The sequence below is a fragment of the Staurois parvus genome, unplaced genomic scaffold, assembly GCF_062004578.1.
Source record: "Staurois parvus isolate SC_StPar_1 unplaced genomic scaffold, SC_StPar_1.0 ptg000056l, whole genome shotgun sequence".
In the NCBI taxonomy this organism is placed as follows: Eukaryota; Metazoa; Chordata; class Amphibia; order Anura; family Ranidae; genus Staurois; species Staurois parvus.
Genome location: NW_028317852.1, coordinates 4,825,385 through 4,897,473, shown reverse-complemented (window position 1 = coordinate 4,897,473; position 72,089 = coordinate 4,825,385). Strand labels below are relative to the sequence as shown.

The 72,089-nt window shown below is 40.7% G+C and overlaps 1 protein-coding gene across 2 annotated transcripts; it reads left to right on the top strand.

Annotated features, from left to right (window-relative positions):
• Window positions 1-25,772: 25,772 nt before the first annotated feature.
• INKA2 (inka box actin regulator 2) lies at window positions 25,773-66,934 on the top strand. Of its 2 annotated transcripts, XM_089668311.1 has the most exons (3): window positions 25,773-26,216; window positions 38,832-38,888; window positions 59,245-66,934. In XM_089668311.1, the coding sequence occupies exons 1-3, from the start codon at window positions 26,181-26,183 to the stop codon at window positions 60,241-60,243; spliced, it is 1,092 nt and encodes a 363-aa protein (XP_089524437.1). In that variant the 5' UTR covers window positions 25,773-26,180; the 3' UTR covers window positions 60,244-66,934. The 2 variants fall into 2 exon arrangements, with proteins under 2 accessions (XP_089524437.1, XP_089524438.1); XM_089668312.1 differs by lacking the exon at window positions 38,832-38,888 and having other exon boundaries at window positions 25,775-26,216.
• The last annotated feature ends 5,155 nt before the right edge of the window (window positions 66,935-72,089 follow it).

Below are 72,089 nucleotides of genomic sequence, written 5' to 3'. Positions count from 1 at the left end.
AATCTTCACCGGGTTAGCTCCTGGTTGGGTTCATCTACCCTATCGTCACATGCCGGGGGGGGGCCCAACTGTTTATTTGTAACAAGTATGATGGAGGGTTCGCTGATGATGTTTTATTAGGGGGTGTCTTCCCTAGCCGGGGGGAACCCCCCTTGAAGTTGCCAATTGCCTGTGGGGGGCTTGGGTCGGGATCGGTCACTTGCGCCTGTGACGTTCCCCACCTAGGCCCTCAGTGTATTGTACACCACACTGTTTGCGTGTCAAGACAGCCTGTCTCTTTGTTACTTTCCTTTCTTTGTCTGCCCCTATCTCCCCATCCCCCCTTTTTTTTTTCCTCTCTCTTTCCCCTTCTTCCAACCCAAGGGAGGGTTTGGCACCGTTTTGGGTGACGCATCCTTCCCCCACTTGTCACACTGCCCGACTATGACTCCGATCAAATTTTCCTCCATCATCTGTAGGGGCTTCAACACACCGGAGAAGAGGAGCCAGATGCTATATCACTTCCACAAGCACGGCTCGCAGATCCTGCTTCTCCAAGAGACCCATTTTCGCATGGGCTCTCGGTGCCTAGCTTGGATCATGCCATTTTACTCCAGCCCCTCAGCAATGGTTCTGGTCAACGGCACAACTTCCCCACCCTTCCCTATCTCGAACGGGACTAGACAAGGCTGTCCACTCTCGCCCCTTCTCTTCGTACTGATAATGGAACACCTTGTGAGAGCCATTCGAGCGAACTTCTCAATCACGGGCATTAGCACTCCCTCCGCGCACCATAAAATATCCTTATACGCGGATGACCTCCTAGTCTATGTCCAACAACCACACATATCACTCCCCTGTCTCTTCCACGAGTTCCGTAGATTCGGCCTCTTTAGTAACTTCAAACTCAACATCTCCAAAACCGAGGCCCTAAACATATCTCTACCTGCCCATGTGCTGTCGAACGTAAAGTAATCGTAAAGTCGAACGCTCCAGCTTTACTTTTCAATGGCGCCCATCGGCCATTAAATACCTGGGGATTATGATCCCCGCAAACCTCACCGCTTTGTACTCTCTGAACTACCTACCCCTCCTCTCTAGTATCTGAAAAGACTTGGCGTCTTGGGGTACTTCAGCCCTCCCCTGGTTCGGTCGCATCAACACCCTCAAAATGGACAACCTACCAAAATTACTCTACGTCTTCCAGACCGTACCAATCACCGCCCCTAAGAGTTTCTTTCTCACCCTACCATCCTTGTCCATCAGATTTGTCTAGCGCCAAGGCCTCTCAAGGCTAAAACACAGAGTGCTCAAATACCCGAAATCCAAGGGCGGCGTAGGTCTACAGGACTTTGAGCTGTACCACAAAGCTACATTGACGGCCCGAAATCCTAGACTGGTTCCCCAGGCCATTACCCAAGGCCTCCTGCATGGTTGAACAGGATCTCTCCCCAGTCGACCTCCGAGCCCTCCTGTGGGGCTACAACCGAAAACACCGGTGTCTCTCTGGCCTATCCCCGCTGACCTCGGCCTCTCTGTGTTTGATGTACGGGCGGGGCGTAGTCGCTCTAGTGTCATCCGACCCTTCCCCTCTGTCACCCTTGTTCGACAACCCGGCTCTACCCCAGAGTGTAGGCGCAGCGGCCATCGGCCCCTTCACGCACACCTCTTGGCCCGTTGCCCGTGACTTCATCTGCCCCCAATCAGGTCTCCCGCTCCTCCAGGGTGGATCTTGGGATTGGTTGAAGACTCTGCAACTATCCACATTCTGCAACCACCTACACTCCTCCCCCGACATTCACCGACCACTCACTGAGTTTGAGCGACTATGCTCTCTCCCCAGTCTGCCTAGACATGTCCTAGCCACCCTATATAAATCTCTTCACGACACTCTCCACCCCGAACCCCCACCCTGCACCAGGGCGTGGGCCCGAGAACTCGGCAGAGACATGTCGGAAGCAGACTGGTCCAAGTCATTTCACTTCACCCATAAGTCATCCATCTCCTGTCATTCACAAGAGAAGAACTTCAAGATCCTCGCTCGATGGTACAGGGACCCCCTCTCTCTACATAAAATATTCCCCTCCACACCGAACCTGTGCTGGCGCTGTTCTAAAGCGGTCGATACCCAGCTCCACATCTGGTGGGATTGCGACCTAATACAACCTTACTGATGACAGATCTTTGCCATATATGGCGAGATTCACGGTGAATCTTTGACCCCCACACCGGAAATTGCCCTCCTCTCGATCCTCCCGGGCTCTTTAGCTAATCAGAAGAAAAGCTTTGCTCGCTTCTTCCTATCTGCGGCCCGCCAACTGATACCCCTCTTCTGGAGGTCGACGACCCCCCGCCCCTCCCCTTGTGGGTCTCGGTGCTAAACGATACCATGCGCATGGAGGAGATGTTGGCATTCAACAATGACACCTTTGATAAACACAAGTTGGTGTGGTCAGTCTGGCTCCACTTTTCCTCATCCTCACGCCTGCGAAATCTATGCGCCCCTGATGGGATTTGATGGAGTCATACTCAATGCCCCCAGGGATACACCCCGAGTTGACTATCTGACACGCCCTAAGGGGGTGACCAAGGGGTCCACCCCGGCGAAATATCAGTGGCGGACCACCTAACAGGCCTGCTCCGGCCAACCTCCCCACCCAGGATCGTCTCCCCTCCCCCTTTATTTTTTTTTCTCTCCCCCTCTCTCTCTCTCTCTCTCCCTCCCCCTCTCTTCCCCCTCCCTCTCCCGTCTCGTCTCTGCACCCCTTTCTCATTCATGGCTCTCTTCGCCCCCCCCTCTCTTTCCCTCTTTCCCTACCTACATCTCTTTCCCCCTGCACCGCGCTCTCTGGAGTGTTTCCATTACTCTCTACAAGGGTTTCTCATTTAGATGCTAAGGAATTACTGTATCATCTTTGAATATCGTCTGATGGGGGATGCCCCCTCTTTGACTGCAACCCATATCTTCCGCATCCATAGACCACGCTAATTCCTATTTGAATGTTCCTATTCACCCTTATCATTGTTGATGTTCTCATAATTCTTTCTTTTTTACTATGTATTGTTTGATTTATTGCAAAACCAAATAAAGACAAATTTGCTTTTAAAACTGGAGAGTGCAAAGTCTGGTGCAGGTGTGTATAGAAACCTTTTTTTTTTCCTAAAAATTAGAAGCTGATTGGCTTCCATGCACAGCTGCACCAGATTTTGCACTCTCTGGTTTTAGTAAATCAACCCCACAATGTTTGCACTAGAGGCTTGGCTAGATTCCTAAAACATTATCAATTTACAGACTTGACAAGATGCATATTTTCAATATGCTTCCAACATGATTCACATTTGCTGCAAATGTCATTGCACACGCTAGTTAGTGCCTGCCATTTTGAGCCATCAACAAAAGATTCTGTCTGATCTCTCTGTGAATCAGTTTATCCTTGTGAATGCCATACTGTATTTTTGCTGAAATGGTGCAATCGGTAAATTGGAATGTTTTTATACTTGGAGAGATCAGACCCCCGGAGTCTTATTCAGACAGGAAATGGTAAAAGAATGGATTAACTATATAGATGAAAATCAGATTCTTATAATTTTTGTTCTTTCTAAAATATTGATTAAAATCGGTAGCATATGTTACAGGTGAACTCATACTCACAACAAGAAAAACTATTGGATACTATGGAATTACAGTATTTATGCACGTGAAAAAGTAATTGTGAGCTACCGGCCTCCACAGCAGATGTTAACGTGTGAAAAGAATAATTAATTTTTTCAGTGTCTGCAGTTAATCTGTAAATTGTATTTATTTGAATAATGATTATGTAATCTACAGTTAAAACCATGCAACTGACATTTTCTTTCCATGGGATTCTATCTAAAATCTACAAATTTCAGTCTACTTGAAAGAAGGCATGTCTTAGTTCCATAGGACCAAAATAGACAAAAAAGAAGGAAAACAACACATTGGGGTTGATTTACTAAAGGTAAATAGACTGTGCACTGTAAGCACACTTTCAAGTGCACTTCTAGTGCACTGCAAGTGCAGTTGCTTTATATCCACGGGGAAGCTCTGAAATGAGGCGAAGCTCTGCTGATTTCTTTTATTCAATCATGTGCAAGCAAAAATGCTGTTTTATTTTATTTTCCTTGTATGTTTCACTGAGGTCTACAGCAATTGCACTTTCTTAAAAGAAAGAAATGCTTGAAATATATCACTATATAATTGAATTACTGAAATAAATGAACATTTTTATGATATTCTAATTTATTGAGATGCACCTATATATTTACCTTTAGTAAATCAACCCCAGTGTATTACTGGATTTTAACCGCTTCCCATCTGCCCTATAACAGAAATACTGCTACAGGGTGGCACGGGTGTACAAAATCACATAAGTATATACATGACTCTGCATTTACGGGTAGAGGGCACATGCAAGCCCTGCGCGCCCTACCTGTACCGCCATTCGCGGCTGTCAATCATCGGGTCCCGGATAGTGATTACCTGCCAGCGTCCTGTGATCACCGAGCATCTCCGACGGGGAGGAGGACTGTTTTGGTTACTAACGAGTTTCTTCCCTGTCAGCTCAGGCACACTACTTTGGATGGCTGTGCACAGCACAGCCATCCAAAGCAGGGTGCTTACAGTGAAGCACACTGACACGGCCCCATAGTGAAACACTCCCTGCACACAGTTATCCCTTTGATCAACCCTCATGTTAACCCCTTCCTGTCCAGTGCCATTAGTACAGTGTCAGTGCTTTTTTTTAACACTGATGACTGTATTGGTGTCACTGGGGATGTCAGTGACACCAAGTCAGTTCCCCCCAGTGTCAGAATGTCCGCCGCACTCCCACAGGCCTGCTGTAAGTCGCGGATCACTAGTGGAAAAAAAAATCCAGTATATATACCGTCATTTGTAAATGCTATAAAATTTTGTCCTAAATTTATGACGAAAATTGAGATTTTACATTTTTTTTTACTGGACATGTTTAATAGCAAAATGTCAAAAAAATTGTTTTTTTCTCAAAATTGACAGCCTTTTTTTTTAGCGCAAAAAATAAAAAATGTACAGGTGATCAAATACCACTGAAAGAAAACTCAATTTGTAGGGAAAAAAGGACGTAAATTTCATTTGGGTGCAGCATTGCATGACTGCGCAATTGTCAGTTAAAGTAACGCAGTGCCATATCGCAAAAAATGGCCTGGTCAGGAAGGGGGGTAAATCTTCAGGTGTGCAAGTGGTTAATGCCTACCTGGTACACACAGTAACTCTTTCTTTCATTCCATGCATCATGCCCCTCATTTACATCCAATGCTTCATTCCTATTTCTTTATAGAAAGTAGCTCAACGTGTGATACTTCACAGCACCTTATGACATGCAGTGCAGCTGTCTTAAGCTGGCGTCAGTTTGTTTCTTCCAGCCAGCTGGCTGGTTAAACAAATGGAACCCATCCATTTCCCATCAATTCCTGTTGAACTGGCTGAATTTTAACCCATGTATAGCCAACTTTATACCCAGTGACTCACTTTTCCCAATTACATGCAGTGCCTCATGCTCAGGGGTGGACTGACAACTCATGTGCCCCCCGGGCAATAGGGGATCATGGGGCCCTTGTGTCCTTGCCCAAACTCAAAAAAGCCTATGAAAAAGGTACCAGGGGCATCTCATGGGGCCCCCTACTGACCCCGGGCCCTCGGGCAGTGCCCGAGTTTCCAAATAGTCAGTCCGCACCTGCTCATGCCTCTCTGTTGCACACTCTCCATCATGCCTCTATCTTATCAATATCTTTTTCTAAGTGAGGTCTGCAGTTCTGGAGACCTCACTTACAAAAACATATTGATAAGACAGAACGAGTCCAGAGATGGGTAGCAGAAATGGTGAAAGATCTGGGGGATAAAACATATCAAGAATGACTTCAGGAACTTAACATGTACAGTCTATAGGAAAGAAGGGAAAGGGGAGACATGACTGAAACCTTTAAATACATCAAGGGAGTCAATAAGGTTCAGGAGGGTGGTATTTTCAACACAAAATTGAAATCAAGAAAACGGGGACATGACCTTAAACTAACAGGAGGAAAGTTCCAAACTAATCTCAGAAAGTACTATTTCACTAAAAGAGTAGTTGATGCTTGGAATAAACTTTCAGCAGAGGAAGTGAGCCAGTCAACGGTAAATAGCTTCAAACATGCTTGGGACAAGCATAGATCTACACTCAGACAAAAAAATAAAAAAAACACCCCTCACTCCCCCAAAAAAAAAACATCAAAAACACTCCACAAAAAAAACCACACACACAAAAAAACAAACGGCCAGACTCGATGGACCACGCAGTCTTTTTCTGCCGTCGCTTTCCTATGTTTCTATCACAAACATTGTACTGCAGTACTCTATTTCACCCAGTTCCTCACTTCTTTCATCAGAAGGTGTAACTCAGAGTATGGTCACCTACTAAAGTGGCCGAGGCAGACAACCGCTTTAATACTTTCGATACAAGGTTCATCTTCTTTGAAGGTTGCTGCTGAGATCAATAATCAAGGAGTGCACTCTGCAGAAAAAAAAAGAGTTATACTTGAGGTTCACAGACTTCCCCTTGGGTGCAAAAAACTTAACGCGAACCGAGCGAGTCCAGCTTTGATCACCCCTATTTATGACATATAAGGTTTTATCAAACTAGATGCCAATAAGTTAGGGTTTACATCTACTATAACCACTTGCTATCTGTCTATTATATACTGTATATATTGTACATGGCTGGACGGCTGTCTCCTGAATGCTGGAGGCTGCTTTTTACAGTCTACTCTTCACGCTGCTTATGCATGCTTTCTAGAACATGCAGCTGCACACGTGATCGCTGTGAGCAATCACAGTGATCACACTTGCAAACAAGGAGCGCATGTTGCAGCCAATGCTTTGTTTCCTCTCACAGTGATCAGCTGTGAGAGGAAACAGAGCGTTTTCAAATGTAGAAGTATTTTTTGTTCTCTTACACAGTAGAGTATAGAGTGTGACCAGTGCAGCCAGTCAATGTCCCTAATCACTAGCCACAGACAGTACAGTGTCACCAGTGCAGCCAGCCAGTGTCCCTGATCACTAACCACAGTACAGTTTTACCAGTGCAGCCAGCCAGTGTCCCTGATCACTAGCCACACTACAGTTTTACCAATGCAGCCAGCCAGTGTCCCTGATCACTAGCCACAGTACAGTGTCACCAGTGCAGCCAGCCAGTGTCCCTGATCACTAACCACAGTACAGTTTTACCAGTGCAGCCAGCCAGTGTCCCTGATCACTAGCCACACTACAGTTTTACCAATGCAGCCAGCCAGTGTCCCTGATCACTAGCCACAGTACAGTGTCACCAGTGCAGCCAGCCAGTGTCCCTGATGACTAACCACAGTACAGTTTTACCAGTGCAGCTAGCCAGTGTCCCTGATCACTAGCCACAGTACAGTGTCACCAGTGCAGCCAGCCAGTGTCCTTAATCACTAGTCACACTACAGTGTCACCAGTGCAGCCAGACAGTGTCCTTAATCACTAGCCACACTACAGTTTCACTAGTGCAGCCAGACAGTGTCCTTAATTACTAGCCACACTACAGTTTTACCAGTGCAGCCAGACAGTGTCCATGATAACTAGCCACTGCACAGCATCACCAGTGTAGGCAGCCAGTGTCTCTGGACCAGTGCAACAAGCCACATTGTCTCAGATTGCCACCACACTAATCCCAGTGTCACCAGACCAGTGCAGACAGTAACAGGGTTCCTGATTTCCACCAGACCAGTATAATGTGGCAACATTGTTCCTGATCACCACCATACCAATCTCAGTCTCATCAGATCAGTGTAACCCAGAAACAACATTTATGATCACTGCCACACTAATCCCAATGTCATCAAACAGTGCACACCAACAGTGCTCCTGATCACTGCCACACCACTCCCACTGTTGTCAGACGAGTGTAAGCCAGCAATAGTGTTACTGATCACTACCCACACCAGTCCCAGTATCACCGGACCAGTGTAAGCCAGCAACAGTGTTACTGATCACTACCCACACCAGTCCCAGTATCACCGGACCAGTGTAAGCCAGCAACAGTGTTACTGATCACTACCCACACCAGTCCCAGTATCACTGGACCAGTGTAAGCCAGCAACAGTGTTACTGATCACTACCCACACCAGTCCCAGTATCACCGGACCAGTGTAAGCCAGCAACAGTATTACTGATGACTACCCACACCAGTCCCAGTATCACCGGACCAGTGTAAGCCAGCAACAGTGTTACTGATCACTACCCACACCAGTCCCAGTATCACCGGACCAGTGTAAGCCAGCAACAGTGTTACTGATTACTACCCACACCAGTCCCAGTATCACTGGATCAGTGTAAGCCAGTAGCAGTGTTTCTGATGACCTCACACATATAGTATACCCATACTTGGGAGGAGTAGAAGAATGTGTTTTTGGATGTAATTCCACATATGCCCATTCTGTGTGTTATAAATATTTTACTAATTTACAAATTTGTGAAAAAAAAATAAATTTTCATTTTCTTTATGTATTTTCCAAAACGTTTGGCAAAAAAAAATGAAGTTAAAAAAATTAAGGTTATAAAAATACCTTGGGGTGTCTGTTTTTCAAAATGTGGTCATTTTGTGGGTGTTTTCAAGTGATATGTTGTCAGGAAATGCTTGAAGGTTTTTATGTGGCTAGGCTGCAAAAATCATACATATGTGGCATCATCTCAGAAAGAATAGCAGAGAATGTTTTAGGGTGTAATTGTAAGTTTGTCCATGGTACATGTTAGAAATATCCTAATAGGTATAAAAAAAAAAAATGTGATCTTTAACCCCTTCAATACCGGGCACTTTTACTTCCTGCCCAGGCCAATTTTCAGCTTTCAGCGTTATTGAACCTTGAATAAAAATTGCATGCAACACTGTACTGTAATTTTTTAGCATTTTTTTCACACAAATATAACTTTTTTGATGGTATTTAATCACCACTGGGATTTTTATTTTTTGCTAAATAAACAAAAAAAGTCTGGAACTTTTAAAAAAAAAAACACTTTTTTTTAGTTTCTGCTATAAAATTTAGCAAATAACCTTTCCTTATTAAATTTAGGTCAAATGTATACTGCTACATTTCTTTGGTGAAAATAACCAAAATTAGTGTATATTGTTTAGTCTGTAGGAAAGTTAAAGAGTTCACAAACCATGGTATATATATCTAACAATCGATCAATTCTGATGTACTGATGGCCTATCTCATTTAAGGCCCGAAAACGCCAGGATAGTACAAATGACTAATTTTTGGAAAATAGACTGTCCAAGGTATTCATCAAGAGGCATGGTGAATTTTTTAAAGTTGTTATTTTTTTGTCACAATTTTTTGGAAGGGAAATTATTATATATTTTTTTTACATATTGTCACTACTCCAGTACAGCGTTATCATATAACTGGTGTGGCAGGGATCAGGGACACTGACTGGTGACAGAATATTTTTCTTACTATTTATTTTCAACACACTGTGACCAGAGCAATACAGTGTTACCATATGTAACATTGTACTACTCTGGACAAGTGATCAAGATTTTTTTCTTTTTACACATAATAATTGGTTATATCAATGTACCGTATTTTCCGGCGTATAAGGTGACTGGGTGTATAAGACGACCCCCTAATTTTCCAGTTAAAACATAGGTTTTGGGCTATACTCGCCGTATAAGACTACCCCCCTTCCGAGGCAACACCATTTAAAAACATCAGATTTTTTAATTGAAATGGTTATGACTTACCAGTACTTAAAATCCTTCAAAATCCTCGTGTTCATCCTCTGACATCATAAGTTCATGAATGACATCTTGTGATATATTTGTAAGACAGTCATCATATGGATCAAATTCCAAATCAGATGGTTACCGCTGGATGTGCGGTAATGTGGTAGCTTCGGCTACATACAGTATACAGTATATATACAGCCCACTGGATGTGCAGTAATGTACATACAGTATACCGCGCTGAGCCAAGCTGGCTCAAAACAAATGTCCCTATGACAGATTAATCTGTCAGCCCGCTGGATGTGCGGTATATACAGTATACTGAGCCAAGCTGTTTCAAAACGTACCGGTACTTCCCTACTGTAATCAGCCCACTGGATGTGTGTATGTACAGTAGCTGAGGCTACATACAGCATACGCTGGGCCAATCATGGCGAGCGATGTATTCTACTAATGAATACAAAGCCTGCTCGGGTTGGCTGAGGTTGTGACATCATCAGCCCACCTCTCTGACTCAGCCAATCCGAGCAGGCTTTGTATTCATTAGTAGAATACATCAGTCGCCGTGATTGGCCCAGTGTATACTGTATATAGCCGCAGCTACCGTACATACACGCATCCAGCGGGCTGATTACAGTAGGGACATACCGGTACGTTTTGAAACCGCTTGGCTCAGCGCAGTATACTGTATATACCGCACATCCAGCGGGCTGACAGATTAATCTGTCATAGGGACATTTGTTTTGAGCCAGCTTGGCTCAGCACGGTATACTGTATGTACAGTATTACCACACATCCAGCCAGCTTGACCCAAATAAACTCAAGGTTCACATTTTATACCCCGCGTATAAGACGACCCCCAATTTTTGGGGTATATTTTTAAGTATAAAAAGTAGTCTTATACGCCAGAAAATATTGTATTTCATTGATATTATCAACCATTTTTACTGAATGAAACTGATTCATTCAGTGTCTTTTGTTGTGATTAGCTGTGATTGGTCAAAGCTCATCATATGGTACAAATGGGCTGTGATTGGCCCTGTCTGTACCATGTGACCGCTGTGACCAATCACAGCTAACAACACAATTGTATACAATGGATGGCATGAAGGGAAGCTATGCATTGTATACAATTGTCATGTGATGTGCTGTGATTGGTCACAGCGATGGCATTACACTGGCAGCGGGCCGGTGTAGCGATCAGTCATCAGGTGACAGATTGCGCTGCTGCATGGCCCCATGAGCAGCGCCCTCTGAGAGGACGTCATATGACATCCACTCAGAAGGAAGAGCATCCCGCCCAGGCGTCAATCTGCTATAGGACTGGCGGGAGGGTGTCAAAAGACTCATCAAACCACTAGTTAACCACTTGCTTACCGGGCATTTTTACCCCCTTCCTGCTCAGGTCAGCTTTCAGAGCTGTCGCACTTTGAATGACAATTGTGCTGTCATGCAACACTGTACGCAAACAAAATTTGTATCTTTTTTTTTAGGCAGATAGTTTTCTTCTGGTGGTATTTAATCACTACTGGCTTTTTCATTTTTTGCTAAACAAACTAAAAAATACTGAAAATTAACCACTTCCTGCCCAGCCACTGTAGAAATCCGGTGGCAGGGCGGCACGGCTGCGCAAAACCACGTTTTAAAACGTGCTTTTGCAAAACAGGTAGGGGGGCGCGCGCGAGGCACACCACCGCCCTACCTGCGCTGCTGATCGTCGCCGTTAATGACTGGCCGTGTCCCGCCGATTAGCGGCAATCACTGACAGAGAGCACGGCTGCAGTAGCTCTGCTTTCTGTCAGTTCCCTGTCAGCTCCTAACATGCTGAGCCGGAGAGAAGAGTTTATCTCTCCGGATCAGCATGTCCCTGTGCAGTACACACCCCCGCCCCCTAGTAAAACACTCCCCTCACACAGTTAACCCTTTCAGTGAATAAAAAAGTTAACCCCTTCCTCCCCAGTGCCATTAGTACAGTGTCAGTGTTTTTTGTTTGCACTGATCACTGTAATGGTATCATTGGGGATGTCAGTGACCCCAAGTCAGTTCCCCCCCAGTGTCAGAATGTCCGCCGCAGTCCTGCCATAAGTTGCTGATCGCCGCCATAAGTCACTGATCGCCGCCATAAGTCGCTGATTGCCGCCATTATTAGTATTAAAAAAAATTAAAATCCCAGTATCTTTCCCGCCATTTGTAAACGCTATAACTTTCACATAAACCAATTAATTTACACGTATTGGGTTTTTTTTTTTAGCAAAGACATGTCGCAGAATGCATTTTGGCCGAAAAAAATTTTTTCTACTGGACATGTTTTATAGCAAAAAGTTCAAAATATAGTTTTTTTTTCTCAAAATTGTCAGCTTTTTTTTTTATAGCGCAAAAAATAAAAATTGCACGGGCAATCAAATACCACTGAAAGAAAGCTCTATTTGTGTGAAAAAAAGGACATAAATTTAATTTTTGTACCATATCGCATGACCGTGCAATTTTCCGTTAAACTAGCGCAGCGCTGTATAGCAAAAAAATGGCGTAAATTGCGGTATCTATACCATATTTGTAGATGCTATAACTTTCACACAAAGCAATCAATATACACTTATTGGGATTTTTTTTTACCAAAAACATGGAGCAGAATACATTTTGGCCTAAATTTATAACTAACTTTGAGTTTACTATATATTTTTTATAGCTGAAAGTAAAAAATATCATTTTTTTTGTTTATAGCGTGAAAAATAAAAAGCACACAGGTGATCAAATACCACCAAAAGAAAGCTCTATTTGTGTGAAAAAAAGGACGTAAATTTTGTTTGGGTGCAACATTGCATGACCGCGCAATTATCAGTTGAATTAGTGCAGCGCCGAGTAGCAAAAAGAGGCCTGGTCATTAAGTAAATCGTCAGGAGGACAAGTGGTTAAAAAAAAAAATGTTTTGTGAATACATTTTTTTTCTCCTTCACTGATGTGCGCTAATGAGGCTGCATGGGTACTGATGAGGAGGCACTGGTAGGTGGCACTGATGGGCATTGACAGACATCACTGATGGGCACTGAAAGGCAACACTCATATATGGCACTGATAATTGGCACTGATGGGCACTGATAGGCGGCACTGATTGGAACTGTTAGGCGGCACTGATGGGCACTGAGAGGTGGAACTGATGGGGCTACACTGATCATCAGTGCCCTGATGATCAGTGTGGATGTGCACTGGTAGGCACTGATATGTGGCATTGATGTGCATTGATGGACACTGGTATGTGGCATTGATGGGCACTGACAGGTGGCACTGATGGCGCTACACTGGTCATCAGGGCTCTGATCATTAGTAACCTGATGATCAGTGTAGATGTCCCCTCTGAGGAATGCTGCTTACTGGCTCTCCTCTCCTCACGCGTGGTCAGCATGAGGAAAAAACTGCTGATAACCAGCATTTCCTTGTTTACATGTGATGAGCTGTGATTGGACACAGCTGATCACATGACAGAGCCTGTGTCATCAACTTTCAGCTTTTCACTGTGATCAGTGATCCACTGTGTCCCAGGGACACAGTGCACCACCGTTCGCCATGCTGCGCACTCCAGGGGGGCCCGCATATGCAGTTAAAGTGGGAGGATGTCATATGACATCATCCCAGAATGAGAAAACCAGAGAGGAGGCGGTTAAACACATTGGAGGGTCTACTTTGCAAAATGTGTTCATTTTGTGGGTGTTTCTCCTGTCCCGGCATTTCAGGAACTCAAGAAATGTGTTAAGTAGTTGTTTTGGACATTAATACTGACATTTTATAGATAGGCAACTCCTATCCTCATATTGATTAGTAGTTCCAAATTAATAACTACTGCAGTAGGGAACAGACACAAAAAGATATACTTAGTCAAGAAATCAAATGCAAAATTGATGCCCCTTGAAGGTCTGAAGGTGCTCCTTGGATATTGAACCCCTTTACTGTATACATCTAAGCAGTAAAAAAGTCTCACAAGTGTGGTATCCCTATACTTGGAAGGAGTAGAAGAATGTGTTTTGGGGTGTAAATGTAAATATGCCTATGCTGTATGTGAGAAATAACTTGCTACAATGACAACATTGTGAAAAAAATATAATTGTATTACTTCATTTTCTAAAAAAATTGTGACAAAAAAATAAAATAAAAAAAAACTCATCAAGCTTCTCAGCTTGGAGTGTTTCCAAAAATGGGTAATTTTGGGAGTATTTGTACAGTCTTGGCATTTTAAGGCTCAAGAAATGAAATAGTCAGAACATCAGGGTTGTTAAATTTCAAATATGTATACCATAGTTTGTAGACACTATAGGGGTTATTTACTAAAACTTGAGACTGCAAAATCTGCTGCAGCTCTACATACAAACCAATCATCTTCCAGGTTTTATTGTCAAAGCTTAATTGAACAAGCTGAAATTGAAAGCTAACTGGCTACCGTGCACAGCTGCACTTTCAACCCCCTATAACTTTTAACCATTTCCCGACTGCCCTATAGCAGAAATACTGCTACAGGGCGGCAAGGGTGTGCAAAATCATGTATATATTTGTGATTTTGCATCTCCGGGTAGGGGGCGCATGAGCTGCCATTCGTGGCCACGGCTGTCAATCACCGGGTCCCAGCCGGTGATTACTGAGCATCTCCAATGGGGAGGAGGACTGTTTTGTTTACTAAGCTCGGGCACACTGCTTTGGATGGCTGTGCACAGCACAGCCATCAAAAGCACTGTGCTTCCAGTGAAGCACACTGACATGGCCCCCTAGTAAAACACTCCCTGCACACAGCCCTTTGATCTACCCTCATGTTAACCCCTTCCTGCCCAGTGCCATTAGTACAGTGTCAGTGCTTTTTTTTTAGCTCTGCGTCCAAAGCCTCCTAACGATAAACCAGCTCATGACATTGTTCTGTGTATGAAAGATTTCCTGATTAACTACTTGCCCTCCTGAGGATTTACCCCCCTTAAAAACCAGGCCTCTTTTTGCTACTCGGTGCTGCACTAATTCAACTGATAATTCGGTGGTATTTGATCACCTGTGTGCTTTTTATTTTTCACGCTATAAACAAAAAAAGACCAAAAATTTTGAAGAAAACTATATTTTTTACATTCAGCTATACAAAATATATAGTAAACTCAAAGTTAGTTATACATTTAGGCCAAAATGTATTCTGCTACATGTTTTTGGTAAAAAAAATCCCAATAAGTGTATATTGACTGCTTTGTGTGAAAGTTATAGTGTCTACAAACTATGGTATAGATACTGCAATTTACGCCATTTTTTTGCTATACAGCGCTGTGCTAGTTTAAAGGACAATTGCGCGGTCATGCAATACGGTACATAAATGAAATTTATGTCCTTTTTTTCACACAAATAGAGCTTTCTTTTGGTGATATTTGATCACCTGTGCACTTTTTATTTTTGGCGCTATAACCAGAAGAAATTTTGAAGAAAAAATTTTTTTTTGAAAAAAACAATATTTTGTCATTTCGGTCCTAAAAAGGTGTGAAAGGTATAGCGTCTACAAAATATGGTATAGATAATGGAATTTACACAGCTTTTACTTTCTGACTGCTTATCACATTTCTTTAGGTGCTAAAATACCAGGATAGTACAAACACCCTCAAATGACCCCTTTTCGGAAAGTATACACCCTAAGCTATCTGCTGAGAGGCATATTGAGTTCATGGAAGATTTTTTTTTTTTCCACAAGTTTCTAGAAAAATGACAAAACATTTTTTTTACACAAAGTTGTCATTTAAATGATTTATTTCTCGCACAAGCCATGGGTATATGTGGAATTACACCCCAAAATACATTCTGCTACTTGTACCGAGTATGGGGATACCACGTGTGTGAGACTTTTTGGGAGCCTAGCCCCGTGCAATGGCGACAAACTGCAAACATTTTTATTATCCATAGGCAACACTTTAAAAACCTTTAAAATCAACCATTTTAGATTTACAGAGGAGGTCTAGTGTTAGAATTACTGCCCTTGATCTGACATTCACGGCAATACCTCACATGCATGGTGCAACTGCTGTTTACATACCGGCGCAGGGTCAAGGCTTGTGCACACAGGTGTGCGCAAATGGGAGGGGTGTTTTTTTTTTTTAGTTATTTTGATTCTTTTTTATTATTTTTACATTTGTATCTTTCATTTTTTTTATCACTTTTAATGCTATAACAGGGAATACAAATATCCCCTATAACTTCAATGGACATTGTCATATATTCTTTTTTGAGAAATCTGGGGTATATCAGGCTCTAGATATCTCCTCTGCCCTTACATTATCTAATCAATCCAAAATCAGTGTGATCAGATGCTTTCCCAATTTACAAATGGCGCTGTTTATTTCCTGCGAAACTGAAGTGATTAAATGCTTGTAGCTTCCGAATTCTTAGGCTATAGAGCTGATTGGCACCATTCTGGTCTCCAATCAGCTCTATGGTCAGCTGGCAGATACACCGGCTGCATTCTCAGGTTCCCCCAATGGCACGAGACTGCCCGAGAAGGCCGTGGAAGGCAGCGGGGGAGGGGGGGCATCATCTCCCGCTGCTTGTAAAAGCAATCCTGCAGTTATTAGCCACTAGGATTGCTTTTACATGAAAGCCAATCGCCTGCTCACAAACATGATACCAGGATGATGCCTGCAGCTGTAGGCATCATCCTGGTATAACCATTCAAAGTCCAGTGATGTACCAGTACATCGCTGATCCTTGTTGGGTGTATATGCTATGTTCTTTTTTTTTTGTATGCAGCCTGTGGACTGAATGACAAAAATGAGAAGAAATCTCTGCCAGAAAAAGTGTGTGGTATGCCCACCATTAGAATATACCACCCTGCATTCACCCACTTCTAATGGTGGGCACACATTAGGTCACACTTTGCCACAAGCGCCAGTTCCAAGATTGAACAAATGTCTAAATAGTGGCACGCTTTAATAAAAATTGTCCACGTATAAGTGGTACCCCATATAGAAAAAGGATGACACCAAGTCCCAAACTATCTTGCCACTGCTCCCCATGTAGTCTGGGCATCCAGGGGGCTCCACATGACTATCTTTTCCCTCGTAAATCTGAAACTTATAAGTATAGCCTGTTGTCCTCTCACAGGTCTTCTACATCTTGACCCCATATCTGGCACGCTTGCAGGGGCGAAATAGTTTGAATGCAAGGTGGCCAGAAAAATAATTGAGGGACTCCTCAACGCAGATGTTTTGCTGGGGAGTATAGACATCTGCAAATTTTTGGTTAAGGTGATTTGTGAGGGGCTGAATTTTGTGGAGCCGGTCAAATTCAGGTTCACCCCGAGGATGACAGAGTGTATTGTCGTTGAAATGCATAAAACACAATATACTCTCATATCTATGCCTGGCCATGGCAGCAGAGAACACGGGCATATGATGAATTGGGTCTGCGGACCAATACAACCGCAATTCATTTCTTTTAGTAATGCCCATGTAAATTCGAAAACCGTAATGAGTTTCCATGCAACTGGTCTGGCAAGGTTTGAATTTGGGTTGGCGGTGATAAATTGTTGTGCATATAAATTGCTTTGATCCACAATCAACGCATACAGATATTCCATGAAAAACAGCTCCAAAAATCAAGGCGGTATGTGAAAGACCAAGATGTACTAGACCGTTGATACTCGCCAGTTCAACAAAAAGTAGAGTGGCATTAGTACTGGCATTCTGCTGCATCAAAATTTACCGGCAAGTGCTAACAGAGATCAGGCTTGATTCTGCGAACACTGTGTATCAAGTGACAGGGACCTACTGACACTGCACTTGCTGGGGGAGAAGGAGGGGGGGTAAGCGTAGGGGCTAAACGCAGGTACTGGCAGGTGGCGGGGCTGATCCCGCTAACGCTGAGTTTTTGGGGACGCTATACTAATGTGCACGCTGGTATAGTGCTGATCTGATCAAAGATATTGACCCGTTCAGACACTATACTAGCCATGGAGGTTTATTGTACATGAGCGTGCTCCTGGCAATCAAGGGGTTAAATGTGATGAGTGGTGTACTGACAGGCAATCTGACGCTATCTGGGAGGGGCATGAAAACCATGGGAGCGCAAATCATGTATATATATATATGTGATTTTGCACACCCATGCCGCCCTGTAGCAGTATTTCTGCTATAGGGTGGTCAGGAAGCGGTTACAGAAGAGGTTTGTGTTACGGCGCTGTGTTACTTTAACTGACAATTGCGAGGTCATGCAACACTGCACCCAAATTAAATTTACGTCCTTTTTTCCCACAAATTGAGCTTTCTTTCGGTGGTATTTGATCACCTGTGCATTTTTTATTTTTTGCGCTATAAAAAGAAAAGGCTGACAATTTTGAGAAAAAAAACAATATTTTGGACTTTTTGCTATAAAACATGTCCAGTAAAAAAATTAAAAATCAAATTTCGTCATAAATTTCAGCCAAAATGCATTCTGCGACATGTCTTTGCTAAAAAAAAAACCAATACGTGTAAATTAATTGGTTTACGTGAAAGTTATAGTGTTTACAAATGGTGATAAAGATACTGGGATTTTAAATTTTTTTTTATACCAATAATGGCGGCGATCAGCGACTTATGGCGGCGATCAGTGACTTATGGCGGCAATCAATGACTTATGGCAGGACTGCGGGACTGCGGCGGACATTCTGACACTCGGGGGGGGGGGGAACTGACTTGGGGTCAATGACATCCCCACTGACACCAATACAGTGATCAGTGCCAAAAAAACACTGACACTGTACTAATGGCACTGGGGAGGAAGAGGTTAACTTTTTTATTCAATGAAAGGGTTAACTGTGTGAGGGGAGTGTTTTACTAGGGGGCGGGAGTGTGTACTGCACGGGAACGCGCTGATCCAGAGAGATAAACTCTTCTCTCCAGATCAGCGTGTCAGGAGCTGACAGGGAACTGACAGAAAGCAGAGGTGCAGTGTAAACACTGCAGCCATGCTCTGTGTCAGTGATTGCAGCTAATCGCCGGGACATGGCAGGTAATGACTGGCCGTGACCCAGCGTCTGACACCTGATCCGACCCGTGATCGGCGGCGCAGGTAGGGTAGTGGCGCGCCTCGCGCGCACCCCCTACCTGTTTTGCAAAAGCACGTTTTAAAACGTGGTTTTGCGCAGCCGTGCTGCCCTGCCACCGTATTTCTACAGTGGCTGGTCGGCAAGAAGTTAAAGAAGATATACTCAGAGTTGCTCACAACAACCCTGTGATCTTCTTTGAAGGCTCAACTCTGTAAATTTTTCCAGATGTCTCTCCGGCCACATTGGAGAGACATTGAAAGATGCGGGATATCACATCTGCTCTTTTCTCGGCCCGAATTTGCTATAAATGGGGTTTTCCCTTTAAGCTGATAGTTCCACACAATGGCACACATATACAGCCACAACCCTTCTGGAGGGGCAAGAAATTCTGGCAAAGTTGGGCCTGGTGGACACTCCCTCATCTTAACGCCCACCTTCTACCCCTCGCGTATCCCCTATCTGGAATACTCCATCTCCACGACAGGAAAGAAGGAGAGTCCGACATAAGCCGGGATGAAAGGGTCTTGCTATTATGCTTATTATTCATAATTTTTATAAGATGTTAGAACATGCCTAAGATTTATCACATTTCTATATGTCTGTTAACTTTGTCTTATCTCTTAGCTATTCGGACGTGCAAATATTTTGAATGGGCCCTCGGGCCCTTAATTCACAGCCCGTATTCTGATCCTAAGGTACTCTTTGATGCGTGACCCCACCCTGTTTTCGAGTATGGTTGGAGATGTCACTGCCCAGATGTGGAGTGGCTGTTCTATTCTCCATGATGGGGTCTGGGCCCGGTTGGCCCTTTAATGTTTTGTTTCTCTGTCTTTTCAGGTGAAGCAGCTAGCCTACCTGATCCATGGTCTGTCATGCTTTCTTTAGCTATAGGGGTTCTTAGGACCCTTCTTCTACTGTTTTATGTTGCTGCTTTTTTGATAATTTTGGTACATGATGGTAGTCATATACAACTTTGTGGATCTCCTTGCCGTAAATTTTGGCTGGGTTACTCCATAAAATGATGCTGACCGATTTCACCTTACAAATTGCAGATCCGAGTGCTCCATAGATGAGACCAACTTTTTCTGTTACAGCTGAGATGGATACGATAATGTTGTCTGATGCTATTTTCCTTATGCTTAGCAATGGTAATTCATTGTATATCACACAATGTCCAGGGTTTCAATTCTCCAAATAAGTGCAAAACTGCCTTCCTTAAATATAGACGCCTAGGGGTGAAGATTATTCTATTACAAGAAACCCATTTTGCAGACGTCAACCATCCCACGTTCTTTCACAGATCCTATAAACAAGGGTTTTACCCTTTACATTCCACTAAAAGCAGAGGTGTAGCGATTTTTCTCCACAACTCGTTTCCTTTTGATGTTCAACATGTTTATCGTCACCTGGAGAGCAGATTTTTCATTATTAAAGGCATCCTCTCAGGTCGGGAACTCACAATAGCAAATGTTTATGCACCGAATTCGGCTCAAGCATCCTTTTTTTTTTGCAATTCTTTAATGTGCTTGATAAGTTCCTATCCCCCCCATCTATTGGTAGGAGGTGACTTCAACTTGGTGGCTAACCCCCTCCTAGACAGAAGTTCAACCTCACCCTCCTCCCCTGCCTTTCTGAAATCCCTCACCAAAAAATTAGAAACATTTCAGCTGGTAGACTCCTGGAGAGCACACAATGTGGGAGCAAGGGGCTACTCATTTTACTCCCACCCACATGACTCCTATGCTAGGCTAGACTATAGCTATTGCTCCCCAATGTTGCTGGCCAACTCTAAGAAGGTGGACATACATTTGTGTCCTTGGTCAGATCATAATATTGTGGCACTGTCTATCACCTTCATAGGTCTAACACCTTCTCCCTACTCTTGGCGGTTCAATGACTCTATGCTTACAGACATTAACTCCCGTCAAGACGTAGCTACTTCCATCCGAGAATACTTTCAGCTGAACACAACTCCTGATACCTCCCCGGCTACTTTATGGGTGGCTCACAAGGCAGTTCTGCGAGGACACCTTATCTCTATGGCATCAACTAGGAACAGGGAGCATTGGAAACAAATTCAGAAACTTACTAGGGAATTGGAGACGCATTATAGAACTCATGTAGGTAATCCATATCTCCTAAATAGAACAATGATATTGCAAAAGCACTTAGAATTGAATACATTGCTATCCCAGAAAACTGAAAAGGCTCTGCGCTGGTCTAAAGCTACATTTTTAACTCAGCTTCAACTATGTTCGCACAAAAACTTAATCATTCTGTACGGCCCCCTCATATCTACAAGTTGCGAACTAAGAATGGTAACATCTCCTATCCGCCTCACAAAGTACTGGGAATTTTTAAAGAATTTGCTCCACCCTATTAGCTCCTCCGTGAATGATTTCCACTCCCCTCAAAGGCTCATGGCTTGATTCTTTACCCCTACCACTCTCACACCCTTTCAGATATCTTCCCTCAATATCCCATGCACTCTGGAGGAAATAACCCGTGTGATTAGCGCACTGTGAACTTCCATAGCACCGGGCCCAGATGGGTTTACGGCTAGTTATTATAAACACTTTGCTCCTATGCTGGCCCCTTTTTTGATGTCATTGTCACGTACCTGATGGGAGACTGAAATGACGAGGTTGGCCTCACTTGTGTCACTAGTCCTGACCCCGCTGGAGTAGGAACAGAGGGAGTCTAGGACACAGGGGAACAAGAGTGCCAGTAGTTGTTGTTTGCAGCTCTTGCTGATGAAAACCTTGGAAGGCTGATGATCCTATGATTTTGGCACAGTAGTAGTAGGCAGAGCAGGTTTTGCAGATTGCCAGGCTTGCACCAGAGCAAGAAAGGTAGTGAGGACAAGAGACAGGAGCAATGTCATGAAATAACCGGGGTCATCAACAGTCGGGCAGCATGGTACAGAATCAGATGGAAAAGCCAAGGTCAGGAGCAGAGCCGAAGTCCAGAACCAGTATCAGGAGAGCAATCAGAGTCAGGTGAGGAACAAGCCGGGTCAGCAACAAAGGAATCATACAGGAACAAGCAGGACATGGGGGAGCTGAAGACCAGTCAGCACTGAACATGAGCAGAGACACTCCTTAAATAGGCCGTCTGGTGCCAATCTTCGCCGTGTGTGTGCACGTGCGTGATTGTGCATTTCCGGTCACGATTCGTCTTGCCGGAAATCCCTTACAGTCATTGTTTAATGATATTTTGCAGGCTGGCAGGTTTCCTGAGGAGATGCTTTTGGCTAACATGTCCCTGTTGCTTAAACCCTTGAAAGACCATCTTCTACCTCAAAACTATAGATCCATCTCAGTGATGAACAATGAACTTAAGATATTTAGCTGTGTTTTGGCAGATAGATTGGTCCCTATAATCTCCTCTTTGGTCTCACCTGACCAATCGGGATTTATCCCTGATAAACTTATTACAGACAGCATATGCCTCACATTTAATGTTATTCAAGATGCTAACCTACACTCTAAAGAAGTTTTGTTGTTGAGCCTGGACATCAATAAGGCCTTTGATAGTGTCCTCTGGCCCTATCTATTTTCACTGTTGCAAAAGATGGGCTTCAATTACGTATTTCTGTCTGGTGTACATGCTCTGTATGCCTCCCCCTAAACAAGAATTAGACTCCCAGGCTACAACTCTGCCTTTTTTACACTGGGCAGGGGTACCCGTCAGGGCTGTCCACTTTCACCCTTACTAGTTTTTGAACCCTTGGCAATTGCTATAAGAACACACCTAGACATTTCAGGATACCCACTTGTAGTCTCACAATTTAAATTATGTATGTATGCAGATGATATTATGCTCTTCCTAACTAACCCATTAGTATCATTGCCTAGTTTATGCACTTTATTGAATGATTTTGCATCCATATCAAGTCTTACTGTAAATTTTACTAAATCAGTTCTCATGCCTATTAATGTCACTGAATCACTGAGTGCATCCCTTCGCAGCTCTTTCCCATTTCGTTGGACCACAAACCGGATCCCATATCTTGGTATCTATCTTACACCCAACTACTCGGGACTATTTGCAGCTAATTACCTACCATGTGTGTCACGCCTCTCTACTTTGTTAAATATCTGCCATGGATACCCTATTTAATTTTTGGGCAGACTCACGGCGGGGAAAATGACTGTTTTGCCGAAATTACTTTATTTATTCCGAGCACTCCCAATCTCAGTCTCAAAAACATTCCTTGATCGTTTTCAATGGATAATTAATAATTTTATTTACCGTAATAAACGTCCTTGTTTTACTTCCTTTATCCTTTATCAGTTACTCCGGAAGGGTGGCCTCGGACTCCCCAATTTTTGGCTTTATTACCTGTCGGCCCGCTGTTCACAATTATCGCAATGGGCGACTATTAACTCCCAGGTTCCTTGGATCAGATTTGAATCTCAATCTATACGCCCATTCTATCTACCGGGTCTATTATGGAAAAACCCCCCCACGCTTGTTGTCGACCTATAATTCAATTGTTGTCCACTCATTGATGCTTTGGTCCTGTTATAAAGTTAAATTAAATCTTGTCTCCCCTGTTTCACCGGGTTCATCATTCGTTGGTGACACGAATTTCACCGCAGCATTTTCGTCTCCACAGGCATTCCGCTGGTGGTACGATAGATCCCTTATTTTCGATATCCCACTTCGTGAATGCCATCATTATGAACAAATAAGACATTTTTTTAACTCACATTTTAGTTTGATACCTTCGTCCCCGATTACATTTTTTGAACGTATAATCCGTGACTCTGCTAGGTGTAGGGGTCTTATCTCAGACTTGTACCGTCTTTTTTTGGCAACTACCTTTCCCTCACACCTTTATATAGACAGAAATTGGAAGTTGATAGTGGTGTCACCTTCTCAATGGAGGACTGGGACTCCAGGGTGGATAACATACATAAGAGCTCTAGATCCCTTTCTGTCCGTGAGACGGCCCTTAAGGTATTACCCGCTGGTATTATACACCCTATAGACTACACATCATGTTCTCATTGATGTCCCATCTTTCTTTCCGCATTGTGGCCTAACTGGCACTCTTGTACATACATTTTGGGCCTGTCCAGGCCTTTCACTGATATGGAGTAAGATCTCTGCAGTGGCCTCTGCTGTGGCTGATGCCCCGGTGCGTTTGTCTATGCAGACTTGCCTACTGGGAGCCCATATCCCGGGAATACGGACTGAGGCTATGAGGCTGATTCACACCATCTGTGTCTAAGCCCTATGGGCCATTACCCTTCACTGGAAATTACCTACAGTACCATTGGCCTCAATTTTAAAAAGAGTCAATGTGGTGATGCTTATGGAACATATTCATTTTACGTTACTGGATAGGGTGCACTTATTGGATAAAAAATGGGATGTTTGGAAGACTCATAGACATTTACTGTCTGGGTAATGATTATTCATGCTTTAATTGATGGTGTCTTTCTGTTGGTGGCTTTATTGCTCTGCCTACCTTGCTCATGTACTTAACATATATGTTCTACATAACTGTACTTATTTGAAATGAATATTACAGATATACCTTCTTTTTCTGTTGTATGTTATACTTTATGCTGCGAAGCTGTTTTTGCAGCCTATTTCTTGATAAATAAAAAAGTTTGTAAACAAAAAAAAGTCAAAAATATTTTATTTCTCAAAATTTTTGGCCTTTTTTTTATAGTGCAAAAAAAAAAAATAAACAGGCGATCATATGCCACCAAAAGAAAGCTCAATTTGTGGGAAAAAAAGGACATAAATTTCATTTGGGTGCAGCGCCGTAACACAAAAAATGGCCTGGTCAGGAAGGGTGGGTAAATCCTCAGGAGGGCAAGTGGTAAAAGGACTAAATAATGTATACATATTTGTTTTTCTTTTTACCAAAGAAATGGAGCAGAATACATTTTGACCTAAATTTATGAAAAAAGTTTATTTACTTCCAAGTTTTATTACAGCAAAGTTTTCAATTTTTTTTTCAACATTTTCAGTCTTTTTTCCTTCATATAGTAAAACAAAAATCAGTGGTGATTAAATACCACTAAAAGAAAGCTTTATCTGTCTCATAAAATGATGTACAATTCATTTAGAGACAACGTTGCATGTCCGGGAAATTTTCAGTCCAAGTATCAGACATCATGCACACTTGACGTTTTTACAGCTGCTGTTTTTGTCTTTTTACGTTTTTTATCTACAGCCAGTAAACTCCCCAGCATGTTATCATATGTGTCCATGTACACATAGACTGTAATAAATGTTTTTTGGCTGGGGAAAAAACCCAGAACTAGTGCGTTTCTTGAGGAGTTATTTTGCTATAAAAACGCTCTAACGCTGAAAAACACACCAAAAACAATAAAACGCCGCAAACCTGTGTTTTTGGATGTTTTTTTGACCAAAAACATTTTTTATGTTAAAAAACCTCTAAAAATGCAAACACAGGAAAACGCAGCTAAAAGCGGCTAAACGCGAATGCAAAAACGCTATAAAAAGCTGAAAAACTCACGTTTTTAATATGACTTTACACAGCTAACTGTACCAGCATTATCAAAACATCCAGTGTGCATGAGGACTAAAAATACTAAAAACTGAAAATGGCCTGGACAGGAAGGAGATTTAACAAGCTGGTCTTAAAGTGGTTATGGGGAGGCAATAGCTTTTATATTTGGTGTAGAAGCTTCAATTGCTTTTTTTTTTCTTGGGTTCAGGTGCATTTTAATTAAAGGCTGGCAATTAAAAAAAATTGACAAAAAACTTCTGAAATTACATTAACATGTTAAAGCTCATATGGGATTGAGGTCTACATTAATAATATTGTTCAGCACTAAGGATGAAGATGAATCAATTTACAGAAACATTCGCAGACAGTGCATTGTAAAGTCAGCTTGCTCCAGATACTCCCTCTTGTGGCCTCATGTTAATAACTTGTAGGACAGATATAGACAGGGCTTGTGTGCTCATCAAAAGGCACTGGCTTCTATTGGCTGCTGAGAGCAGCATTTATCCCTTTTCATTGCTCTCTGCTTTGGGAACGATTTGCATGATCAGAGAGCAGCATGTCAGCTGCTATAGCTTAGCTTTTCTCAACTGCTACAGGAGCAGCGGATCTCCCAAGGCTAACATTAGGAAGCCCATCAACAGAAGTCTAGAGTGCCGGTCACTGATCTACAAGAAATTAGGCTTCTTGTTCATTTTAAACATATTTAGTAGCATTAGAATTCTTTTTTTTTCCAATAAGCATTAGAACTCTAAGTATACTACAACAAGCTAAAGTGAAAAAAGGCTGGATTTGACATAAAGAGCCCATTGTGGGGCACTAAGTGAAAAGAAAGACCTACCGAAGCTCATACCATACAGAACAAATGGACTTGTGTTACTAAGTCACACAACGGGAGAGCATGGACCAGTACCTTCGCAGACTCAAGCAGGAGCTGGTAAGAATTCTTTCATAGTTAAACCTAACTTATCTCTCTATATATTTATTACAGGTATTTATAACTCTCAATTGACGCAGCACTTTACATATATTGTACATTCACACCACTCCCTGCCCTGAAGGAGCTTACACTCTAAGGTCGCTACCTCACATGCATACATACACGGACCAATTTAGACCAGAGCAAATTAACCTATAAGTGTGCCTTTTGGAGTGGAAACTGGAGTACCTAATTATATGATCAAATGTTTCTGAAGAACTAGGATATGTTATGTACACATAAAGGGTTAAATATTAGAGATGTATAATAATTGCAAAGAGTTATGTCAGTGAACAGCGTGTTAGTTAGCAAAGTGATCATTTGTAAAGTGCTTAGATTTGAGTAGTTTGGTTGCAACGTAAAGCTGTTTATGCAAAAAATATTTTTTGCAAAGGAAACCCAAGCCATTTTAAAAGAGCATTTCCACAGGTAATAGAAATATGAACATGTACTGTCATTTCCTATCTCAGCACTCACCAATAAAAACAATGAATTAATGAATGTACAGATCTTATCAGATATACAGTGTCTGTTTAACAAAATGATGGCAAGAAACCAGAATCCGAAGGCATGCTTGATAAAGGTAAAGAATGGAATCAAACTATGACATAAACAGTTATGGATGGTATATGTTTATTGTTGGCAAGAGATTGTATGTACAAAGTCCATTGCAAAATCCTTGCCCTCTATTAGCAGTTCAGGAATTCTTATACCAAACTGTAATAATAACTCCCATCAAAAACTGCTATTGCCGTAGTGTAACAAGTGTTATTGAAGACTTTAAGCTCATTTGTACAGTTTATAACAGGTATAATTAAATATCTTGCATACTAGCATAGAGTATCTTGCATTGAGTAGAGCATCCCGTGATCCTAATGGTGTTGAGGAGCTAACAGCAATTCCCTGCCTACCCTACTGCTTCATCCTCAGATAAAATGTCATGCATTAAATAGAAGTGTCATCAAAGGCATTGTTTTTGTTTTGGATAGAGTTAGACCCTTTGTCAGGTTTGTATTGCTGTCTGTCCATTCATAGGAAGATTCATCCCCCTATTTGTCCAGCTTATTCTCAATGAGACACAAAGGGGTGTATTTATAAAAACTTTGCAGAGCTATTCATCCTGGGAAACTGCATGTACATATGCTCCTTGTAAGTGGAGCAAAAATGAATGTTATTAAGCTATGTACTCTCTAGGTCAAAAGTGATTAATTCGTGAATGAGGAACATACCACATTACCGCCTCTAGATGTAGCTGATGCTCATTGGAAATACTTGTATTTGCTATGGCAGTCAGCTTCATTTGGTGTCGTATTTTCCTGAACCATTCTTATTTATTCTAAGCATTTTATGAATGAATAACCTTCAATCTGTAGAAGGAATAGACTGAAAATATTTGATTTTGAATGTTTAGAATGAACATACATGCGGAGCTCTGCAATCTTTTTTACACTCCAAAGAGATGAAGGAAAATGTGGGGACACCTGTTTTTTGGCAATTTTATAAGACAGGAATTCCGTCCACTTTGGTGTCTCCATGACAGGAAGTGAAGGGAATTATCCCTAACAGGCAACAGCATTCAGGAGCAAAAATAACCTAATAGAACTTTTAACCCTTCTGTACATTATCCAAAACCAAAAAAGTGGCACTGCATACACTTTAATGGTAATATATTTTTCTATGTAAATACAAACAACTTAAAACAAATTGGTATCACTGTAGAGGCAATGGCACAGTGCTGTGTAGCAGAAAGAATTGTAGAATTTGTTGTAATGTTTGGAATTTATCACTTCCAGTTAATCAGAAAAAGAAAATTAGTAGTTTGGTGCCTTAAAATTTGTTACCTTTGCAAGAAATCAATGTGCTCCATATCACTGGGGGGGATTTGATAAAACTGGAACAGTGAATATCAAAAGTCAAAATGACAGTTGATTCTTGTGCCACAAGTGAAGTTTCTGACAAAGGGGGAGAATTACTAAAGTTTATGCACACAGAATCTGGTACAGCTCTGCATGGTAGCCAATAGCTTCTAACTTTAGCTTGTTCAGTTAAGCTTTGACAATAAAACCTGGAATCTGATTGGTTTCTATGCGGAGCTGCGCCAGATTTTGCATGTTCCAGTTTTAGTAAATCTCCCACACTGAGTCTGAACACCAGAAACATATTCAACCAAATTCATTTTTTATTACATCCAGAGCACGATAACTTTGACTTCCATCACAGATTATGACAGCCATCAGTAGCTGTCTGCAGACCATCTCTCTGATGAGCTGCATGTCTTCTGATCTCAGGACATGTGTTGTGTCCTGTATTTGCCTTGATTCAACATAAAGATGAACAGAGGTCCTCCGACAGCCAATGACAGCTGTGAAAGTCTGAGTAAAGGCTCACATAAATGGCTCAAATGTTTGCTGTTCAGCCTTGAGAGAGAGAAAATCAATTGATTTTGATGAAGGAATTTCCATTGCCAGCTATTGGATTCTCTGATTTTCCAAAAGATACATTCAAGAGGCACTGGGGCTTCAGAGCTTATTAATACATAGTAATAAAAGGAAAGCTCACTGGGCTCTGGTTAGGCAGCTTACATACAATTAAGGCTACCATCCAATGGGCACTCAGGCACTCACTTAGAGCTTGATCTAAAAGATGGTGCACTAGACTAAATTCATAAAGGAGTCTTTAACAGCTTTAATAATTCATGGGTTGGCTGTTTTGTGAATCATTAAAGTTGTTTTGGACTCCTTTATAAATTTGGCTTGGAACTCCTTCTTTTGATTCAAGCTCTGAGGGCTATTGTATTCTGACAGCTGTGGCACCCATGGCTGCTGGCACCATTGAACAGAGATTGCGTCTGTCAGGATGCAGTTACTTTTCTGACAATAATTTTCCACTTGACTCAGCTGATTTTTAAACTTACTTCTTTTGAGCCATGTAATGCTTTGAAGGCTACCCATGGCTCAAATGTTGGCCAATTCAGCTGGGATCAGATGAAATTTAAGCCATCTATAGACGCTTTCAGAGAATGAGCATGAAGATCTTGGATCTTCGTAACCATGTAAGAACACCCTAATAGACATGAAAAATGTTACTTTATCTTATTAATGATTAGATTCCTTTCTTTGTTTTCTAGATTTCCTTTAAGGGTGTCTACAAAATACTTTTATTGTGTGACAGCCATTGAGATCTATCATTCATAGAATACATACATTACACAGAGAAGGACTGTTCAAAGTGCCTGTTATACCCATCACATCTTTAACTTTATGACTGCTTCCCAGCACTATAAAGTAAAAAATAATAATAATAATAATGTTATGGTAAAATTATGGTACAAAGCTGTATACTTGAGTGAGTTACCTTTAAAGTGACAATTTATGTCAGGGTAATGGGCTAACAATGGCAGAGAAAGATAAACCAGCACAGGAAGGTCTTGGACTCACATTAAATAAAATAAAAAATAACAAACGCTGCTAGTATACGTGAGATAAAAGCACAAAGTTAGCCTAATTTCACCTCAGCAGTCAGCAGACAACAAAGAGATTGTGGGAAAGGAATTGTGGTGCCTATGTTTAGGTTCTTTCAAGTCTAAGTGCACCTGTTCTGATGTGCGGTGGATGAGAATGCTCTTTACAAATGAGACAGCTAAACACATAGACAGAACATTCCATGTCTTTTGTGATGGAACAGAACAACTGCTATACCAGGGCATTCCTACATCACTTTCACATAAAGCAAAAGATGTATTGTATGCCTTTTAAAGTGTTTGTAAAATCTGACAATGAACTTTTCTTATTTGTCCCGTTTTGGTCTGTTAAATCCTACACTTATTGTAAAAGAAGAATACAGGAAGAAAAACTAAGTTTCCCCTTTGTTCCAGTCTGATATAAAGATTGCATGTTAAAAATAATAATATAGTGGGGTTCAGTAGTTTGGGAGGGAAGAGTGATAAATAATTATGTTGAATTTAAAATAAAACACTTACCTAGGAAGTAAAAGTAAACTTTTTTCATTTTGGATAGAGAAAGGGAGGGGTTTTTTTCAGGGTTTTTTTTTTTTTGCCATCTGTGTTCCATTGGAGAGATTTCCCTTCACTTCCTGTCCCATAAGAAGTGAAAGAAAATCCTTCCAAGGAAAGGGAAATTCCTGGTTGGCACCAGAAATAATGTTCCCAGTGGAAGATTTCCCCTCTGTTCCTGTTCTGGTGACCACTCAAAATTTGGGATTTTCTTTAACAGTCACCAGGGTAAATTGGATGAATCTTCCTAACAGGGAGGCAAACAGCAATAAAAAAAACTGACAGTTTTTTATTTCCCCACTCTATACAAAACTATAAAGAAAAAGTGCCTTCACTTTAATGATGGCTGCCCCACTGGGCATGTTCTGTAGTGGAGGAGGTGGGTGGGTTTATAACAACATCTCAATGTTTGGCTTCATTTTTCCTCTCAGCCTGGAAGTGTGCATCTCTTCCCAATTCCCCTTCGAACACACACAGGGGTTGATTTACTAAAACTGGAGAGTGCAAAATCTGGTGCAGTTCTGCATAGAAACCAATAAATATCCAGGTTTTTTTGCCAAAGCTTAATTGAACAAGCTGACAACAGAAGCTGATTGGCTACCATGCACAGCTGCACGTAATTCTTTGTGCACCAGTTTTAGTAAATTTCCCCCACAATATTCAGAGCACTCCCTAGAGGCCAAAGTACTGACTGGCCTCTACAGGCTGCACTGGGAAAAAGATGATGTCACCAGAGGTAGTAGGAAGTGTTCAAAAAGTTTAGAAACTCCAGGCTCTGTCTTTCCTCCTCTCTTCATATCAATGAGAAGTGACGAGGGGAGCAGGGACAGAGAGAGCAGCAGTGAATAGTGCAGAGTTGTTGGCTTACAGAAAGGTGCAGTGCCTGGGGTGTTGGGGTGCAGTGCCTGGGGTGAAGAAAGGTTCAAAGTCAGAGGGGCAGTGGTAGGGGTGCTGGGTGGCAGGGAGCTGCAATGTCAATGTGCAGAGTACAAGGAGTACTGTGTTCTTCAGAGCCCAGAATGTTGTCACCTGCATCATTTGCTGATGAAGGTACAAGTGCAATGGTGTTTAGATAGCACAGGGTGGGTTTTCACTAGGATTATATTAATTGGAAGTATAGTTAGTCTTAGTCAGAGGCTTAGCTTGAAGCTTGTAGATCCCTATGCAATAGTTGACCTGCCCCCTCCCCCAAGGTGAGTGGGCCCTCTGAATTCCAGATTTACATACCAGCCCACTGCTTTAATCTGGAAGCTCACAGTGTGGCCTGCCTGCCCCCACCTTGTGTGCACATGCATGGCTGAGCAGAGCAGGGAGGGAGGGACTGTACTGGGCTGGGTGAGGGACTGAGCAGAGAGTGAGCCGATGAGGGAAAGGGCTTGCCCTGTCACTCTGTATAGATAAAACTAGAAACTCAAAGGGCCTGTGCAGGACCCTGCCCGGCAGGCCCAGGCCTGTGTGTTTTTTTTATTTACCTCTTCAACACAGTGTAAAACCTAATGGGACAGGGGGGCTGCATGGGACACCTGGAGCAAGAGCAGGGTCGCAATTGTGACCCCTGTGACCCATTAAACTCTGGCTATGGTCTCGGCCACATACAGTATACAGCACAGTGTCTAAAAGTAGGATGTGAACTTCCCTTCTCACTCCCGGAAGGAAATCAAGTTGGGCTGAGCTCAGCCTTTCACAGGAAACTATGTATTCTATGAATGAATACAAAGCTTCAGCTGATTAGCTAAGTCAGAGATTGTGATGTCATCTGCCTGTCTCTCCACCCCATTCAATCAGAGGAAGCTTTGTACTAATTCATAGAATACAAACCTCCCTGTGAAATGCAGAGAGCAGCTCAGTCCGACTTGATGTTGTTCTGGGTGTGGGCAGGAAGTTACCAACCCCCTGCTGGAACATCACGGCATACTGTATGTAGCTGAGGCTACATACAGTTTATACAGCACTCCCATCTCTTAGTAAAGATAATAGTTTACTTTGGACCAGCTTGGTCCAAATGAAACATTTCAACTTCACTAAAGGCTGAAGATTAGGAAGGGCATGTGAATGGACTGATTGAGGTGGGAAGGGTACGTAGATGGATTGAACCAAGGAGGAATGGTGACTAAAAAGGTAAAGACGTGGCAGGGAGAGGGAATATGTTAATGAATAAAGAAATGAAGTAGATCTATGAAGGGATGTCAGATGACCAAGAGAAAGAACTGCGCTGAGTTAGAAAAGTGAATAGAATGGACTAAAAAGGGAGGCCATGGTAGCAAACATATTTTCAGACCCGCGTTATGCGGGGCTTCAGTGTTAAAAGGAAAATAGGGTGACTGAATTGCATCGTAGATGCAAAGTGTCTCTCAACCCCAACCTTTATTTTTTGTTTTGAATAGAAAGGTGAGGAATTAGAACACTTCACTGGTTTTCACTGAATTCTGTGTCCCTTTAGGGGGATTTACCTTGGTGACCATTTGCACTGGTACTGAAAATGAGGAAAAAAACTGACTTGAGTTGTCAGCAGGACAAGACTAGCAAAAACATTTACAATGGGGACACCTGACAAATGTCTACAAAGAAGGTATCTCACTTAGTAGAGATTTTCTTACTTCCTATTGTGTCTACAAGACAATAAATGAAGGGAAATCACCCTAGAGCGAAATACCATAAGATATATTAGATATATTTAAATTGCACCCTTCCTTCCTTGGAGTCAAGATTTGAATTAGATCTGCTTTATTATTCTATACTGTTACAGAATGGGCTATATAGTCTTGAAGAGTTACTCCGTTCTCTTTTTGTTATGCTTTTGACAAAACAGTCTTTGGGATTCTAACATTTTAGTTAACCTACAATATTCCTATAAAAATTGTACTCTCTAATATCAAGTATTTTGTATATTAGGAAATCTATACTACAACAAGAGTGTAATTAATATATATATATATATATATTACAGTATATACAGTAGCTTAGAATAACATACATAACTATTGAAATTGCCTTTAACAAATGCAAGTCGTAGCTGCACATCTACTCAGAAATGGGATGATGAACACGTTCTGACATGCCCTGCAGAGTCACAGCAGTGGAGCTGTGTGCAGGATTTACATACGGTCTGAAGGGCTTAATTAACCTCCTCCAAGTTTAATCATTTGCATAAGTATATTTTCAGGGGAGGAGATTACATGCTGGATCACCACAAGTGCCAAAAGCTGTTAAACCAGCGCTGTATCTGCTGGAAAAGTTAAGATAATCAATGAGAGCAGATATTGCCATACAGCGTTCACTTAAATTATAGAATAACTACACATTAGTCTGATATTTAAAATGAACCTGTAAGAATGGAACTGGTTATGAGAGATAACATAGGTTGCATGATGTTTAAAATATAAGTTCACATTTTGTTAAAAAAAAAATAAAAATAATAATAATAAATGCACATCTCTTTGCAGGTAAAAAAAAATGTGCATTTATTAATTTTTTACTCTGCAGTCTGTAAAGCATTGTACCCAAATCATCAGGTTATGGGTGCAATGCCTGGATCCTGCAGACTCTCAGTAAACTGTCTGCCTGTACCTCCTGTATGGGCAGGCAGTTACTGAATGGCAGGAAGAATTGATGAACTACGAGAGCGCTCACCAGCATCCTTGCAGTTCTTTGGGAAATACAACTGTGAATGAATGATGTGGCCATGTGGGCAGTGTAGACTGCAGTGTAGACTGTAAGAGGAGTGGTGCCTGAGAATGCAGTGTGGATAGTAGGAGGATAGGTGCCAGAGAATGCAATGTGAATGATAGGAAGATATGTGCTTAGCAATGCAGTGTGGACAGTAAGAGGAGAGGGTTCTGAGAATGTAGTGTGGACAGTAGGTGGGGAGGTGTCTGACAATGTAGTGTGAACAGTAGGAGGGGAAATGTCAGAGAATGCAGTGTGGACAGTAGGAAGAGAGGGTCCAGAGAATGCAGTGTGTACAGTAGGTGGATAGGTGTCTGACAATGTAGTGTGGACAGCAGGAGTTGAGGTGTCAGAGAATGGAGTGTGGACAGTTAGAGGAGAGGATCCCGAGAATGCAGTGTTGACAGTAGGTGGATAGGTGTCTGACAATGTAGTGTCGGCAGTAGAAGCTGAGGTGTCAGAAAATGCAGTGCGGACAGTAGGAGGCAAGGGTCCTGAGAATGCAGTGTGGACAGTAGGTGGGGAGGTGTCTGACAATGTAGTGTGAACAGTAGGAGGGGAGGTGTCAGAGAATGCAGTGTGGACAGTAGGAGGCAAGGGTCCCCAGAATGCAGTGTGGACAGTAGCTGGATAGGTGTCTGACAATGTAATGTGGACAGCAGGAGTGGAGGTGTCAGAGAATGGAGTGTGGACAGTTAGAGGAGAGGATCCCGAGAATGCAGTGTTGACAGTAGGTGGATAGGTGTCTGACAATGTAGTGTCGGCAGTAGAAGCTGAGGTGTCAGAAAATGCAGTGCGGACAGTAGGAGGAGAGGATCCTGAGAATGCAGTGTGAATAGTAGGTGAATAGGTGTCTGACAAAGTATTGTGGACAGCAGGAGTGGAGGTGTCAGAGAATGCAGTGTGGACAGTAGGAGGAGAGGATCCCGAGAATGCAGTGTGAATAGTAGGTGAATAGGTGTCTGACAAGGTAGTGTGGACAGTAGGAGAGGAGGTGTCAGAAAATGCAGTGTGGATAGTAGGTGGATAGGTGTTTGACAATGTAGTGTGAACAGTAGGAGGGGAGGAGTCAGAGAATGCAGTATGAACAGTAGGAGGCAAGGGTCCCGAGAATGCAGTGTGGACAGTAGGTGGGGAGGTGTCTGACAATGTAGTGTGAACAGTAGGAGGGGAGGTGTCAGAGAATGCAGTGTGGACAGTAGGAGGCAAGGGTCCCAAGAATGCAGTGTGGACAGTAGGTGGGGAGGTGTCTGACAATGTAGTGTGGACAGTGGGAGGGGAGGTGTCAGAGAATGCAGCGTGGACAGTAGGTGGAGAGGATCCCTAGAATGCAGTGTGGACAGTAGGTGGATAGGTGTCTGACAAAGTAGTGTTGGCAGTAGGAGCGGAGGTGTCAGAGAATGCAGTAAGGACAGTAGGAGAGGGTCCAGAGAATGCAGTGTGGACAGTAGGTGGATAGGTGTTTTACAATGTAGTGTGAACAGTAGGAGGGGAGGTGTCAGAGAATGCAGTGTGGACAGTAGTAGGAGAGGATCCTGAGAATGCAGTGTGAACAGGAGGTGGATAGGTGTCTGACAATGTAGTGTGGACAGTAGGAGGAGAGGATCCCAAGAATGCAGTGTGGACAGTAGGTGGATAGGTGTCTGACAAAGTAGTGTAGACATTAGGAGTGGAGGTGTCAGAGAATGCAGTGCAGACAGTAGGAGGAGAGGGTCCCGAGAATGTAGTGTGGACAGTAGGTGGATAGGTGTTTAACAATGTAGTGTGAACAGTAGGAGGGGAGGTGTCAGAGAATGCAGTGTGGACAGTAGGAAGGGAGGTGTCATAGAATGCAGTGTGGACAGTAGGAGGGGAGGTGTCAGAGAATGCAGTGTGGACAGTAGGAGGGGAGGTGTCAGAGAATGCAGTGTGGATAGTAGGAGGGGAGGTGTCAGAGAATGCAGTGTGGACAGTAGGAGGGGAGATGTCAGAGAATGGAGTGTGGATAGTAGGAAGGGAGGTGTCAGAGAATGCAGTGTGGACAGTAGGAGGGGAGGTGTCAGAGAATGCTGTGTGGACAGTAGGAGGGGAGGTGTCAGAGAATGCAGTGTGGACAGTAGGAGGGGAGGTGTCAGAGAATGCAGTGTGAACAGTAGGAGGGGAGGTGTCAGAGAATGGAGTGTGGATAGTAGGAAGGGAGGTGTCAGAGAATGCAGTGTGGACAGTAGGAGGGGAGGTGTCAGAGAATGCAGTGTGGACAGTAGGAGGAGAAGTGTCAGAGAATGCAGTGTGAACAGCTGGGAGAGTGGAGCTACAAAATGAAGTGTGGAAGGGGGAGGGTAGGCTGCCAAAGGACATAATTTAGATGGGTGGGTGCCTGAAGACAGTGTGGATGTGGATTGGAGGGCTGCCAGAGAATGTAGTAAGGGGAAATATGGGGTGATGTGATGAGATATTAGTGGAATTGTAGTAATAGGCTGCAGAAGACATAGTGCTGACACCAGGGGCAGGGGCCTGATAAAGAGCATAATGTAGAGAGGGGTTGATACAGACAGTCAGAGTGGAGCTCCTATGGAAGCTAATGGAGACCGTGTAGGAAAAGTTGCGACACAAATTAAATTGGGGGAAATGTGTAATATAGGTGTGAAGGGGAGGAACATTTAACAAAACTGGAGCAGCCCAAATCTGGAGCAGCTGTGTATGGCAACCAGTCAGCATATAGCTTTTGTTTTCAATGCTTAACCAAGCAGGCTGAAGATGGAAGCTTATTGGTTGCCAATGCTCAGCTTGCTCCAGATTCTGGCTGCTCCTATTTTTATAAATTCCCTTGTGTGGTGGGTATGTAGTCACTAATAGTGAGATTGAAAGAGAAATGAAGAGATGGATTAATCTGGCTATAGGGAAAACTGAAAAGTATGATTAAAATGAATCACTAAAGTATGTTTTCGTTTTAAAAATCATGCTAAAAAAATATTCAGTACATACTGTCTACAATACGTGTTCTTTGTTAACCTATAAAACATGAATGTGTGATAATAAGCATCTGCAAAAGAAACCAAATCTGTTTTTGTCAGGCTGCTAATGGTGAAAATTGATACCGCTAAGTGCTGATCAATGGCAATATATTTTAGCAAGATGCCTGTTAGGCACTTTCCCACCCTAACATCTGACAACTTAAAGTCACTATTATATTACAGTTCTATACATAGAATATATACTTAGTTCACTGCTCTGGGCAATATATGTTATTATGTGCACTATGCTTGATCTTTTGGTCAATATATGGCAGAAATACACAACAAGCAGGTCTGCACTGGGGTTTTATGGGATATAATGTGGCTTGTAGTTATTACTCATCTAAACTCCAGTGGGCAATGCCCAAAAATGTATTAAAAAAGTACAACATCATCCTGAGAGATTTAGTTGCCAATTGTGCAGCTTTAGGTGCATTGTGCAGTCTGAGAAAAACAAAATGTTTATTAAATGTAATATGTAGTGGTTTTGTATAAATTATTTAATATAGTCCTTGCTTATTTTGCATTATTTCTTAGCAGATAGAGCTCTAATGTTTTTCCAGCTTTCTTTATCCACTTTGCCCTAAGGCTTGGTTCAAATCTATGCAGAGGTGTCCCTAGGGTTCGTGTCACCTGGTGCGGTAATACGTGGTGTCACACCTCCAGAGATGAAGGAGTGGTGCTGGTGTAGCGGTAAAATGAGTATCCCGTGAAGATATGTATCCCCTGAAGCAACTGCGCATGTGCCGGTTTCAGGCCGAAGAAGCTGATCTCTGATTTTAGCACAGAGCTGCCACAGTTAACCACTTACAGGCTGAAAACCGCTGAAGCTGATCCCGTGGATCACTATGGGTTGCAAGATCAGTTAACCCCGTATAGGTTGAACCTATACGGGGTTAACTAATCTTGCAACCCATAGTGATCTGCAGGTTGAACTTATATGGGGCTAACTGATCTTGCAACTCATAGTGATCCACTGGATCAGCTTCAGCATTTTGCAGCCTGTAAGGGGTTAACTGTGGCAGCTCTGTGCTAAAGTCGGAGATCGGTGATCGGCTTCTTCGGGCTGAAACTAGCACATGCGCAGTTGCTTCAGGGGATACATATCTTCACGGGATACTCATTTTACCAGTACACCGGGGGGCAGCTCTCACTGTGCTGGGAATCACCTCAATAACTGTCCAGGACCTTCACAGAGCCCAAAAGCTCTCCTGGCATCCTTCGGCCCGCACCCCTTAGGGACGCCACTGCATCTATGTAGTTTCCGCGCGGTCGAGTTGGCTGCTGTACCCACTGAAAATGTAGGGAAAAGGTCACTTTGAAATCTCTATTTTGTATGTGAATAAACAGATCAGAATAGTGTCTCTACCTCCTGTTCTGGGCTCCCAACATTTTAAACAGAGAGACACAAACTGAAGGAATTAGAGACCCATGGTGCTCTGTGAATCCTGCATCAAAAAGGATTTTATATAAATAGTAAAACAAAAGGAGACATAAAACTGGCTGTAAATACAAAAATAAATTATTCAAAGCCAATAAAGTGTTCTACTAAAACATTCAGTTTTCATTCTGCACTGCAATCAAACTATCCCTTCCCTAAAATTATCCAAATTAACACATAAAATATTCAGTAAGGACATCAAAAGATTTATTTTGCTGATAGTAGGTATGCTTACAAAAGGGCACCATATTTAAATTGCTAAAAATTACAGCTTACTATTACAGTTTATTTAATATGCCAGTAACCCCATTTCTTATGACTTTTATTTTTGGTGCTTGCAGAAAAAAAATGTGAGTTACTTTCCAGTAAGCCTCAGACTTATTGCCACAGGGGTGTAAACTTAAAATAGGAAGGTATATAGTTATATCATTTAAAAATATTTATAATTTTTATTTCTACAGAAACGTGACACCTTTGAAGTGGAGAAAACACTGAACACGAGCAGCTCTGTTAAAACAGTAATAACATTTTTACTTATCTTGTTGGTAGAGGAGATTAGTACAAATAAAAATAGCACATGAAAGAAACTTGTAAAGTAATAATACTTTTCAGAAGCATGAGAAGTTGCATGTGTATTGCAAATAAGCAAAGACAGATATGTTTTTTTGCCCCTTGCTCCCAGATATTTCCATCGCCATCATCGTTTTGAAGCCGTTTTTCAGTAAGTAAAAATATTTTCAGATAGACATGTGCATAGTAGAAAGGAAAGCACAGATTCAAAAATAAGAATAGGTTGGCCACGGCCTTGATTTAGCCATGACTTAGTTTTAACTTGTAAAATAATGAAAACAAAAAAAATAATAATGCAATAAAAAAGTAGCAACATTTTTCCACACATTTATATTTAGCATTCTTCAATAAACACCCTTTAATTTTTTTTACTTCTTTTTTCCCTCAATGGATGCATTACTTGCGTTAGGAGTTAATTAAAAACGGCAAATAGTAAGAAGTAACAAATACATTAAACCACATCAAGAGAGATAAACAAACTTTTAAAAAACACCTTTTTTTGTGACTAATGAATATGTCTTTTTTTCAATGTAAACTGTTGTGGATTTTAAAGGAGTTTAGTTATCATGACTTCATGAACTCCTAAAGTTCGAAACAATTCTCAAGTTAGTGACCATCTGAGAGCGAGAAGCATAAACTACAGTATTAACAGTGGCAGAGTTGCTTTATTAAGAAACAGACCACACTTTATAAATACATCTCAGAACAAAGCTCCTCCAACTCCTCTTTACTCCTTTTATGTTCCCTCCTTGTTACCCTGAGCTGGTTCTGCATTGTCATCTGACCTAACATCCGATGCATCATATACAGTAGTTGTGTAATCAGCTACATGGCGATCTGAGTCTTTTCCGGCCATAGATTTACCTACAACAAGTGAAGAAAAGTGTTTCCATGAGTTGAGGAAAGAGGTTAAGTAGTACCTGGCATCAAAACCAAACAGCCATGGTCATCTTACTGTTCAAACTGTAAAGATAAACAGCCACCCACTCAACAGTTGCTGAGATTAAAAAACATACTAGTACTTTACAACTGATTTGACAATGGCACCACTCAATGCTGTGGCATTTGGCTAGTGCCCAGTGCTAGGACAAGGTCATCTGGCGCCCACTGCAAAGATGCCAAACTGCGGCCCCCACCAAAATATATGAGCATTATATGTCAACAAAAATCCCCCCCTCCTCCTGAAAAAAATCAAGCACTGATCTGCACACTAACCCCCTAAGCATATACTGTCCTTGAAAGCCATAATCCTTCCCAATCAAAAATTACCCCTCTTCCCAGTACAAATCCCCCCTGCTGAAATCCCCCCTCCCAGCAAAAATCTTTGATGGGGGCAGGTAAGGAAACCCTTCACAGACCCTATGCAGGAGCACTGCAGTGGCAGGAAGAGGAGCTGGAGGGGATAGAGAGCATAGCCTGCACCTCCTCCCGGTTCTCTTCTGCTCTCTTGGTTCCGCTTGTCACTTCTCGTGCAAATCTGACAGGAGTTGTGATGCTGCTGTCACTACTCCTGTCAGCTTGTAGCAGCTGGAACTCTCTCCCCACCTCACATAATACCCCAGAGCCCAGGGCAGCTGTCCCTCCTGCCCCCCTTGTCCCAGCCTTGCTACTACCACCTAACCTTCCATCCCCTTCTCCTCCAACTTTTATTCGGATAAACAGGGCACTGTAATGTCAGCTCTCAATGCCAAACCTATTACAATTGTTCTTTCTGGGTAAAGATGCTCACATTTTATTGTACAATTTATAATTGATTGCAACTTGGTAGTTGAAACAGTGTGTATAGGAGTATGAGTTATACATGGAGGGCAATCTGTGTGTCTAAATCCACAAAACTAACAGCAATGTCAGGATGTTTTTCAAAACATGCAAAACAATTAAATTTTTGCTATTGGTACACTGATTTGTTTCAACAAGCTGAGCTTGAGCTTTACCTTGACACTTTACCTAAATCACCTAAGCCCTCATGCACACTTGACGTTTTGATAATGCTGGTAACATTAGCTGTGTAAAATCTTGTTAAAAACGTGAGTTTTTCAGCTTTTTTTTAGCGTTTTTGCATTAGCGTTTAGCTGCATTTGCGTTTTTTAGCGGTTTTTTTACAAAAAAAATGCATCCAAAAACACTGGTTTACTGCGTTTTACCACATTTGAGAGTTCTTACAGCTAAAAAAACTCCTCTAGAAACCCACTAGTCCTGGGTTTTCTTTCCAGCCAAAAAACGTCCCTGCCAAAAAACATTGATTACAGTCTACAGTATGTGTACATGGACACATAGGATAATATGCTGGGGGGTTTACTATCTGTAGAAAAAAATGTCAAAAGCCAAAAACAGCAGCTGTAAAAACGTCCAGTGTGCATGAAGGCTAAATCTGTTCCTGGGCTAAATTTGTTCACAATCTTCCTGTCAGCTTTCAAGCGTTATACTATCTAGCCTGCCAATCCCAGTGAGCAATTGGAAAGAATGGATCCAACCAGTAAATCCTGACTTGGATGAATCAAACATCCAACACTACTCATAAGTTTTTTTAATTTCTAGTTATTTGGCCGGGAAGCCTACACATATCTTACATTAGGCATGCTGTTGGTGTTTGTTAGCTCCTGCTGGATTTCCTTATGTCATTCTTTTCCCACAGTGTGTTACAGCTGCTTTCAAACACATGTGGTTTATTTTTAAGTTTACACCCAGAGAAATCAGGACATCTGTTCCTTGTTTGTCAGTCATATTCATCCAACTAAAAAATGCAAAACACTTGTACAAGATATGCTTAATTTTTATGATGTTTGATTTTATGCCACTGATACGAAGGGTTTAAAGCAAAGAGACTTGGTTTTCTGAAAATATGTGGCATATGAACAATTGTAGAACTATCTAGACTACATTACTATGGACTTCTGCCTTGATTACCCCAGGAAAATGTATTTTTGCCTCATACATAAAAAGTCTTTGTATAATGCATTAATGTTTTTTTGCTTTGTTGATGTGGTGTTGTTGAACTTTCTGTATCATTTATATTGTAAAGACTTATCATCTAGGGTGATACATAGACCACACCTACGGTATGGATGCCTTATAGCAGGCATGTCCAAAGTCCGGCCCGCAAGCCAATTGTGGCTCGTGTTCCGGTTTAATATGGCCCCACAGGTAATTTGGCAATATCTAAAAAGGAGAAAAACACCTCTAAATGCAATATGTGGTACATTTATTGAGGAACATAATGAGAAACACATGATGAAAGAAAACGGAAGGTTTAGGCATATGTGGTGAAAGCGAAGGCCATGGCAGTGTCCTCGATGTATACGCCGTAGTAAGTGCTGGGGGAGACTCAGGATGTTCACAGGGAGCCGGCCGGCATGTGTGAGATCCGAAGATGGCATCTGGAGTCCACCCTGGAGCGCAAAGTCAGTGTCAGCGTGATGACGCAGGGATGTCAAACATGAAATGCAACGCGTTTCAGAGCATGCGCGAGGCCGATGAAAGGCAAAGGTGTGCTCCCTTCTCAAGCATTGAAGGAAATCAGTGAGAGTAATTTCACTTTTTTTAGGGGGAGAAACAAGTACAGATTTTAAATATGTCATGACCAGTATCAGTCGCTCCTTTATCCATTCATTTTTTTTGCCGCAAAATGGTTGGCCCTCACGCATGTTCACTTCATCAAATCTGTCCCTCTTTGAAAAAAGTTTGGACACCCCTGCCTTATAGGGATGGCATGTTTTCATCCCCACCTAGTGCACTTTACCTATACACAAAAACAATGCAATGGCCTAACCTCATGCGGAGAAAAAAAAGAATGATCATCAGAAAATGTGCTTTTTGAACTTGGAGAATCCTAAGACGAATGGCAAGTCTAGTTATCACAGAAAGAACATGGATAGTGCCATTCATGAATTACTTGTCTAAATTGGTAAATAGGATACCATGTTTTAGCTACATTTAAAATGATTATTACTATAAAAAAAATATCTTTATACACTCACTGGCCACTTTATTAGGTACACCTGTTCCATTGCTTGGTAACACAAATTGCTAACCAGCCAATCACATGGCAACAACTCAATGCATTTAGGTATGTAGACATGGTGAAGACGACTTGCTGAAGTTCAAACGGAGTAGCAGAATGGGAAAGAAAGGGGATTTAAATTACTTTGTGGCATGGTTGTTGGTGCCAGACGGGCTTGAGTATTTAAAAAACTGCTGACCTACTGGGATTTTTACAACCATCTCTAGGGTTTACAGAGAATGGTCCGAAATCGTGAAAATGTCCACTGAGCAGCAGTTGTGTGGACAAAAATGCCTTGTTCATGTCAGAGGAGAATGGGCAGACTGGTTGCTGTGACATTCAGATGGTAGGGTCAGAATTTGGCATAAACAACATGAAAGTCTGGATCCTACCTGCCTTGTATCAATGGTTCAGGCTGGTGGTGTAATGGTGTGGGGAATATTTTCTTGGCACTAGCAAGGTGTACCTAATAAAGTGGCCGGTGAGTGTACAACGTGTTTCTCTTGCTCCTACAATGGTAGTGTGAGAGATTCCTCTGAGTATGCTATAGACTAACTATCTTCTGTTTGAAAGCAAGAGTTAATACATCATTACTAGCTGTGATCCCAGGGTCCGGACTAGCTGACATATGGTTACAGGTCCCTCATTGAGCCTATCAAAACTCAGCACCTTACTTAGCCCCTTGACAGGAGGGAGGTTGCAGGCTAATGAAGCAGGGCAGCACACGCTGAGCATTTGATGAGTAGGTATTAGAGTTGGCTTTTTGCCATAGACTCTCAGCTCATCACAAGATGTCAATGCAAGTTAACCTCTTCATTGTTGGAACAGCTTTCACCTTCTCACTACAAAAAGTGATGTGCTTTGTTCATTAGGGAGCAAACAAAAGAATCTGCAGCAGTTATTAAAGCCTCTGTATAATTACCTTGCAAATCCTTTTCAGCACAATAAAAAGCCAGCACACAGTATGTGCTAAAATAATTTTTTCACAATTGTCAAAGCCTGAACGTAGGGTACCCAAAATCACAGATAAATTGTCACACAAAAACAATTCAGCCACAGTTATACAGCAATGTATGGTCAGAAAATTATTGCAACAAAGTCTTGACCAGCATTGTCTACTCTTTATCACTTGCTATAGTGCTCAAGGTACATAGGGGTTTATTTACTAAAGCCAGAGAGTGCAATATCTGGTGCATTTCTGCATAGGCTAGGCACCTTGCACCCTGAAATCTTTGAGTGCTCTAATATGAAAACAGAAGTGGTCATGTTTTATTTCACACCCTCCCTCCACCTGTACCTTGTTTTGACCATTGATGTGGCACATCACATTGCCTGGCTAATATTAAGGCATAGAGAACAAGAGGTGGTGGAGCAACAAAAGGGTAAAGGTGTGGAGACTGGATTTGTGGCATTATATGTTAATTAAGACTGACTTGGGGCAGACTCAGTCTAAGGCCGGCTATAGACAGAGCAAAATTCTTTCCTGCAACCACAGGGTGCAGGGAAGAAATTCAGTCAATTCCCCTATCAGCACAGTGTTGACAGGGGAATCCCTATTACAAACCTATTTTGTTCTCTTGGTGGTGATGATTGCTAGTGGCTATAACAGCCACTAGCAATAGTCGCATGCAAAATCCGGCAGGCTGGTTGTACCCAAGTTGACTGAGCGATTAACTTGGGTACATTCAGCCTGCCCATTCATAGTTCAAATTTCGGTTGGCTCCTGGTTGGCTGGCTGGCTGGCTGGCTTTAAATTGTTAAAAAAACCTTGCAGTCAGCCATGACATCTTCTCCTGAGAAACATCTAAAATATAAGATGTATTTAAAAAAAATCTGGGCATGCTGTGTGAATTGGAACACAAAACAAACATATAGTGGTGTTTTCTCAAAGTTGGCTGCCAAAAGTGGCAATAAGCATCAAAAGTAAACAATAGTACTTAAAAAAACCACGTTACATCTGTTTTTTACTGTATAGAAAAAGACTAGCCTAATACTCACCATTGACCCACTGTTCAAGCAAATTGGCATGTTGTGGATTTTTTAGGCATTGCTCTAATCTTCACATTCCAAAGTCACTAGCATGTCTTTGAAGCAAACATCACAAGATGTGTGTGAAAGCTGCAGGGGCATGTTAGTGACATGAGGATGGGGAGAGCAATTACCTCAATACCTGAGGTAATCAACTACCATAGCGCTTTGGCATTAGAAAATGTAGGTCTCAAAGAGGTTTTTGGCCCTTTAACAGCTAATTGAATTCCAAAGGTTATTTTCTACACACAGAAGTAGAAGCTATCCTGTCAGCACTGACAGCAAGCTCTGGTGCAATCAACCGTGTCAGTGGAAGGGCTCTGAAAGATTAGGATACGTTTAACTTTTTTAGGTTCAGACACATATGTTACGAAGGCAAACTATAAGATTATACCTCTACATTTTCATTTCAAAGAAGATCCTCTTACAGCTGGGCACAGTGAACCTTACAATGTTTACCATTTTGATTTTCAAGCCCTTCTTTAGAATATACTCAAGATTTTAGCAATTGCACCCCACAATTATCAGATTAATTTCCTGTTGACTAATCCTAACTTTTTGGAGTTCATGACTAAAGCTGGCTATATGCTGATAGAAATTTGGCTAGTTCAGGAAGAACCAACCAAATTTTGATCAGTGTGTGTCAGTCCACACTCAACAGACATTGATGAAAAGATTGACTTCTGTTGGGTGCAGAAGGGGACATGTTGGAAAACTTTTTTCAAGCATTGGCTGGAGCCTACATGCGGCAGCCGCTGACCAGTATATTCTGACAGCTGTGGGTGCCACCATCCAAATACATGTCTCAGTGGAGGGATTGCTTCATCCACACATTGCTTGTGTGGATGAAGGAATCTTTTAGGTAAAAAGCAGAACTACACTGCATCTGAGCACCATAAACCAATTATATATGTATTTAAATAATCTTTAATATTCAAAATAAGTTCACCAATCCATCCATGTCTCTGTTTATTTTACTGAGAAATCACTTTGAAAAACACCCCGTAGCATTTCTAGCTGTAGCCACCTTGAATAAGGACAGATGATTCATGTAGCATTTCCTTCCTGGAATTATTTTGCCCTTAGCTCAGGCATGCAGGCAGAAGGATGTGCTTAGCTGAGAAAACATCTCCTCTGCTCTTTCCCTCCTGAAGACTCCTGGAATATATGATATAATTTGCCTAAGTAAGAAACCATGGAGTAACAGAAGGAATGTGAAAAACGTAAATATAATATGCCTTTCTATCTATTTACTAATGTTAGCAGCATAATGATTAAAAATAGTCAACGTTGATTTAAAGAGTGAAGTTTCATTTTAAGTAACAGTGTATGGCCAGCATTTGGCTGGGTTGACCTGTTTCCTCTTATATGTAGGGATCTCCATCCCATTTTTCAACCTCCTTTCTCACCACCATTGGTCCCTCTTGCCTAACTGGGGAGAAGGCTTCTCACTCATTCTTAGGTTTTGGCACCCCTTCATTCTCTCTCCCGCAAATACCATATGTATTAGCATGAATATCACTCGTTCTTTGATGCATCATGCCTGTAAAGTATATGATAGGGCAAAATAAAATAAAAAAGTAGATGCAGTACTCTACAGTACATGCATATTTTTTTTATTCTCTTAAAAAACCTGCAAGTACAAAAAAAATAGTTGACTTGGTAGAAATTCTGTGTACTCCTAACTTTCTGTTTGAACTGACATGGTGGGGTTTTTACTAAAACTTGAGAGTGCCAAATCTGGTGGAACCCTGAACAGAAACCAATCAGCTTCCAGGTTTTATTGCCAAAACTTTACTGAACAAGCTGAAGTTAGAAGCTGATTGGCTACCATGCAGAGCTGCACCAGATTCTGAGTGCACCAGTTGTAGTAAATCTACCCCAGTGGCTCTTCTGCCCTGAAATCCCAAGCAGTTTTGTCAGCCCTCCCTGCTGGACTATAGAACTATTCTTATCCCTCAGCCATTCCTGTCCCAATCCACAGGCATACACCGATTTCTTTCCTAAAAAGACAAAGCTACTGTCTTGAATCCCAAAAGTTTGTTCACACAGGCTTTTCAATTTTCAATAGAATTTTCCCTTAGCTTAGTGAATAAGGTAAAGCAGTACATATCTGACAGGCACAAGCAAAAATACTGATTTTATTTTTTTTGTTTGCATGTGATTGAGTATTTTTTGCTGAGTGAATTTTGATTATATTCACTAAGCTTAAGGAAAATTCCTTTGGAAAGTGAACAGCCTATTTGCCTTTACACAGTTAGTCTACTATTTGTATGGAAAGACTCATCTTCGGAGATGTAGTTCAACAGAAGGTGTCCTCCCAATATTCCTGCAAGAAGTTTTCAAGTCTTGTGAAAATGGCACAAAGAGTAATAAAAGCTATTTATTGTTATGGGAACAAGATGGAACATGGTCTGGAGAAGGAGGATAGATTTGGTGATCCACCAATAACAAACTTCCTGTCTTAGTGTGTCTCTACTGTATGGAACAGCAATGGAGACACCTTTGGAAAGCAGCATTGTCAGTCTGGGGAGAGGGTAGTGTAAGACAAGCCATAGATGGCTCTACTTTCTTTCCTTCCACCACAGGTTGCAGGAAAAAAATTGCTTGATTCCCCATCAACATAGTGAGTGTTGATAGTGAAATCCCTCCTGCCGTAGTGTTCTTGTGTTCTCCCGGCGGCAGGGAACCTTCCCAGCTGCCAGAACACAAAGATTACTGTCATAGCCGAAAGCAGTAACCAAATGTAAAAAATCCAACAAGCTGTTTGTACCCAAGTTGATTGATCAATCGATTTTGGCACAACAAGGCTACCCATAGATGGACTGAATCTTGGTGAGTCCCTGCTGAATCGATCGAGATTTGATCAATCTATGGCTTGCTTTAGATGCATCAAATCAGAGATCAGATTTTGGAGTTAACAAATTAAATCCAAACTCCAGATAACACTTTTTAAGCAGTTACAACAAGAGATTTTTTTTTCCTTTTGGGATAATGCTTTTACATAAATGGATAAAAGCTGACCATTGAAGGCACCCAGTCAGTGTTAACTGGTTTATCTCAACATTAACTGCTACTTTCACTGGACAGATTGACCTGTTAAAGTAAATTGAAACACTTACTGGGTGGATTGACAGGTAAAAATAATGTACTTAAACCTAAAAAAGAAAACTAATCACATTTTAGGATAGCTGCAATATATAATGTTTTTTCATTTTGGTTTTAGTAGTAAGTGACACGATCTATTGCAGCAGTGAAACTACAGGCACACTACAAGTTTTTTTCAATTTATATTAAGTTGCATTTTCTTGATACCTTTATGCATAGAGTAGGACACCTTGGAATGGAAGGGTTAAGCTGCCAGCCTGTGTCTTAATTAGGAGGGACAGGATAATGACAGTCAGCATTACTGTCACTTACAAGGGGAGTGTATCAGCGATTTAGAAGGGGAATGGACGAAAATGTAATATGTGCAGAATGGACTAATGACACCATCAGAATGAGTGAGTGTTAACTCTACCTTTGGATGTATGGCTTAGATTTACACAGTTGCATCCCAGGTTTGGTATCAATGCAGTCATTGTTTGTTCCTGGTCATTTAAACATGTTTGTGCAAACCAATGGGCCACAGGCACAGTCAATAAAAACGTGTCTAGTTTGAATGCTAAAGACTGGAGGCTTTTATTTGAAGTACACATTACACCATAAAGGCCAAATTATTCTATGTTTGACCTTTGAGCTTCACTAAGAATTATAGTGCCATACTTAGGACTGGAATGTTTCCTTCCTTTTCATCACAGGACTATCAGGAAGGACATACAGTTAACAAACATTCTCTTAGAATACTTGATCTCAGATTTGTATGAAGGAACTGATGGTGTTCTACAAAAAGCTTTATGAGAGAATATTTGACATTTAACAGGATAGAAATAGACATCACTTTAAATAGATTTTTTTTTTTTTATTTTAATTTTGGATAGGGCAGGGATGGGTTAGACCAAGTAAAGTTTCTATGTCCTTGTTGGCGAGATTCACCCTTTTATTGTTCCTTGTGACCATTTTTGCTAATCAGAAAGTTAGGGAATTTTTAGAGTTGTCATGAGAGCAAGAAATGAGGAGACATCTTTCAATAGGGATGAATGTTCTGGTAACAACTGTCTAAGATGGGAATTGCCTTCACTTTGTGAGGATTTTCCTTCACTTCCTGTTGCTCCACCATGACAGGAAGTGAAGCAACATCTACCCAGAAGAACACAAACAACGAAAAATAACCCAATAGGGATTCCAACCCTTGCCTGCTCTATCTAATCTGATGGAATTAAAAATGCCTATACAAACAATTTAACATGTTAGAAACTAAATCATGTCTAAATGATCAGTGATCCATTTGATGGTCTCTTGGCATTGTAATTTGCCTTTAGTGCTTACAGCCTTGAAGTGTTTTAAAAAATTAATGTGAATTTTATGCCTAACATTATAGATAGATATGAAAATTCAGCAGGGTTCGCTGTGTGGTGGCACTCTTAACAGCACCAGATTGATCTCTATGGTGATTGCATATTTTAACATACATTAATATTTCCGGAAGTAAGAAATAGATCTTGGCAGACTTTGTGTGTTACTCATTGCAAGCATATGCTGTTACAGGGAAGCTATTTTAGAGCTCACACAGTTGTGATTCACAGTGTTGGATGTGCCATAGGAAAGAGGACATTTGCATTGATCTTCATACAGGGACAGATTAGTCAACTAGAGAATCCTTTTGTGGGCCATATTTAAGAGAGCTCTACTGACTATACTATTTACTGAGTGTCATCCCCACTACTGTTTCACTAGTTGATTGTACTGCCAAACAATTAATAGAATGTGACCTGTTACTCTGTAGGGCTCATCTACCTTACAGGAGCCATGAGGCAAATGTGTCAGGCAGTTAAAGGCTCAGAAACACCAAAGAGTGACATCACATATCTTGCTGATACATACCTGGTGTTCTATCACCATGGTCCCACCTTGGCAACAAGTAAATAAAGTGACTTGTCCTTGTTATGCCTGCCTACTTATCCAGACATGTAGCATCAGCAATGTTTATGCTCAACACGTGATGTCAGAGGGACTCATGGCAAGAGCCTATAATGAGAGGAAGTTCCCACACACCATGCAGCTTGTAGTGAGGATCTGGTTTTCCAACAGGCACAAGGCTGCAGCTGTGGTTTGAGCTATCAGGCTTTCAAAGGCAAAATGTTTAATAAGCCATGTAGCGATCTCCGGGGCCAGGGTATTACAGAACAAGCAGCATTTGGGTGGGTGGTAGTTAGTAGAACTGCTAGACCATTTTTCATCTAATGCTATATGCAGAAAGCATCATGGTAAAGAGTAATGGTTACAAAAACTATAGCTAAACTAATATAGCATTCGTGATTTGTGTATGGAAAATTAGAAAAATAACTTAAGACTCTTTTCTTCCAGAGCTCTAAGTACAACAAAGTGAGTGCTTACAAACAAAAGTAATTTTGTGTGGTTATTGGTCATTTTTTTACTGCACTATAACTCTGTTATTACCCCTTTGTGATTAGAGTGTTGGACAGGCTCTTGCATTTTTTAAGGCATTCACAGAGATCTGTGAATGGAGAGGCTACAAGTCCATATACCATCATGGCACAGAGACTTGAAGTTCTCATTGGAGAACAAGTACAGTGACCTCACCACAACTGTAGTCCACTAATACTTTCTCCAGCCCTGTAACTGGAGATCCCTTCACCAATGGCATTGCAAATAAAAGTGAAGGTGACACCAAAATTTGGATTGCCATCAAAACTGGAACAGAGAGGAAATCTTCCAATAGGGACATTTGTTCTAATAGCAAATGTCTAAGAGTTGATATTCGTTACATTAACAGATATCCTCTCACTTCCAATTAAGTTCATAGGATAGAAGGTTAAGGGAAAACTCTATTTTGAAACACAAATGGCAAAAAATTGCAAATCTTTAAGCCAATTAGTATATTTTTCCAGCATCACACAAATGCACAGATTATGATAAACTTGTACTTTTTCATTAAATCTCCAGATTTTCAATGCCAATTGTGTAATTTTGTGTAAATATACCTCCTTACATTCATACTTATACTTATTTTTCTTTGTTTTGAAAGAACTGTGCTAGGCATGTTCTCTAGACGTCAGTGGCTAAAAAGTACATTAAACCTTCTCTGCTGACTGTTAACTGATATCTTAAAGTTTGCCTTTTCTAGAAAATAACCTATGCACTCAAGGGCCCCTGTTGGAAGTAAAAAAACCGTGCAGCTTTGTAAAATGCTCTTTCATTTTATTGGAATATCTGTAGGCCATTTGGCCTCCTCTAGAAGCCCTACTGAAAACTTTAGGAAGTGAAAAACATTTGTTTTTGCTCCTGCATGTTGCTGGAAGTGAGCATCCCAACTGTTTTCACATCCTAGCAACAAGGCATAATATAGGGATTACTAAGTAGGAGTTTTTCAGCCAGGCTTCCAGGGAAGCCCAATTTTCCTACACGTAAGACAATAAAATGAATGAACATTTTACAAAGCTGCAGTTTTTTTAAATCTTCTAGGGCAGCTTGGCTCATAGTGTATTTTCTGGAAAAGGTGAACTTTGCCTTTAGCATCAGAAGGATTTGGAAGCATTTCATGGGCTTCCTGATCATGTGATCATTTATCACAGTGATTATGTGACCAGGAGCCCTTTCCTACCTGTTGCTGGGGGTGCGTGAGCATCACATGTACACATATATGTGGTAGCACAGAATAAGACCCACCTTCTTGCTGCCAAAAATATGCACACACATGTAACATCTTCAAAGCTTTCCTATCCTATTTCACATAATTTACAAAAACTATAGTGATTCATTATGGTGATGCTGCAGGCATTCTCCACTTTGTTTAGGAGAACATTAAAGTGGAAGAAAAGCTCAACTATAACTATTCTTAAAAATGTTCCTTCCCATTTTCTCCTACCTATCCTATCTGCCCTGTGTATAAATGATCTGTGTACCCATCTATTTTTAATCCACTCCAATCTGGTATGTGATCCTTCAGCTCTGGCTCCTTTGTGTAAGGGAGCACTTGGCAATGGCTGTAAGTTGAGGGGCCATGAAGTCACCCATAGGCACCCATGGATCGGCCATTGTCAGCACTCCTTTCTCTCCCCTGCAACAGCCACTTGCTGACACAGGGCAGTCAAAGCTGCAAGACTTGACCCGAAGGGGATTAAAAAGAGGTAAGTACCCAGATCTTTTTTTTTTTTATAGGGCAGACATGATAGGTAGGTGAGTGGGGAGAGAAAATTTTTATAAAGAGTTATATTTTTAAATGTCTTTACAAACATAGCAATTGTTATGTGCATCTTTACCGAGCACCTGTGTGTACAGTTTTACAGCATGGTCGCTAGTTTATTTTGTCTGCTATCATAGCTATATTATCTAATATGCTTCATAAACTTTGTAATGCCAATAACATTTTACATTAAAAACATAAAAGAAATCAGTGGGGCAGCTAAATACAAGTACTAGAGTACTAAATACAAGATTTAAAGTAAATACAATAACTATGAGAAACATGCCTATTTCTTTTGTGGATGTTTTGGAGAAGATGTTATCTTGTGATGCAGCATGTGATACAGTATTCTGCCTGGTTACAGTGTAATACATAGTGAAGCCTGACCTACAAAATTATCTAAGATGTCTAACACAGACACCCAGGCAGCTCTGTATGTTCAAGGCTGTAAAAGGATAATTCATTCAATGCTGAGTGCCTCTTTGCGTGTGAATGAAGAATGTCAACGTAGGAGGGAGGCTAAGATGTTTCAGACCTTAGCAGGATGTCAAAACCAAAGACTTTCAATGGAAAGAGTAAAAACCAAAGGCAGCTGTCATGGCGTATTGATGATCAAGCATCATCGCATCTGAGGTTAGAAACCTGATACCCAATCACAAATGGGCACAGAGGAATAGTAGGAAGGAAGGAATGAAAGTGCAAAGCTGCTACTGCAGTAATATTATACATTAGGAAGCCTACTAACAAATCAGCTATATGATACCTCCGCATAATTGCAGCACATTTGCAGTCTCTGGAAAATGTCCTCATAGTAAAAAAATTTTTTAAAATGGAAATTCCAAAAGATGAAATTCCAATGTAATCACAATGTAAGCGTAAATAGATGTTTTGTGCTATCAGTGTACAGGAGGTAGTTCTGCAGTTATACACTTATACATTTTTTTACCATGAGGTCCAAATTTTGTCTTTTGCCATCTTTGTGCTGCTCTTCTGATGCTCCTTGCCTGCTATCAGAGAATTTGATGTATCGAGTCTTTTAAGGTCATATTAATACCAAAAATCAAAAATGTAACCATTTCCTGTCTGTCCTGGTGTCCTTTTAATATTTTCTGAACACCAGGTGATGGGAAAGATTGTCCAATCATGTGACCACTCTGATTGGCTTTCACAGTGGTCACATGATCAGGTGCCAGTTCCACTGGCTACCAATCATTAGCAGGGATCAAGAACTGTCTTTTACAGCTCTGTCTGTATGCTGGGAGTACACAGTAAAAGTGTTTTCAGCATATAAATATTGGTCGCCCAGCAAAGCATATGTGTGGTGTGTGAGAGTTAAAGCCCACTCTTTTGCCACCACATACTGTATATGCATTGAGTGGGCTGCAGTCGATTTTTTTTTTCATGCTGATCCAGCCAGTAACACATTTCCTGTCTTAGCAGGTCTCCATTCTGGATGGATGAGCAACAGAAACACCTTTGGCAGCAGTGTTGTGAGTCTGTGGAGATGGTAGTGTTAGAAGCACTAGCAGATTTAGAGGGACTTGCCTACCAGATTGAAGCTGAACTCCAGATAACACTTTTTAAGTAGTTACAGCAACAGATTTTCTATTTGGGATAAAGGATTTATATAAATGATTAATATCTGATCATTGTAAGCATTCCTGTCAGTGGCATATGGTTTGTCTCAAACCTCTAACTGTCACTTTTCTGGACAACTTGGTCTGATAAAGGAAGTTGTAAAGGAATGGATTTACTAGCCAAATTAAAGGGTAAAATAAAGGGAAAAAAATATTTCTTGTTTTCGGGTTTAATACTGCTTTAAAGACCTAAACCTGAACTTTAAAGTTCACCTTTAGGGAAAATTGAAAAATGCACATATGTTTGAAGGAAATGTATTATTTTTTCCCACAGAATCCTGCAAAGCATTGCACCCATGATCAGTAGATTGCAGGTGCAATGTCAGATTCTTGCACATGCATCCTCCAGTTTTTGGCTGGAGAAAAGCTACAGGCAGTGTTAGTGTACTATGAATACACTGATCAGTGCACTTATAGTCCCTTGAGTACTGCAAGTCTGTGTGCCGTCATGGCAGACAGGACTTGTAGTTTAACCATTCACAGATTCCTGTAAATGAATGACACAGAGAGTGGCTGTGACAGTGGGTGCAGGGGAGAGGAACCTCCATCTGCTGTCACGAGAAAGATCTCGGGCGTAAGAGAGGGAATGTTAAAACATATTACATGTTACATCCTAAATATGTGTGTGGATAAGGTGAACTTATCCTTTAAGCCTGTGAAAAAAATAGGGTCCTCCTAAACATTTTTTCTTGAATTGTATTGTAACTGTCCCCATTTATTTTGTGAAATTCTGCACAAACATCTGGCGCTTTATAAATCCTATCTTATAATAAAAATAACAATAATCACAAAATTTCCTGTTGGTAGTATAGCCCTAATATTGTGATGATCATCTCCTGCCCAGGAATAGAATTGTAGGCAGGTGCAATCTCTTTTTCCTCCACTGTAGGTGGCACTGGACCGCAGCGGCATGGCAGTGGGGAGAGGAATTGAAGGGAGACTGAGTTTCTCTATGACTTCCTCTGCTATATAGGGCAGTGATCTGGTTGGATGTTCTTGCCCCATATGACCCTGCTGGCCTTCTTGGGTCAGGCAGAGTCTATTTAAGACTCTGACCCTGGGTTTTGGTACACCCAATGTGAGTAGCTAGTGTGGGGACAGGTTTCCTTTCTGGCAAGGACAGTATTATCAGCAGGGAAAGGTTCCAGTGGAGTAGAGAGAGTAGAAACCATGAATATCTTATCAGTAAGCTCCGCAATGGGTTGCACTGGCCAAGCCTCACCCTATTTTTTGTGACAGAAACTCTCTGCAGCTACCTCCGCTACCTCTTTACTATTGTTTTTACTGTTTTTACTAATTCTGCAATACACCATTTCTGGCAAATCGGGACACTGCCCACTGCACCACACTTCACCTAGCCAACAAACTGTCACTTTGGCCCCTATCTTCTTATAAAATAGTCATGGGACTGAAGTCTATCGTGCCATTACAAGATCAGGGTGGGAAGAGGCTAAACTTTGTGTTAATGTTAAAAGTGAAGTTATTTTTTAAATAAGGATCAGGTTATGTCTCACTTTGAGTCATCTAAGTGAAGCACAGGGTGCTGCTGGTAACGCAGGTGTTTAATATTTAAGCTGCTATTGGTTGCTATAGGTTACTGTATTTAATGCATGATTATTGCTCTTTGTGTTGTCTTTTGAATAAAATTATAAACATAGCCTATGCACATCGGTGTTCTTCTGTAGCACAGTTTAGTTAAAAAGGCAGAAAAGTGAACTGCAAAATATCATAACTCAAAGAAGCTGCATGAAAAACAGTGTATTAATCACTTAGGGGTTTATTTACTAAAGCTGGAGAGTGCAAAATCAGGCTCACTTTTGCATAGCAACCAATCAGCTTCTAACCTCAGCTTGTTCAGTTAAGCTTTGGCAATGAAACCTGGAAGCTGATTGGTTTCTATGCAGAAGTGAGCCTGATTTTGCACTCTCCAGCTTTAGTAAAGTAACCCTTTACTGTCCACAGGCCATATATATAAATGTCCTGGAACTCAAGTGCTTAAAGGCTAAGTTCACTTTAAAAAAAAATAATAAATGCACATTTGTTTGTAGGTAAAAAAAATTTGCATTTATTATTTTTTTCTTAGGAGCCTGTAAAGTTTTGCACCCACAATCAGCAGATCATGGGTGTAATTTCAGGCTTACAGGCAAGCAGTTACTGAAGTCCAGGTGGCTCAATGGACTATGAGAGCACTCATCAGGGCCCTCACAGTTCATTGAGAACTACAAACCATCAGCCACAATGGCTGATGGTAACTGTGGGCATTAATTCACAGAACTCTGTGAATTAATGTTGCCACCATGTGGGTGGAGCATTGCAGTACCATGCTATTTTCAAAATATGACAGCGGGTGCTGGGAGAAGGTCCCCTGCTCCCTGTAAGAGGAGGATCAGGGGTGAGCTGGTGGATGCTTAACATGTTTGATCCTAATATGGGTGTATAATATGTATCATGTTGAAAGACGTGCACTTATCCTTTAAAACAAGCTCATTGCTGCAGCAACATTGATGACCTTGATACCATTTTTTTCAACTGGTATTGTGAAGGCACTCCTGTGCCTACAGAAGGGCTTGTTACCCCCCTTGTGATAGCAATAAGGTAAAAAAAAAAACTTAAAAAAAGTGTTAAAAAGTGTAGATTATGATAAAATAAATAACATTTTTAAAAGCAGCCACAACCCCTTGCAGACTCATGCAAATGCAAATTGTGTGTGTAGGGTGAACACATGTATGTAAACAGTGACTGCACCATCTGAGGTATCGTCGTGAACGCTGGAGTCAGAACATTAATTCTAGGACCACATTCACGGTTAACTCTAGATTGATAACCTCTAAAGGCTTTTAAAGTGTTGCCAACGGTCAATGTTGGGTGTCATAGTTTTTGCTATTTCACAGGCATGTGCAGTTTTAAAGCTTGACTTATTTGGCATCTACAGAATTTACTTGATACAGTCCTATCATATTGTGTTTATGTGCACAAAAATCCATTTTAGTGAATTTATTCCCTGATCATATAGATTTGAAAAACAGTTGTGCAAACATTACGTAAAATAAAAAATTGCAACTGCCATCATTTTATTCTACAGGATCTTTGCATGCATAAAAATTGTTTGGGAGTTTTAAGTAATTTTCTAGCAAAAAAATGCAGATTTTAACATGGGAAAAATAAAAAAAATGCACTGGATGCAAAGTGGTTATTATGCCTTGCTTTTTTGAACGTAGTTATTTTTGTCATCCTAAATAATATATGCTGCTCTACATAAAGACTTGTCTCTGAAACTGTAATGTGCTTCCCTCCAGCTTTAACTCAGCCTTTAGCAAAACTGTGCTTGGGCAAAGTCACCCAAGAGAAGGTTTTATTGTGCACTCGCTAATAGAGAAGTGCATCTGTAAATGAGAGTGCTCTGAACATTCTGACAATGTACATTCTATATACAGTTATCACTTCCCTCTGTACTGTATACTGTGGAAACAGTGTTTTTACATTTTATTATATGTTGGGAATAGAATACATGCATACATTATTGATGCAGCAGAACATTGTTTCATTTGAGTTAACCTATTTTTTCAGAACATAAAATTGAGTCCTACTAAGAAAATAATTTTCTACCCAATAATAGTTAAATGGTTGGATAGAAAATTAAGTGTTCACTCTTTAGTCTTCTTGTTTTTTAGGCATTATTTTAAAATGATACTGCAATTACATGTGTTTTAAAATGGCACCTGATCTCAAATGCTGTGGCAGGTCCCAGTGGGGGCTTGAACTGACAGTTGCTTAAGACAGCCAATTTAGTACAAACTCAAAGAGCTTAATCAATCACCTCCTTGGTCTCCAGTCCTGCTACAGAGTGCTCAATAAAAGTACTCTGTGCCATAATGTAATAGAAAAAATTCGAGCTTGTGGCAAAATGAAATCCCAGGCACAACCTAATGAAGCTTCCCTTCATGAAGAAATGAAACTAAAAATGAAATGAAAAAGAAAATTAAAAATTAAATGAAAAAAAAAAAGATCAAGACAAAATACTCAACCACCCCTTTTATCCTCAAATCTGTTGGATGATTTGGAGGATGACAATTGCATTTTTTTGCATGATCGTTGGAAGATTATATCAGTTATGTTTGGGCTGTGATAAATATTTAAAAGCTGTGCTAAAAATTAATGTGATCTATTTTTCTTTCTAATTAAAACCTATATAAACATTTTTTGAGGTCCTGAAAAAATGTGTTGGTATGAGGCTCCATGCACACTAGCATTTTTTAAGCTCCTAGAAGCTATTATCAGCTCTTAGAAGCTAAATAGTGTTTGCATTTTTTGAGCTTCAGAGTCTAGGAGCAAAAAAATGTTTTTGTAGAGTTTTTTGGAGTGTTTTTCTAGCAGAGAAAACAGTAAATGCACCTAACAGCTTTTTTCTAGCTTTTACTGTAAAAATGCTAATAAAATACTAACGCTCCTAAACACTTCTGAATGCTGCTAAAATGCTACTAAACCCCATTATTTCCAGCATTTTTATCCAGCGTTTTTCCCAGTGTCTTTTTGAGCTTAAAAGAAATGCTAGTGTGCATGGAGCCTTAAGGTTAAAAGAAATAATTTTGACATTCACCAAACATTCACAAGTGGTCACTGTAATTTAAAACATATGCACAAGGCAGATTGGCTTGCAGTGAATATTTGGCGACTGTCAAATTTACTACCTTAGAAATATGTAAGTAATTACTAAAGACAAACAAGCTGCTCACTTTACAACAGAATTTCCCCTTTGCTTAGTGAATGAGGTGAAACTGTTCTAAATTCCATCATCCAATCATGTGCAATCAAAAATATTGTCTTTTTTTTTGCACGTTATTTGGTATTTACGAAGCTACTTTTTTGACACATTCACTAAGCTAAAGGAAAGATTTCCTTGCAAATTGAACAGCCTATTTGCCTTTTGGAAAATAAACCTCAACATGTTGAACCAACACATCTCAGAAGGAAACCGTGCTCTAAGACTTATGGTGATAATGTTCTGGGACTAATGTGACTAAAGCATCCTTTTAAAATAATCAATAACATACAGAACTTGAGACTGTGAAGTGTATACATTAAAATTGTTGATTGCCTCATTTATTAGTAATTACTTATCATAACATACACAACACCCAGCTGAAAAAAAAAGTATAATTTTCATGTGCATTTGTGAATTTCACGTTCCTTATCTGACCCTAGTGTCTACTCCCTTTCAAAATTTCATCATATGTGTCCAGATTTAGCCTCCTAATCTTCATACTGTTGCATATATTTTTAACTATGCCATTTTTGCCTTGATGTAACTTGAGCTCTAATGTTCTTTTTCACAGCTGTCAATGAGAGAATTTGGAGAAGGTTTGCAAGAGCAGATGAACTGTATGATGGGAGCACTCCAGGAACTGAAACTCCTCCAGGTCCAGGCAGCTCTTGAGCAGCTGGAAATTTCAGGGGAACACAACCATCTCACACATTTGAGAACAAATCAGTGTTGTCTAAGCGTAAGAGAAGCCTATGGGGTCAGGCATCAATCCAACAAACAGGCTGCAAAGCCACTGGAAGGTGGGAGAAGTCCAGACAACAGCTCGTTGGCTGACAGCTCACTTAACTTTGTTTCTGTGCCAGGACCAAAATTAGGTCATCAGGTAATGTCTGCAAGAGGAAGACAGACTGAAATTATATGTGCACCATCTTCTGTCTCACCTCCAACAGAAACTTGTCCCACACTTGAACCACAAGCACCAGGTGCTGTCTTTCAGAGCCACCATTTGAACAATGTCACCTATTCGTATTTTGGCCAAGAGCAATGCAATGATGAATCTATATATGACGAAAGAAATGACTGGACATCTTCACTTATGTCACAAAGCCGAAATAGGCAGCCTCTTATCTTGGGTGACAATATATTTGCGGATCTTGTTGGAAACTGGTTAGATTTGCCTGAGTTGGAAAAGAAAGGTGAAAAGAATGAAAGCTTACTTAATACCAGTAGATCCCAAGAGATCTACAAAAAGTTCTCCCTTACAGCCAACTTTTTCAAAAAATTCCTAAGAAGTGTACGGCCTGACAGGGATAAACTTCTCAAAGAGAAGCCAGGCTGGCTACATCTGGATGATCAAACACCTCAGATATCTAAAAGGAGCAAGAAGACCAGTAAACAAAAAAATGTCTTTTATTTCCCATCACAAACTGATGTAAAAATAAAAGTTGATAAGCCAAGCAAAATTAGCAGAAAAAGTATAGCAATGAATAAAACATATTCTAAAAATGACCAGGGAAAAGATGAGGCTGTGTACACAGGATTTGATATGAACACAGCAGTTTGGGTATAGTAAGTGGTAAACAATGTTTTTCTGATATTTTTAATGTGTAATTGCTGTTGGATACGTATTGCATTCAAATAGAATAGACAAAACTGTCTATATATTCAGCTGGGCTGAATCCTTATGAAGATGTTTTGCCCTTTTTATATTTTTTTTCAAATTGCTGCAAATTCTATTTTTACTTTTTGCATTTTGTACAATAAAACAAAGGCACGTGTAAGTAGAGAACCAAGCTGGTTCTTGGTATAATTTTATTTCTGTTAAGTATAAATCCCAACTATAATACAATATATTTTTGACAATCTGCCTTGAATGGGCTTGCAGTCCTTCAATGACTACTGAAAGGGTTAGGTTTCAAGCAATTTTGTAACCCAGTAATTTATTTAGTGCAATTATAGAACAATGCAAATTGCCTGCTATTTAGCAAAATCTTAAACCTCTGGCCTGTCGAGAAGAGCCATCATAGATGAGCTGTCCTAAAGCCTTATAATCCCTAGTACTGTGCTGGCATGTTTTTTTCACATGTGTCATATGTCTACAAATTCTGATTCTGAGTAGCAGGTGGATGTAAGGTCAACACTTGTTCTCAATGAAGAAACAAAGAAAATCTCATAATGCCTTTTTCTAAATTGATTTTCTGCCATTTAACCCATATTCCTTTTAGTTTGTTAATCCACAATAGATGGAAAGGCTCAAACATTTTTTTTCTGAAATGGCATTGGGGCTGTGTTGTATAGTTGAGTTAGACTGAAATACGGTAGTACAAAGAGACGTTTTTACATTTTGGTTTTCAAACTGAACTGAAGTTGCTAAGTAACTAAGCCAACAATATGTAAAAAGTGTACATTTGTAAAAAGTAGGTGTTGATGAAATAGACAATGCTAGCATTGAGCAATAACTTACAAAAACATTTAGTTATTACAAAAAAACAATTTGTCCATTTGCTAAAGCATGCTCTGTGATAAATGCTACTAAGAGTCATATTTACAAACCAGTGAATGTGACATTCACCAATCACTGCAGGTGAATCAATTACAGCCATTTAAAAACACATGCCCCAGAAAGATACACCTGCAGACAATGTTTGGGGAATGTTACATTCACTGCTTTATAAATACATATGAATAGTTTTTTATGTGTATAGGCTAAATGTGGTAAATATTTTAGTGCTTGTATAAGTATTTTAACACTGTCCTGTGTAAGAAAACACTAAGTAGTGTGATTCTGTGAAAAACACTATAAAAGCAGCCTTGAGGACCAGGTTAGAATACAACTGCTATGAAAAACTTGAAGTTGTAGCAATCTTTCTATCATGGAATACAAAAGTAATAAATAATGAGGTTGCCCAGCCAATTGGAGATTAAATCAGCCAGGCACCCCACCCCAGGTGGCATTTTCTAGAATTATTAAAGCAGTTTTAGTTTTCCCGAGTTCCCACTGTAACAAAGTTGCATTACCTGGTGACCCTACCGGTAGATCTTTTTTCCTCACCTTATAACAGGCTAAGTGATTAGAACAGCTGTCAATCAGCCATTAGCGGGAACTGACTGCAGTGACTGCATAAAAGCAAAGGGTAATCACTGTCATACAGCATTGCGACCTGGTTGCCATCCTTTTTTATAAGAAAAGTTCACTTTTGGGAACATGTTACATGTTCCACCTGTTTTTAGGGGGGGACATATAACATGTTCCCACTGCTTCAGCCGCTGCCCGGCTCTGCCCACACAGCCATTTCATTCACATAGTTCTGTGACTACAAGTCTTGACAGCCTTAGTGGCTGCCAGTTTGTAGTTCTCAGTGAACCACCACAGTGCTGTGAAGCGCCGTGATAGTTCAATGAAGCTTCCTGTCAATATATCGTCTTGCCCATACATCCCGTATGGGCAAGCAGATATACTGACAGATCTGCAGGAAACCAGCATGGCACCAGAGATCTGTGATCATTGGTGCAATGCTTTACAGGCTCTTGAAACAAAAAATAATAAATGCAAGCAAATGTGCATTTATTGATTTTAGTCAAAAGGTGAACTTATCCTTTAAGAAGGCCTCATTACAGAAAATGGCAACATTACCAGGTGTGTTATACATTTACTTATGCCATTATAAAAAAAAACTTGCACAGCTGCATTTACAAAGCAAATGGAGCAATTTACATACCTTCAGCAGGTTTAGGCTTCTGAATTTACCAGCCTAATAAAAAATATTTAGCTTCAAAATTTTATCATTCAGAAATGCTTGCCTGTCAATACTACATTTACTGATATGCAAAAGAATAGCATGGGAAAGTAATAAAATCTATGTGACTTTGTCAAAAAAGTATTGGTATAAATTGCTAAGATTGGTTAAAAAAAAAACCCTTTCGACTATACATTTGCATTTAGAGTACACAAAAAATGATTTGCAAGTGGGTTTTATTTACTGTATATGTTCACCTGTGTTGATGCTGGCTGGATAGACATGTTCTGTATTTACCAAATATTGTTAAATTTTGTTAAATTCTAACAACTTTACACCTCATTAACAAAGGGGACCTGTACTGAGTCAATATGTAGGCTACCATTGCTCTCCCTTCTTCTGAAAATGCTAATTTTGTAAATGTCATTCTGGCCAAATATCTTTAATACTTAGACTGAATGACCCAAGTATGTTGTAGTTTAGACTTGTGATTTCCTAATCTGCATACCTGACCCAGGTCAGTACATTAAATGATATGTTCACCTTTTGTAACATGTTATACCCGTATTCAGGGTGTATGAAAGAACTGTTTCCCTCCCCCTGATCCCCCTTTTGACAGCTAGCTAGCTGTCACAATTTTTAAAAACATGGCTGAACAGGGATTTGCCTGCCCAACCATGTCGCTCATTCACAGTACTCTTTGTGGATGTCGGCTTGTAGTTCTCAATGAACTGCCATGGCACTGTTGAGGGTTGTGGCAGTTCATTGATTCGTTGATCGTTGGTGTAATGCTTTCAAGGCTCCCAAAACAAAAAATAGTAAATGCACATTTTTTTTACTTGCAAAAAAAAGTGCATTTATTATTTTTGTTAAAAGGTGAACTTAACCTTTAAACATTCTGAGAAGGAGGGTCAGCAGTAACAATCATCATATTTACCTAAGCACAGGTCTTCTTAAAATGTCCAAGTTGCTTGTGCTCTATGGCAGCAAATTAGATTCTCCTTTCATTCCCTCATACTACAAAAGGAGAATCTAGTTGGCCGCTATGGAGCAACAAAAACAGTCCAAGACAACACTTCCCTCGGTCATTTTTTTTAATGAAGTTTCCATTTTAAAACATTTTGTGAGACAACTCACAAATTATTGTTTTAAACTGTTAATAACTAACATACTTGTGAATGAAACTGTGAAGAACCTGCAGAAATTCATGGACGTTTGGAAGCACTGATATAAAGACATCTATATTCAATTCATTATGCACATAGCATAATTTTCTTAACTGAGGTTGGATTCTTTTTTAATTTGAACAGTCTGTGGTACTTGAATATTCTGTTCACATATTGTGTTAAAAATTAGAAAAAGATCTACTGAGATCATTTCTGTTGCAAGTTTTACAAAATGCACCTGCCTGTTTATTTATTACACCCCAGGGGCGGGCTGACCATTTGGAAGCTTGGGCACTGCCCCAGGGCCCGAGGTCAGTAGGGGGCCCCATGAGATGCCCCTGGTACCTTTTTCATAGGCTTTCTTGAATTTGGGCAAGGATACAGGGGCCCCATGATCCCCTATTGCCCGGGGGCCCCATCAGTTGTCAGTCCGCCCCTGTTACACCCTACTTCCTAATTTCTGTTATTGTACTGTGATACATGAAGATGAGAGGAAGAGATTCTCTGTTGAGATGTAAAAAGAAGTGTGTTTCCATTATGTAAAGAAATTGTGAAATTATACGGAGCTATGAACATGTACTTAGCTTATACAGTAATGCCTGTTATTTTCATTTGGAGCATGAGAAGAAAATCTGATTTATTTATGTCTAAAGAGGAATGTTATGTTAACCATGTATTATTTATGCATTTTTGGTATAAAAGCTTGAAGGTACATGATAGATCATTGCTGAGAAGGGGCATACTGTAATGTGTTTGCTAGAAAAGTTTTGGGGTCAGAACTTGAATAAAGCCATGGGATCTGTGCAGTCCAAAGGATTACAGGAGCTTTTCCTATGCACATGCATGGATTACCATAGTACATTATGTTTTCTGTGTGCTGATTTCATTATTGATAAATACTTTTGTTGGAATTGTGTTGATCTATTATTATATATTTTTTGTAGGTCTATTGTCAGTTCCCCAATTGTCATCCCAAATTATCCCAAACCTGTTGACACATGAATAATCATAATATAAATATAAAACAATCCTTTTGCTAGGTATATTTGTAAATCTCCTTTAAATATAAGGACATTGGGTCTGTACATTTTGTTCCCCAAAATGTACTATATTGATCAATATTAAAATAAAAATTTGTATGTAAACGCAACCACGCAGAATATAACAAGAAAAATGATCAAATACTATTTTCATTGCTGCCCAAGTAATTGTCCTGAAGTATACATTAATGTCTGGAGGAAATCCTTAATTTGATTTTAATTTCGATTTTCTTCATCCATGCATACAAGTCACTTTACAGAACATTCCAAAGCACTGGACATTGTTTCATTAAATATTTGTAATCCCATAGGTTTTACTTTAACTCCCTAAAAATTCAGTATCAGCAGTATATGGTAGTAGACCACGTGGTAAAACATATAAGCCCTCTTACAGCAAAGCTATCAGATGTAATAGTGCTTGATGGAAATGTGTGTTCCTAGGGCTCTGTATGCAAATCACACATTCACAAATTTCATATGCCAATATTTGCAAGTATATTCCTTGTAGTATATATAGAAGTCCTGTACCCACATGGCTACCATAAAGTGTCCTTGTGATTCCTCAGATCCAAGCAACTGCTCTTCCAAAGGTGAACACTGTAATGTGAACAAGTGTCTGCTTCATGAAAGAGCATATATATATATATGCTCTGTAATCTCGTTTTTAAAATTACACTGTTTGCCATATTAGGAAGTTTCATTATATCATGTGAGTAATATCCCGCAATGTTCAGAAACCATTATAAATATGGAACTTAAAACACCTAATGGAGCAAATAGGAAAGCGTTGTATTCATAGGGTTAGCCTTAAATGAATAATTGTATGGTTATGTTCCACAGACCTTGCATGCATCTATAGGGACAAAAGTCACTACTGCAAAAGTACATTTACATATTAGATTTTTCTAATATTTGTCTAGGATTCTTGTAATAGCCTTTAATAGGCTTTGATAAACATGGTCATCCTCTAGGACCATGTGGAAAGTTGTAAGACTGCGAGGGGGAGGGGGTAAAAATATTTTGGCTGACAACTTCTGTCTCTGAAGGTGTGCATTGGGAAAAATGATGCACTGAGCTTCTATTTTATGTGATCTTTCATACTATACTACCTTTTTAATAGATCACTTCTTTGTGCTCCAACATCGCAGTCACTGCACACTGCATCCAACACAGTTATGGAAATGCTTGGTGTTCCATCTCTTTTACATTTCCTTTATTGTATGTTGTGGCACTTGTCTGCACTGACTACAACAGCTCAGGGAAAAAAAAAAAAGAAAAACTGGGCTTTTTGGCAAGGCATCTTTCAAATGTCTCAGCTGAAGACCAAGTACGTTCTTAAGCAGGAACTACAATATTGATACTTATCTAAAGTCATACTTCCTACAATTTACCTGAAGCAGATAATATCCAAAGTAGTTTTTTTGCTGATTTAAAGCATATATTTTTGATAGATTTTAATCAAGCAACCAGCAAAATAAATCACTAACTGCTCAGCAAAAATGATGAAAGTAAACACTGAATGAGATAAAATGTATGAATGCAGAATTGCTTTGTCGAATGTGTGTGCTTTATAGTTTTGGAACTGGAATAAAGATGTAATGTTGTAATGGTGAGTTAAAAACATCCTCTGTATGATTATTCTACTGTCAAAATAGTTGCTAATTAATATAAATCATGTAAAATTGGAACAAATATATTACTGTAAAGCTGCTACTAAATTGTCTAGGAAGGCAGTGTTGGATTTTGTATACAGTACCTTCTCAGTTGACCTCATCATTTTCTTGATTTCCAAGCAGACACGCCTCAGGCTAAGTGATCATTCCACACTTATGTGAATAACGGTTATGACATCACATATGTGCCTACAGGGGACATTCCAACCCTCAGAAGAAAATCCTGACATTACTGAGTAATATTCAATAACTAAGGTATTATCTTGGATTACAGAGCACATCAGTCTACAGTCTATATATAATGTATATGTCAGGGAGCGCAGGGTGAGATTAGTGTCACATGAACTAATTGTATAAAATCACAGCAGTTAAAATAACACCTAAATTAATGTTGAGACTTTTTTATGTATGGTTCTCAGGAAAGTGGAAACTGCATTTTCAATATTCTGTACTGTATGTATGCCCGTGGCTGTGTATGTTTAGCTTTTATTAGAAGTACCTACTTTGAACTGCATCTATAGTATTCTTTCGTTTGTCATTTTGCCTTGTCGATAAATTTCACATTTCTTGCTTGTGATAATCAAATAAGATCATCCTGTCTGTTACTATTTTTTGTATTGAATAAAAGCACTTTTGCAGATTTCACAGGTTTGAGTCTTTCTTTTCCAGACAAGGGACTAATTAGAAAAAAAAAAACTCCCATTATGGGGACTTCCCAATGTCATTGTGGAGGTACAGATAACTATTATACTTTTTCTCTAAACTACAACCCACACTGTAAACTCGGACTGCACTCTCCCCTTTTGAATCCTGATGTATACGACCTTTGGACTCTAGGCACCTGCTCTCATATACAGTCAGGTCCATAAATATTGGGACATCGACACAATTCTAACATTTTTGGCTCTATAAACCACCACCATGGATTTGAAATGAAACGAACAAGAAGTGCTTTAACTGCAGACTGTCAGCTTTAATTTGAGGGTATTTACATCCAAATCAGGTGAACGGTGTAGGAATTACAACAGTTTGCATTCTGCAGTTAAAGCACATCTTGTTCGTTTCATTTCAAATCCATTGTGGTGGTGTATAGAGCCAAAATGTTAGAATTGTGTCGATGTCCCAATATTTATGGACCTGACTGTATGTATAAGTTAGTGCTTGGGGTTCAGTCTCAGACACCTCCATATTTTTTGAGGGAATGGGAGACTGAGTTCTCCCTTTCTCAGATTCAGAAAATTATATGCCTAACCCATGCTTCCTCCATTAGCACATGTATACAGGAATTCTCTTACAAATTTCTAATCAGATGGTACAAAACATCCTCCTTTCTGGCTCAGTTATTTCCAGGCGCTGATTCTAGCTGTTGGCAGGGCTACCCCCAATGGGATACTTTCCTCCCTACTTGGTGGCATTAAGGCATCCTGGAAAGCGATCACCCCTTGGATCCAGAAAACGACCCTTAGACCAATCTAGTGTACTCTACTTCAGTTTCTTTTTCACAAAGTACAGTATTCTATTAGGGGGTACAAGAAGAGTGTGACTCCATATTTGTTAAATTCTGCTAGATTCCACAGTATTTGTATTTGTGCTAGATTCCACAGTATTGAAACAAGCCACTTGCCCAACATTAGTTGACTGGAAAGGGAAATGGACATTATTATGGAAGTGGAATGATGGGTACATAACATTAAGAACCAACTAGACTGCTTTCTCTACATATGGTTGGGGAAGATGTATTACTATAACGAGATTCCAGATTCCTAAACATTCTCTTCCTGAATTTATACTAGCCCTCCTATATTGTCCTCCCAGAAATGTATGTTTCTATATTGTTACACATACTGCAGCATTGACACTTCCTGGACTCAACCTAATGTGTTCTATCATTTCTGCTTGATGCAGGATTTGTGGTGGTTCTTCCTCCCACACCCATATAATTGTTTTTGGGGGGGTTTTTAGGGGGGGGGTAGCTGTTCTCAGATGGCTGGTAATTAAGCATACCTCCATTATGCTCACAGTTTGTTATTTTTCTTTTTATATTAACCCATTTTGTTTTTGTGTTATCCCCCTTTAACCACTTGCCCTTCTTAGGATTTACCCCCCTTCCTGACCAGGCCATTTTTTGCATTATTGTGCTGCATTACTTTAAGTGACAATTGCATGGTCATGCAATGCTGCACCCAAATGAAATTTACATCCTTTTTTTCCCACAAATTGAGCTTTCTTTAGGTGGTATTTGATCATCTGTGTGGTTTTTATTTTTTGTGCTATACAAAAAAAAGAAGACAATTTTGAGAAAAAAAACTATATTTTTGACTTTTTGCTATTAAACATGTCCAGTAAAAAAATTTAAAAAATCAAGTTTCGTCATGAATTTACACCAAAATGTATTCTGTGACATGTCTTTGCTAAAAAAAAAATCCCATTAAATGTAAGTGTAAATTAATTGGTGTACGTGAAAATTATAGCATTTACAAATGGCGGTATATATACTGGGATTTTTATTTTATTTTTACTAGTAATGGCAGCGATCAGCGACTTATAGTGGGACTGTGGGTCTGCGGCGGACATTCTGACACTGGAAGGAACTGACTTGGTGTCACTGACATCCCCAGTGACACCAATACAGTGATCAGTGCTAAAAAAAAAGCACTGACATTGTACTAACGGCACTGGGCAGTAAAGGGTTAACATGAGGAGCGATCAAAGGGTTAACTGTGTGCTGGGAGTGTTTTACATAGGGGGCCCTGTCAGTGTGCTTCACTGTAAGCACACTACTTTGGATGACTGTGCTGCGCACAGCCATCCAGAGCAATGTGTCCAATCTGACAGGGAGGAGAACTGTTAGTAAACAAAACAGTCCTCCTCCCCGTCGGAGATCTTTGGAAATCATTGGGCGCTGGCGAGAAACTACCAGCCAGGACCCTGTGATTAACAGCCGTGGACACAAATGGTGGTGTGGGTAGAGTGCGCGACTCATGCATGCCCCCAATCTGGAAATATGTGATTATGCGCACCCGTGTCGCCCTGTAGAAGTATTTTTGCTATAGGGCGGAAAGGAAGCGGGCTAATATATATGGATCTGTACAGCATGTTATGTATAGGTTGATGATACCAACACAGGGCAGCCTTTACAGTGGTATTGACAAACATATTGTTAAAGAAAGCTCCATATTATTTACTTTGTTATGTAGCCTGACTGCATAACAAGCAAAATGTTGCCGCTTCAATGGGACCTAAATGTTTAAGCTAGTTACTTCCTGGCCAATAGTAGCTATCCTTTTTTTCAGTTTTTAGTGTACCAATAATGACTTGGAGGTGTTAAAGAACCTAAAATTCATGTGTATACCAGTAAAATATATTATATATTTGGTTACCTGTAGGCTTCAAACAAAAATTCAGGGATCTTGCCAGGTGTTCTGACAGCTTACTCATTATTGCTTTAGATCGCGTCACCACATGTTTTTATTAACTTATCTTTTGATCTGACTTTGCACAAATGCTGTGCAGCATTGGTTTATTCAACAGAACTATGTGTTTATAAGACCCTTGCCCTTGTGTTTTTACTGCTGCATGTATTTCATGTGATTTGTACTATGCCACATGTACAGTATTTCCTGTGAAGGAGAACAAGCCCAAACCATTCACACTGTGGCTTGCACACTGTGGTGTAGCCAACACATTTAAAAAAAATCTAATATGGGGTTTCAGTTGATGACATAAAAGAAATGGAAAAGTCAAGGGAAAAAGACCTTTTACCACGTGGGAAAACTACCGTATTATAACCATAGGCTTGCTGTACCATACTTGTGAAACCCAGTACTTAGGTAAAGCAATGGTACTGGCAATAGTAATCAACATTTTTTTCACCCATCACTTTAAAACATGTCAGTTAGCAACAGCATCACAATAATTTGTCCGCAATGTTTAATTAATTGTGATTAATGGAGGCCTGTTAGGTTAAACTGAGTGTTCAAGTCAACAAAGTCCTAAAACCAAAGCTTGCATATTTTGCATGTCCTAAAGTGGAACTCCATCCAAAAGGGGAAGTTCTGCATGTCTGTTTCCTCCCCCCTCCACATGCACATTTTGCACCTTTTGCGGGGGAGTGGGTACCTGGTCTTGACAGGTACTCACTCCCACATTCAGGTCAGATTGCCACGGCGATCTGAGCTGGAAGTTAACCCCCCCCTCCTAACTCCTTCAGTCTTCTGGGAAACTTGACAGGTCTCAGAAGACTGCGGCCCATTCACGAAGCGCAGCGTGCTTCTCGCATGTGCAGTAGGAAAGCGGCTGTGAAGCCTCAAGGCTTCACTTTCTGGTTTCCCTTACTGAAGATGTCAGTGCCAGTACCTGAAGCTGATTGAAAAGTCAGTTCAGATGAGGACATCACTGGACACCCGGGACAGGTACATGCTCTTATATTAAAAGTCAGCAGCTACAGTAATTGTAGCTGCTGACTTTTAGTTTTTCGGGGGAGCTTGGAACTCCACTTTAATTATTTTTTATGGGATACAGGATGAAGTAATTAGGTTATGCTGCTGCTTTCAGGAGATTGGACACAGGCAAAAGAAAGCTGTAAGGACAGCCCAGTATAACTCCCCACTCTCAGCATGCCTCAGCTATGTTGCTCTCAGAGAAAAAAACATTTTCCTTTGATCAAGATTTATATTTGCGAAAACAAGTTTCTTTAGTTGCTGCAGAGCTTGAAGGGGGTCATTTTGCAGCTTTTCAGATCTGTCAATCTCTGGATGTTCCTTAGAAGCCATACCTGGGCCCTGCTGGGAAAAAGAAACAGGGCCAGCCTATAATGTGTTCTTTGGCACTGGTCTCTGCATTATACATGTACAGAGTGCTTGACAGGTCCAGAGCCACAGTGCACCTGTCTGGTGGAAACCCTGTTCTTGAAGATCCTTTAGGGGCTACATCTGTTGGAGTTGTGAAGACTGTTAGGAGCAGCCTGCTCCCTGGATCCTGCCTTTCTGTCCACTGATGTGCCTGGGAAGGTGCTGCAGGCTCTACTGGCCAGCTTGTGATCCATTAAAAGTACCTGAGGTTTTGCAGTGTCCCCCTATATAGGGATCTGACACTGATAGCTCAAATCGCTATCCTCTAACTGAGTTGCAGCACTCCTCTGAATGTTCTTCAAGGATTACCTTTTCTCTGTATTGTCTAGGGAAGGATTCTCAGCTACTAGTTCTAGTATATACGCAAAATTGCAGCCATGATAGCTGATGTAGAATGCAGAAGTCACAAAAATATCTTTGTGCCCTCTCCTTTGGATTCCATCTCTGGATTTTCCAAGGCTATAGTTGCTCCTTCACAGTCCATCAAAGATGAGGAGGATTATACCTTATCTTTATTTGGGGACTTGGTACACAAGTATTCGCAGCCTAGAGATACTACTTGAAAACTTAATATTACCATCTTGACCATGCCAAGATTTGGAAGTGCCTACACTACATACAACTAAAGTGACTAGCCTGGGTTCTCTAAAGAACCACCTGTTAACACTTTTCCAGTACATTCCCTGTTGCATTCAGTTCTGTTTAAAGACTGGCCTAACCCTGCAAAAAGTCTTTGCTCCTCCTAATTGTTTTCCCATGGAAAAGGGTTTCCTAAAGAAGTCATATGTCCTAGTTGTAGATCCAGCTATTTTTTGTCTCAACAGGACTGTCCATGTTCAGGAGATTCCCATGTTTTAAGACCTGGTATATAAAAGGCTAAAATCACTGGTCTAGCAGATGGACATGGTCTCAATGGCAGGTTGCAGGGCAGGACCTCCGAGGGAGAATAA

What these genes read in the sequence shown, in the direction of transcription:
- INKA2 (XM_089668311.1), top strand. Translation starts at nt 26,181, where the DNA reads ATGGACCAGTACCTTCGCAGACTCAAGCAGGAGCTG. An exon ending in GCAGACTCAAGCAGGAGCTG is followed by an intron (nt 26,217 to 38,831) that starts GTAAGAATTCTT and finishes TTATTTCTACAG; the next exon opens with AAACGTGACACCTTTGAAGT. An exon ending in CGAGCAGCTCTGTTAAAACA is followed by an intron (nt 38,889 to 59,244) that starts GTAATAACATTT and finishes TCTTTTTCACAG; the next exon opens with CTGTCAATGAGAGAATTTGG.